This window comes from Jaculus jaculus, chromosome 6, assembly GCF_020740685.1.
Source record: "Jaculus jaculus isolate mJacJac1 chromosome 6, mJacJac1.mat.Y.cur, whole genome shotgun sequence".
In the NCBI taxonomy this organism is placed as follows: domain Eukaryota; kingdom Metazoa; phylum Chordata; class Mammalia; order Rodentia; family Dipodidae; genus Jaculus; species Jaculus jaculus.
The window spans coordinates 98,871,311-98,943,399 of NC_059107.1; the positions used below are offsets into that span (position 1 = coordinate 98,871,311).

General features: G+C 40.8%; 2 protein-coding genes and 1 pseudogene across 2 annotated transcripts; all 3 read left to right on the forward strand.

Annotated features, from left to right (window-relative positions):
* The first annotated feature begins 23,874 nt into the window (after positions 1 to 23,874).
* On the forward strand, positions 23,875 to 31,462 carry LOC101604594 (olfactory receptor 6C2-like). The gene is made up of 2 exons (XM_004650485.3): positions 23,875 to 23,891; positions 30,517 to 31,462. Exons 1-2 carry the CDS (start codon positions 23,875 to 23,877, stop codon positions 31,460 to 31,462), a joined length of 963 nt encoding a protein of 320 aa, XP_004650542.3.
* Positions 31,463 to 38,147: 6,685 nt separating this feature from the next.
* On the forward strand, positions 38,148 to 39,893 carry LOC101616872 (annotated as a pseudogene).
* A 13,729-nt stretch (positions 39,894 to 53,622) lies between these two features.
* Positions 53,623 to 54,552, forward strand: LOC101617159 (olfactory receptor 2AP1). Its single transcript, XM_004649947.2, has one exon. It carries the CDS (start codon positions 53,623 to 53,625, stop codon positions 54,550 to 54,552), a length of 930 nt encoding a protein of 309 aa, XP_004650004.2.
* The last annotated feature ends 17,537 nt before the right edge of the window (positions 54,553 to 72,089 follow it).

A 72,089-nucleotide genomic window follows, 5' to 3' on the forward strand; every position in this document is an offset into this window, starting at 1 on the left:
GAACACCAAGACCAACGAAGAAACATCCAAGGCACATCATAGTTAAAACTTTTAACAATGAAAACAAAGAGTGCTAAAAGGAGCAAGAGAGAAACAATTCACTGCATACAAAGGCAATCCCATCAGAATTACCTCAGATTTCTCAGTGGAAACCCTGAAAGCCAGAAGAGCCTGGAATGGAACTCATCAAAGTCTAAGAAACTATGGATTCCAATCCAAGGTACTGAACCCAGCAAAATTATCCCTTATAATAGATGATGAAAGGAAAACTTTCCATGAAATTATTATATAAACACAAAGACAAACCTAAAGACAATACTTCAAGGAATACTACACACAGAAGAATCAAGCAACCAATCTCAACAGCCAAAAAAGAAGATCACAATAACCACAAATAGACCAGGCTCAAAACATTCCAAAACACAAGAAAACACCAAACCCATAAAATACCTCATCATCACAGGGATTCAATCAAACCTCACAGTTATAACCTTAAATATAAATAATCTTAATAAATCCAACAGAAGACACGAGTTAATAGGGTAGATCAAAAAACATGTACCTTTCTATCTGTTCTCTTCAAGAAACTCACCTCACCACTAAAGATAGACACCTCAGGGTGAAAGTATAGAAAATGATATTCCAAGCAAATGGAAATAGAAAACAAGCGGGTATTGCTATATTAATATAATAGAATATAGACTTCAAACTCCAAGTAATCAAAAAGACAAAGAAGACCACTTCTCACTCTTCAAGGGAATGATCCAACATGAAAATATCACAACCAGAAGATGGCGACCGCCTAGCTGCACTACAAACAACGAGGGAAAAAAAGGCAAGTATTCAAGGGAAATTAGGAACTTTCTGAAGAGGGAGGGCACAGATTGGGATAAAAGAGGGAAGCACACACCCCCGCGACCCACGCCCCGCCACCCCGCCCGCCGCGAATAACTGCATCGGGCGCAGCCCCGCGCCCGGCGGCCCGGCGCCCCGTGCACACCAAGCCCCACGCGCCCCGGCGGCCCAGCGCACCCCACAACCCCCGTGCCCCACACCCGCCGCACCCCCCGCACCCCCCCAGCACGCCCCTCCCCCCCAGCACGCCCCACGCTCCCTATCCACACACGGCAGACGCGGCCCAAGCGAACCAAGGCTTCCCACGCCCCGGGCACCCAGGCCTGCCCCGCGCCCCTGCGCGCCCAAGACCCCTGCGCCCCACCCCCGCGTGCCTCGAGACCACCCCACGCCCGCCCCACCCTCCCGCGCACTCCACCCCCCGCGCCTTCCGTGCTCTCTATCCACACACAGCAGGCACGCCCCAAGCGCCCCGCGCCCCGGGCGCCCAGGCGTGCCCCGCACCCCCGCGCCCCCCGCGCGCCCTGAGACACCCACACCCCACCCCCACGCGCCTCGAGCCCCCCCAGGCGCCCCACCCCCGCCTCCCCCCCCCCAGTGCGCCCAACGCTCCCTACCCACACGCGACAGGGGCGCTCAAAGCGCCCCGCAGCGTCCAGCGCCCGGGCGCCCAGGTGTCCCCCGATCCCCCCGCGTGCCCCGAGACTCCCCGCGCCCCACCCCCGCGCTCATCGAGCCCCCCCCTGTGCACCCCACCCCCGCCACGCGCCCAGACTGCCCCGCAGCGTCCCACAGCATCCAGCACTCCATCTTACCTCAGCGTGCTCCACGCCCCCTGCGCTACCCGCGACCCCCTGGACCCCCTCAGCCCCCTCCCCCGCGCGATCCGCCCCCTCCCCCGCCGCGAGTCCAGAGCACCCCACGGTATCCCACAGCGCCCCACGCTCCTAGCTGCCCCCCCTCCCCTCACGCCCTGCTGTTCTCACATCACTTGCCGCCAGTCAGTTTCTGCTGTGTCCTGATTCCGTATCTACATCATCTGCCTCTGCACTACAATTGCACGTGCAGTGGGCCCAGTCCCACAGCAAGAGCCACATAAGTCCACACTGAGTCACTAGCGCCAGCGCAGGTGCCATCCCCTACCTGTACATCGCCACCCATCCCCCACTCCCCTGAGGCGGAAGAGCACAGACTGTTTACAGACCCCAGTGTACCCAGCCAGAATCTAGGCACCTTCAAGGCTTGCTACCTCAGTCCCTTTTCAAGCTCAAAGGCAGGCAGCTTAGGTGCATTACTGGGTGAGAATTCAGGCAACTTTGGTGCCCCTGTCAGGCTATAGGTAGGCGGCTTTGGCAAGAGTGAGCAAAAACCCAGGCTGCTTACAACTGCCCCAGGCTGCCTTGGATTTGCATTAAGCTAGATCCCAGGCTGCTCCACCCACCTACCTGCCCATACACTGACATGGGTAGACCACAGCGCAAAAGAAATAACACGAAAAATAAAATGGAAGAAAATCCAGACAGATCACCCAGTCCAACAAGGATCACAACAAACCAAAACATAGAAGAGTGTTTAGGATCAGAACATCAAGTGGAAGCAATGAACAATGCAACCCTGACCAAACTACTGCTAGATCTGACAGGAAAGCTACAAAGGATAGATAATCGTATGGATGCTACCATCACTAAGCTAGAGCAATATGATAAGACACTGGAAGGAATTCAAAGAGAGCTAAGAGAGTTGAGGGAGAATGAAAAAAAAGAGGACCTTAAAAATCAGCTGGCCACACTAAATGAAAACATAAAGAAATGCAAGGATGATTTCCAAGAAACAGCAAGAAAATCAGAAAATGAGACAAAAAGGGAGCTGGACAAAGCGATGGAAGTGATACATAGGAAAGTAGTAGAAAATACAAACTTAATTGAACAAGTCCAAAACTCACTAGAGGCTCTCAAGAATAGAGTCAGCGAAGTGGAAGATAGAAATTCTGATCTGGAAGACAGGATGGAAGAAACAGTTCGAGAGTCCAAAAATTTCAGTAAGTTCAAAAGTTCCTGTGAACAGAACATGAGAGAATTGTGGGATACACTTAAACGTCCTAATATCAGAATCATTGGAATACCAGAAGGAGAAGAATTTCAGACCAAAGGCATGGAGAACTTATTTAACACAATAATTGAAGAAAACTTCCCCCGTCTCTTAAAAGAAAGGCCCATCAAGATTCAAGAAGCAAACAGAACTCCTAACCGACTAGACCAAAGGAGAAACTCCCCAAGGCATATTATCATTAAGACTCTAAACATTGACACCAAGGAAAAAATCCTAAAAGCAGCTAGGGAAAAACAGCACACCACTTTCAAAGGAAACCCCATCAGAATTACTTCAGACTTCTCAATGGAAACCCTGAAAGCTAGAAGGGCCTGGAATGATACTCTCCAAAGGCTAAGAAACTATGGCTTTCAACCTAAACTACTCTACCCAGCAAAAGTCTCCCTTATAATAGATGGTGAAAGGAAAACTTTCCATGATAAAACTCAGCTTTACAATTATATGAACACAAAACCAAACCTACAGAAAGTACTCCAGGAAATTCTCCACAGAGAGGAAACAAATAACCAAACGCAAATGCCTACAAGAAGAAGATCACAGCAATCAAACCCAGAGTAGATACAAAAAAAAAAAAAAAAAAAATTCCATGGAAATGCCAACACACCTCTACCACCACAACATGACAGGGATCAAATCAAATCTCACAGTCATCACCCTAAACATTAATGGCCTTAATTCACCCATCAAGAGACACAGGCTAACAGGGTGGATCAAAAAATTAGACCCCTCAATCTGCTGCCTTCAAGAAACCCACCTTACCACTAAAGACAGAAACCTCCTCAGGGTGAAAGGGTGGAAAACAATATTCCAAGCAAATGGGAATAAGAAACAAGCAGGTGTAGCTATATTAATATCAGATAAAGTTGACTTCAAACCAAAAACAATCAAAAAAGACAAAGAAGGCTACTTCCTACTTGTAAAGGGAACAATCCATCAAGAGGATATTACAATCATAAATCTGTATGCACCAAACACAGGGGCACCGCAGTTCATAAAACAAAACCTACTTGACAATAAAACAGAAATAACCACCAACACCATCATAGCTGGGGACTTTAACACACCATTATCAGTAATAGACAGATCATCCAAACAGAAGCTCAACAGGGAAGTAAGAGAGCTCAACAAAACCATAGAGCACTTAGACCTAACAGACATCTACAGAACTTTCCACCCCAAATCCACAGACTACACATTCTTCTCAGCAGCCCATGGAACATTCTCTAAAATAGACCATATACTGGGTCACAAAGATAGCCTCCACATATTTAGGAAAATCGACATATTTCCCTGCATGATATCAGATCATAATGCTATATTCCTAGAAATCAACAACAAAAAAACCAACAAGAGCCCCAACGGCAACTGGAAACTGAATAGCACACTCTTAAACAATAAATGGATAGTGGATGAAATAAAAAATGAAATTGCAAAATTCCTGGAATTGAATGACAATGAGAACACATCATACCAAAACTTGTGGGACACAATGAAGGCAGTCCTCAGAGGAAAATTCATAGCACTCAATGCCTTCATAAAAAAGACAGAAAAATCCCAAATCAATAGCTTAACCATCCACCTAAAGGCATTGGAAAAACAAGAAAAATCCAACCCAAAGAGCTCCAGAAGGAAGGAAATAATTAAAATCAGAGCAGAAATTAATGAATTGGAAACCAAGGAAACAATTAAGGCAATTGACAAAACAAAGAGCTGGTTCTTTGAAAAAATAAACAAGATTGACAAACCTCTGGCCAATTTGATCAAGCAAAAAAAGAAGAGACTCCAAATTAATAAAATTCAAAATGAAAAAGGAGAGATTACAACAGACATCAGTGAAATCGGCAGAATCATCAGGACTTATTTCAAAAACCTCTACTCCACAAAACTGGAAAATGTGGAGGAGATGGATAAATTCCTGGATGCATATCATCTACCAAAGCTAAACTCAGAGCAGATCAACCACCTCAATGAACCCATCACGCTCATGGAGATTCAAAAAGTAATAAAAAACCTCCCAAAAAAGAAGAGTCCAGGACCAGATGGATTCCCAGCCGAATTTTATCAAACCTTCATGGAAGAACTCAAACCAATCTTCCTAAAACTGTGCCACACAATTGAAGAACAGGGAAAACTACCCAACTCCTTCTATGAAGCTAGTATCACCCTAATCCCAAAACCAGGCAGAGACGCCACAAGAAAAGAAAACTATCGGCCTATTTCCCTAAAGAACATAGACGCAAAGATCCTCAACAAAATTCTCGCAAACCGAATCCAACAACACATCAAAAGCATTATCCACCTTGACCAAGTGGGATTTATCCCAGGAACACAAGGGTGGTTCAACATACGAAAATCTGTCAATGTAATACACCACATAAACAAGCTTAAACATAAAAATCACATGATCATTTCGATAGATGCAGAGAAGGCCTTTGACAAGATACAACATCACTTCATGATCAAAACATTGGAGAGAATCGGTATGGCCGGTTCACATCTTAATATAATAAAGGCAATATACAAAGCTCCAAAGGCCCAAATAATTCTTAATGGAGAGAGACTGGAGGAATTCCCATTGAGATCAGGAACAAGACAGGGATGTCCTCTCTCACCTCTGCTTTTCAATATAGTTCTGGAAGTCCTAGCTCAAGCAATAAGACAGGAGAAGGAAATAAAAGGGATACAATTTGGAAAGGAAGAAGTTAAGTTAGCTCTATTCGCTGATGACATGATTGTATATGTAAGAGACCCGAGAGACTCCATCCCAAAACTCCTGAAGGTGATTAACTCCTATAGCAAAGTAGCAGGATACAAAATCAACGCACAAAAATCGGAAGCATTTCTGTATGCAAATGACAAAGACACAGAAAAAGAAATAAAGGACATAGTCCCATTTTCAATAGCAAAAAATAAAATAAAATACCTTGGAATAACATTAACCAAGGAAGTAAAAGATCTATACAACGAAAATATAAAAACTCTCAAAAAAGAAATTGAGGAGGACTTGAAACGATGGAAAGACCTCCCATGCTCCTGGATAGGCAGAATTAACATTGTGAAGATGACAATCCTACCAAAGGCAATATATAGATTTAACGCAATTCCAATTAAAATCCCTACAATGTTCTTCACAGACATAGAAAAAATGATCTCAAATTTCATATGGAAAGGCAGAAGGCCTCTCATATCCAAACATATCCTCAGCAAAAGAAATACCTCTGGTGGCATCACCATACCCGATATAAAGTTATACTACAAAGCCATAGTAATAAAAACAGCATGGTACTGGCATAAAAACAGGAGTATAGACCAATGGAATAGACTTGAGGACCCGGATTTTGGGCCAAGCAACTATAGCTACTTGATATTCGACAAAGGCCCAAACAATATAGACTGGAAAAAAGATAGCATCTTCAACAAATGGTGCTGGACAAACTGGATAACCACATGCAGGAAACTAAAACTTGATCCACACATTTCACCATGCACAACACTCAAATCCAAATGGATCAAAGACCTCAACATAAGACCAGAAACTCGAAAACTACTGGAAGAAAATTTAGGAAGTACTTTCCATGATATAGGAATGGGAAAAGACTTCCTGAATAAAACCCCAGTGGCTCAAGTTCTTAAACAGTCACTCAACCATTGGGATCATATGAAGCTGAAGAGTTTCTTTACAGATAAGCATATAATAAACAAAGCCAATAGAATACCCACAGAGTGGGAGAAAATATTTGCAGGTTATCCAACTGATAGAGGCCTTATCTCTAGAATTTACAAAGAACTCAAAAGTCTAAACAATAAGAAGACAAATACCCCACTCACAAAATGGGGCACAGAGTTAAACAGGCAATTCACAGAGGAAGAGATACAAATGGCAAACACACACCTAAGAAAATGTTCATCATCCCTAATCATCAGAGAAATGCAAATTAAAACAACTATGAGATTCCACCTTACCCCAATAAGGATAGCCAACATCAAAAGGTCAAATGAAAATAAATGCTGGCGAGGATGTGGAGAAGCAGGGACACTCATTCACTGTTGGTGGGAATGCAGGATGGTACAGCCACTTTGGAAAGCAATATGGAGACTCCTGAAAAAGCTGACTATAGAAATACCAACAGACCCAGTTATACCATTACTGGACATGTACCCTAAAACCTTCAAACCAAAAGCCAGAGAGATTTGCTCAACCATGTTTGTAGCAGCTCAATTCGTAATAGCTAAAAGCTGGAATCAACCCAGATGTCCATCATTAGAAGAATGGATAACAAAGATGTGGTATATCTACACAATGGAATTCTATACAGCAGTAAGAAAAAACGACATAAAGAAATTTGAGGAAAAATGGTTGAACCTGGAACAGATCATTCTCAGCGAACTTACCCAATCACAGAAAAAAAATCGACACATAGTCTCACTCATCTGCAACACCTAACCTGAATTTGCCCAAGATGCCTTACATACCCAGCAAGTACCTCATGGACTAGACAATAAGATGGATGGGAGGGCGGGGAGGGAATCAAAGGGTGGAAAACAGTAATCCGGACCCAAACGGCAATGGTACCATAAAATTCTACTTCCTAAAAGACAGACCAAATGACTGAACCTTCACTAGTCCCTTACAGGAAACACCTGAACCACAAGACACTGGAGAGGGTAGGATCAAGACTGACCTAAATCTCCTACATCTTCCCTCCCTCCCTCTCCCCCTCTCCCCTCTATCTCTCTTCTCTCTAACTCTTGTATATTAGTTATCTTTTTCCTCAATTTCTTAGTGGACACTGACCTGTAACCCCCACTTCCAGCTTGGGCCTACAATCCACAATGAGCTTTTGATCAAAGAAACCTACAAGGTTTCCCAAAACAATGACAGACTTCTGTCAGAGTAATTGATGACCCACCAAAGGCCAGTGGTAAGACCCTATTGCTGAAGACTCCATACGCAGCTGACACGTAAAATGGAATGACATGGCTGGAAGCCAGGAGAGAGTCAGTCCCCAGACAGTCAGCGTGTCTAGTGCCAGAAGGCGCTACATAGGCGACTGGGGGAAGTGACCAAGATCTGTCCAAGCAACACATTGTTTAACCTAAGTAGCAACAATTAACCGGATGTGATACCCACACAAGTGCAATAGTGGTACACAGCCATGGTGAGGAATCAATTGCTCTTGATTTGGCTAACTGATCCACTCAGTGGTACTAGACCCTTAGCTGGAGCTGGGAAACAAGTCAGAACCATACCCAAACACAAGCCCACTCTACAATATCAAGCTACCATCAATCACGGGGTATAAGAGGGCCTACACCTATCAAACTGTCTATCAAAAAAGTAAGTGTTATCTCAATTTTCTTGGTGCTAACTCACTCTCCGTTGGAGAATCTGCTTCTCTTTTCCAGATAGATGCAGATCCTAAGAAGGGAGCTGCCCCAACATACCTCAGAAGGGGCCCAACTGAAACTAAGGACAACTGGCGAAATAAGCAAGGATGATGTTTTCCTGTGAAATGGATACCAGCACAAAGGGGAAGGAGATCAATTCAGAGAAAAATCAACTCCTACCAAATCAGAGAGCCAGAGCCTCAGAGGCCCCCAACACCTCAGCACTGAAGCAGACCAGAAATGAACCCAACATGGCTCAGGGAAATCTTGCGGAAGAGGGGGCGGAAAGAATGTCAGAGTTACATGTTGGGTCATGATTTTCAGAGACATTTATCATACTAATAACTGGGGGCTAACTCCACAATGCACGACCCATTTTCAATAATAAGGAGGGTCTAATGGGAGGAGGTAGATCACAGATGAGCCTAAATAATGGTACCTAACTGCCTGTATTTACTGAAAAGAAAACTAATAAATTAAATTTAAAAAAAAAATAAATAAAATAAAAAAATAAAAAAGAAAGGCAGGCTGAACAGAGCACTAAAGCTTAGTTTCATTCACTTTTTTTTTTCTAGCACTCACCCAAAGCCTAAACATTTCACAAACATTAACTATACCAGCACATTCTCTACCGGGCAATTATTTCACTTTTCATCGGCTGTCCTAGGTTTCCAATAAACCACTGAACTATTAAAAAAAAAAAAAAGAAAAGAAAATATCACAACCATAAATATATATGTGCCAAACACAGGTGCACCACAGTTTATAAAACAAAATTTACTTGACAACAAAACAGAAATAAACACCAACACCATCATAGTTGAAGACTTCCATACTCCACTATCATTAATAGATCACCCAAGAAGAAAATCAACAGGGAAATAATAGAGCTAAACAACATCATAGATCAACTAGACCTAATGGATATTGATAGAACTTTCCACCCCAACTCTTCAGAATACACGTTCTTCTCAGCAGCCCATGGAACTTTCTCCAAAATTGAGTATATATTAGGCAATAAAGCATGCCTTCATAAAGACAGGAAAATTGACGTAACTTCCTGCATCATGTCAGATCACAATGCTTTAAAGCTAGAAATTAACAAAAAGAGACACATCAAGAATTCCATCAGCTCCTAGAGACTAAATAACACACATTTAAACAATGAATGGTTTGTGGAAAAAAATCAAAAAGATATTGTAAAATTCCTAGAATTGAGTGATAATGAAAACATAACCTATCAGAATTTATGAGACACATAAAGGCAGTCCAAAGGAGAAAATTCACAGCATTAAATGCCTTCATTACAAAGACAGAGAAATCCCAAATTAATAGCCTAATTGTACATTCTGTGTCAAAAAAGCAAAAACAGGGCTGAAGAGATGGTGTGGTGGTTTGATTCAGGTGTCCCTCATAAACTTAGGTGTTCTAAATGCTAAGTTTCCAGCTGATGGAGATTTGGGAATTAATACCTCCTTGAGGCAGTGTATTGTTGGGGGCAGGCTTATGAATATTATAGCCAGTTTCTCTTTTCCAGTGTTTGCCCACTCCACTGTTGCAGTTGTCCATCTGATGTTTCCCAGAAGGTGATGTCCACCCTCTGTTCATGCCATCATTTTCCCCTGCCATCATGGAGCTTCCCCTCAAGTATGTAAGCCAAAATAAACCCTTTTCCCCAAAAGTTGCTCTTGGTCAGGAGATTTCTGCCAGCAATACAAACCTGGGCTAGAGTGAGACCCTACCTCAAAAAAAAATACCAGCATTATTCTTCACAGAGATAGAAAAATGATCTCAAAATTCATATGGAATGGCAGCAGGCCTTGGATATCCAAACATAACCCTCAGGGGGGAAAAAAAAAAACACTTGGTAGGTATCACCCTACCTAATCTAAAGCTATATTACAAAGCCATGGTAACAAAAACAGCAGGGTCCTGGCATAAGAACAGAAACATAGACCAATGGAACAGAATTGAAGACTCAGACCTTAAGTAATGACAGCTACTTGGTCTTTGACAAAGGCGCCAATAATGTAGACAGGAAAAAACACAGCATCTTCAACAAATACTGTTAGACACATTGGATGACCATATACATAAAAATGAAACTAGACCCACTCAGCTCTCCATACACAAAAACCAAGCCCAAATGGTTTGAAGACCTCAATATAAGATCTGAAATTCTTCTCCTACCAAAAGAAAATAGGAGTCACTCTCCATGATATAGAAGTAGAGAAAGACTTCCTAAAAAAAAAAAAAATAGTATCCCAGGAAATTAAACAAGCACTCAACCAATAGAGTCTCATAAATCTAAAAAGCTTTTGCACAGACAAACATACCATAAGCAGAACCAATAGATTACCCACTGAAAGGGAGAAAATCCTCACCAGCTGTACCAATGACAAAAACCAATATCTAGAATCTACAAAGAACTCCAAAAACTAAACAATAAAAAATCCAACAACTCACTCAAAAAGAGGGGCCGAGAACTGAATAGGGAGTTCTCAGAGAAAAATTACAAATGGCTAGCACACACTTAAGAAAATGTTCAACATTACTAACCATTAGGGAAATGCAAATTAAAACAACTAAGAAATTACACCTTATACCAGTAAGGATAGAAAACATTAAAAAAATCAAATGAAAACAAATGTTGGTAAGGATGTGGAAAAATAGGAACTCTTATTTGCTATCAGCGTGAATGTAAGCTGGTACAACCACTATGGAAATAAATATGGAGACTCCTGAAAAGGGTTAATATAGAGTTACCAACAGACTCAGCTATTCCTTTACTGGGCATTTACCTGAAAAGCTCCATGCCTCAGTTTTGAGATATTTGCACAACCATATTTATAGCTGCTCAATTCATAGTAGCTAAGAACTGGAGTCAACTCAGGTGCCCATCATGGGACAAATGGATAACCAAGATGTGGTATATCTACACAAGGGAATTTTACTTAGCAGTAAGAAAAAAAATGACACAATGAAATTTGTAGAAAAATGGTTAAACTTGGAATAGATCATACTCAGTGAACTCACATAATCACAGAAAGACAATTGTAGCATGGTCTCACTCATCTGTGGTTCCTAACCTGGGTCATCCCAAGTTGCTGACATATCTGGTAGGCATCTCAAGGCCTGGACAATATGGAGGGTAGGGCTTGTGGTTCCTAACCTGGGTCATCCCAAGTTGCTGACATATCTGGTAGGCATCTCAAGGCCTGGACAATATGGAGGGTAGGGCTTGGGAGATGGGAAGGAAGGGAAACAAAACTGAACCCAAATTGAACTGGTTCCATAGGAACCTATATCCTGGAAGATGGACTGAAAGGTTGAAGCCTCTACAGGACCTTAAGGTGAAACCTGAATTGCAGGGCCCTAGAGAGGGTACAATGAAGCCTAACCTTAAATTGTCTTGTTTATCTTTTATTTTTTCTTTTTTTCTTTTTCCTTGGCACTGGCCTATAACTCCCAGTACCAGGATGTGGTTAACACCCACAATGAGCTGTTGATCAGAGAGTCCTACAAGGTCTCCCAAAACAAGACAGACTTCTGTCAAAGCACTTAATTACCCATCAGAGGTTAATGGTGAAACCCCACTGCTGAAGACACCATACATTGTCATAACATGGAGAAATAAGGCTGGAACCTGGAAGAGAACCAGTCCCCAGACAGCCAGCCCATCTAGTGATGCAAAATGCTAAATGAGCTACCAAGGGAAAGTGGTCAACCCTTGTCCAAGCAGCTCAAGGTTTAAGCTACTCAGAAGCAAACAACCTGATGTGATGCTCACACAAGCTCAATAGTGGCACATGACAATAGTAGGTAACCAACTGCTCCTGGATTGGCTAACAGATCCATTCAGTGGAAAGGCAACCATATCTGGAACTGGGAAACCAGTCAGAATTATACCCAAATAATGATTTTGCTTTCCAATAGCAACCTCCAACTAATCTTAGGCTATAAGAGGGTCTACACCCATTAAATTCTCTCTAAATTAATAATGGTTATCCAATTTAACTGGTTCTGATTTCACTCTCTATTGGAAATTCTGCTTCTCTTTTTCAGACAGGAGTGAGACCTGAGAAAATAAATGACTGACCCATTTCACTTCAGCTGAAACTACAGAGGAATTGGGGAGATGAGCAAGAGTGCTGCTTTCTCAGTGAACCTGATAATCAGCACAAGGGTGAAGAAGATACACACTGAGGACACTCAACACCTACCAAACCAGAGATTAAGAGGCTGCTATGATCCCATCACTGAAGTAAACTTAAAATGCACCCAACATAGCTTAGAGAATTTTGCAGAAGGGGGGCGGTGGAAAGATTGCTAGAGCCATAAGTTGGGACATTATGGACAGAGACATTGCCTCTCCCCGGTAACTGACTACTGCCCCATAATGCATGACCCACAATCCCTATGGGGATGATCTGCATCCCCAACAGGGGGGGGGGCTTTGGAAAAGGGGCAGGGATGAGGGAAAGGATGGTTACCAACATATGTTGTCCACATACTAAGTATGTCCATAGCTAATAAATATTAATTTTTTAAAAATCACTGGAGAGATTGTTTAGTGGTTCAGGCACTTGTCTGTCAAGCCAAAGATGATCCCAGATTCAATTCCCCAGGATCCACATAAGCCATATGCACAAGGTGGTACATGTATTGGGAGTTTGTCTGCAGTACTGAAGACCTTGTGTGCCCATTCTCTCTCTCTCTCTCTCTCTCTCTCTCTCTCTCTCTCTCTTTCTCTCTCTCCTCTCTCTGTCTATCTGCCTATTTCTCACTCTTTCTCTCTCTCTCTCGCTCTCTCTCTTTCACACACACACACACACACACACACACACACACACATAAAAAAGTGAAATTAAATTTAAAAAAAATCAAACAACCCACTCAAAATATGGGGTAGAGAACTGATTAGGGAGTTCTCAGAGGAAGAAATACAAATGACTAACACACACTTAAGAAAATGTTCAACATCCCTAACCACCAGGGAAATGCAAATTAAAACAACTATGAGATTACAACTTATTTCAGTAAGGATGGCAATCATTTAATAAAAATTAAACAGCAACAAATGTTGGCAAGGATGTGGGGAAAGGGTAACCCTCATTCACTGTTGGTGCAAATGCAAAATTGTACAACCAATATGGAAATCAATATAGAGATACCTGGAAAAGATGAATATAGAACTACCAACAGACCCAGTTATTCCCTTACTGGGCATTTATCCTAAATACTCCATGTTTTACTAAAGAGATATTTGCTCAACCCTGTTTATAGCTGTTCAATTCATAATAGCCAAGAAGTAGAATCTACCTAGGTGCCCATCACTAGACAAATCAATAATGAAGTAGTGGTACATAAACACAAAGTAATTCTACTCAGCAGTAAGAAAAAAAATGATAAAATGAAATTTTTAAAAATGGATGTAGCATATCACACTCAGTGATTACACAAAGTCACAGAAAGACAAATGCTTCATGTTCTTATTCATCTTCAGTTCCTAGCTTGGATCAGCTTGAGTTGCTAGCATACCAGATAGGCCACTTGAGGCCCAGACAATAGGAACAGAAGGGTTTGGGGGGAGGTTAAGGTGAAGTTGGGGGAAAATAAACACAAAACTAAACCCAAAATGAACTGGTACCATAAAAACCTTTCTCCTTGAAGGGAAACTAAAAGATATAATCCTCAACAGGAGTATAGGGTGAGTGCCAAAATAAAGGGTCATGAAGAGGATAGCATGGAGCCGAACCGTACAAAATGTTGGCTCTTATCTACAACTTGCTACCAGAAATAGGTACTACCTACATTGAGCTGTTGGAGAGACTTAAGAGGTCCCCAAAACAAGACAGGCTTCTGTCCAAGCACTTGATTACCCTCCTGAGGTAAAAGGTAAGACCCTAATGCTAAAGACACCATAGGCTGCCAACACAGAACATAGAGAGACCTGGATGGAATTCATAAAAAAAGCTAGTCCACATACAGTTAGCCTGTCTAGTTCTGAAAAGCACTACATGAGCTACTGTGGGAAAGTGGCCAACAATGGTGTGAGCAAGCAGGGGGTCTAAGCTACTCAGAAGCAACCAGCCTGACAAGAAGTACACACCAGTGCAAGAATGGCACACAATCTTGGTGGGTAACCAGTGGCTTTCGGATTGGCTAAAAGGTCTGCTCAGTGGAAAGGAATTCATATCTGGAACTGGGAACAAGGTCTGAATCTTATGGAGACAAAGACTGGGCTCTCCGATGTCAAGCTCCCACTAGTCTTTAGCTAAAAGAGGAACTACATCCATAAAACTCTCCATAAATTAATAATGCTTATCCAATTTCACCTATGCTGACTTCACTCTGTTGGAGAATCTGTTTGTCTTTTTCCAAAGATAGTGAGACCAGAGGAGATAAACCACCCCTGACATCTCAGTCAAGGCCCAGGCAACACCACAGAGGAAAAGAGATGAGCAAGAGTGCTGCTTCCACAGTGAGCCTGACAATCAGGGAGAAGGAGACAGATGCTAAGGATACTCAACACGGACCAAAGCAGAAATCCAGAGGCTCTTGAGAACTCATCATTGAAGTAGACTGAAAACACACCTACCATGGTTCAAGAGGTTTTGCAGCATAAGGAGTGGAAAGATTATAAGGGCCACAGGTTAGTGTTTCATACCCAGAGACACTGCCTTTCCCCAATAACTGACTGCTGTTCCAACAACCCCATGGGGAATACTAGCAATCCCACTGAGGATGTTCCCCTGCAGAATGGGAGCAAGAAGGAGGGAAAAATGGTACTCATAACGTATCCATACAAAGTATTCTTTTTTGTTTTGTTTTGTTTTGGCTTTTTGAGGTAGGGTCTCGTTCTAGCCAGGGCTTACCTGGAATACACTATGTAGTCTCAGGGTGGCCTGAAATTCATGGCACTCCTCCTACCTCTGCCTCCCAAGTGTTGGGATTAAAGGCGTGTGCCACCACACTCAGCCTAAAGTATATTCTTTTTTTGTTTTTTTTTTTAATTTTTTGTTTATTTATTTGAGAGCAACAGACAGAGAAAGAGAGAGAGAGAATGGGCACGCCAGAGCCTCCAGCCACTGCAAACGAACTCCAGATGTGTGCGCCCCCTTGTGCATCTGGCTAATGTGGGTCCTGGAGAATCAAGCCTTGAACTGGGGTCCTTAGGCTTCACAGGCAAGCACTTAACCGCTAAGCCATCTCTCCAGCCCCTAAAGTATATTCTTAATTTTTAAAAAATTAAAAGGAAATAAAACATTCTAAAGAAACTGGGAATAGAAGAAATGTATCTCAACATAATAAAGGCTTCCTATGACAAACCAATAGCCAACATTATACTAAATGGGGAAAAACTTCAAGCATTTCCACTAAAATCAGGAACAAGGCAAGAGTATCCATTATCCTCACTTTTACTTAATATAATACTGTAAGTCTTAGCTATAGAAACAAGGCAAGAGATAGAAGTAAAAGTGATAAAAATTGGAAAGGAGGAGATCAAATTATCATTATTTGTAGATAATACAATTCTATACAAAAGAGATCCTAAATACTGTACCAGCAAATCGTTAGAGCTGATAAACAGTTTTAGCAATGTAGCAGGATACAAAATTAACACACACAAAAAAAAGACATTTAGCCTTTCTATATGCTAATAATAAACATGGTAAGGATGAAATCAAGGAGGAATCACTCCCACTCACAATTACCTAAAAAATAAATAAATGAATAAATACCTTGGAATAAACCTAAGCAAGGAAGTGAAGGATCTCTACAATGAAAACTTTAACACACTCAAGAGGGAAATTGAAGATGACACTAGGAAATGGAAAGATGTTCTTGGATTGGAAGAATCATTATTGTGAAAATGTCAGTCTTACCAAAAGCAATCTACACATTTAATGCAATCCCCATCAAAATTCCAATGGCGTTCTTTATGGAAATATTTTTAAAAGTCCTAAAGCTCATTTTGAAACACACACACACAAAAAAAAAAACTTGAATAGCCAAAAATATTCTGAGCAACAAAAATTAGGCTGGCAGGATCACCATACCTGATTTTAAGCTATATTGCAGAGCAATAGTACAAAACCAGCATGGTACTGGCACAAAAACAAACATAACATCAATGGAACAGAATAGAGGAATCATATGTAAGCTCAGATAACTACAGCCATCTGATTTTTGACAAAAGTGCCAAAAATATTCATTGGAGAAGAAGGTAGCATCTTTAACAAACGGTGCTGGGAAAACTAGATATCTATATGTAGATGGATGGAAATAGATCCTTATCTCTCTCCATGCAAAGAATAAAGTCCAAATGGATTGAAGACCTTAACATCAAACCTGAAACTCTGAAACTGCTAGAGGAAAAAGTAGGGGAAACACTTCAACATACCACTATAGGCAACAATTTTCTGAATATAACTCCAGTTGCTCAGAAAATAAAGCCACTGATCAACCACTGGGACCTCATGAGATTAAAAAGCTTTTGTACAGCAAAGAACACTTAGAATAGAGCAATTTGACAAATGATTAATTTCCAGGCTATACAAAGAACTCAAAAAAATAAATAATAAGGAATCAAACAACCCAATCAAAAAATGGACTATAGAACTAAATAGAGAGTTCTCAAAAGAAGAAATACAGGTGGTCTCAGTTAGTGCATGGAAGCATGGATGCTGATCACCCTAGGGCTCTGGCCAGTCAGTGGAGCGGTGAGGTGAGGTGCAGGCCTAGATATCTATCAGCAGATGATGGATAAAGAAAATATGGAATTTTATCTAGCTATAAAGAAAAATTAAATCATGATGCCTGTAAGAAAATGCAGGTGATTGGAGCTCATTATGAAAAACAAAACAAGCCACACTCAGAAAGACAAATGCTGTGGCTGGAATTTGGAAGAGAGAGTCGGTCCCCAGACAGTCAGCATGTCTAGTGCCAGAAGGTGCTACATGGGCAACTGGGAGAAAAGACCAATATCTCTCCAAGCAACTCATGGTCCAACCTACTTAGCAGCAAATAACCTGTTATGATGTCCACACAAGTGCAAGAGTGGCACACAGCCATGGTGGGGAACCAACTGCTCTTGATTTGGCTAACTGATCCCCTCTGTGGTACAGGACCCATAGCTGGAGCTGGGAAACAAGTCAGAACCATATCCAAACATAAGCCCACTCTCCAATATCAAGCTGCCATCAATCATGGGCTACAAGAGGGCCTACACCTATTAAACTCTCTATAAAAAAAAATAAGGGTTATCTCATTTGTTCTGGTGCTAACTTACTCTCTGTTGGAGAATCTGCTTCTCTTTTTCAGATAGATGCAGATCCTAAGGAGAGAGCCACCCCATCATACCTCAAAAGGGCCCTGACTGAAACTAAGGAAAATTGGCGAAACAAGAAAGGGTGCTGTTTTGCTGATGAACCGGATACCAGCACCTGGGGGAAGGAGATCAACACAGAGAAAAATCAACTCCTACCAAATCAGAGAGCCAGAGCCCCAGAGGCCCCCAAGACCTCATCACTGAAGCAGACCAAAAATGAACCCAGCATGGCTCAGGTAAATTTTGCTGAAGAGGGGGCAGAAAGATTGTCAGAGCCACATGTTGGGTCATGATATGCAGAAACATTTATCGTACCAATAACTGTGGGCTAACTCCACAAGGCATGACCCATATACCTCAACAAGGAGGGGCCATGGGGAGGGGGTAGGTCATGGATGAGCCTAATAATAGTACCAAACTGCCTGTACTTGATGAATACAAAACTAATTAATAAAAAAAAGAAAGACAAAAATGCTGCATGTTCTTTCTCTCATCTACAGACTTTCAATTTAAATTTAAGTGTGCATGTGTGTATGTGTGCATGAGTGCATTGTGCATGCATGCATGTGGGGGGTGGGAAGACATCATGAAAGTAGAAAGGGGATCATGAGAGGAAGAAATACTAAGGTAGAGGGAAGGAAATAAAAATAATAATGGAGTATATTTGATACCAAGCAAAAAGGGGGACTTATGTTGAGAAAGGAAAATGATCAACAAGAGAGAGCCAGGGAAGATGGACAAGGGCAGTGGGGGAGTGGAGATGAATAAGAACAAAATATAAGCTGAGAGAAGCCATTCTACATGTAGTTCAATGGGAGAAAGAGAAATCGCCAGTGAAGATACTCAACAGTGGACACTGCAAGCCTTATCATTGGCCAGCCAGGCCAAATGAGCCAACAGGTGCAATAGTGGCATGTCTGTCATGGTGGAAACCAACTGCCCTCAAATTGGACTGGAGGCCCGCTCCATGGGAGTGAATACATCCCTGATACTGAAAACTTAAAACAGGGGCAGTCATGAGCCCTAGGGGTGTAACATCTGCTGATGTCTGGAAAAATGTATATACTATGCTTATCAAATTGCCCAGTAAGCACTTCTCTTAATATTTATAGCCTTATATGAACGCTACTCTCACTTTGGGTAGAGAATCTTCTCTTTTCAGATGGCAGTGACTTTGGGATGACTCAGAAGATATCATAGTGCTGGAAATAAATGACTAGAGTACTGAGTAACATCTCGATCACACCTTCCAAGGCTCAGGGTCTAATGCAGAAGAGGTGGCAGAAAGAATGTAAGAGCCAAAGGAAGGGTAGGAATCCTTACAATGTGCTTCCTACAGATATGAAATGGCCTGGATATCCATGACCTCACAGTGCCTGACACTACCTACACAAGACCATCAAAACAGGAGGAAAAGATCATGACATCAAAATAAAAGAGAGACTGATTGAGATGGGGAAGGAATATGATGGAGAATGGAATTTCAAAGGGGAAAGTGGGAGGAGGGAGGGTATTACCATGGAATATGTTTTATAATCATGGAAAATGTTAATAAAAACTGAGGGGAAAAAAAGGGGTGGGTTTTTTTTTTTGGTTTTTTTTTTTTTCAAGGTAGGGTCTCACTCTGACCCAGACTGACCTGGAATTTACTATGGAGTCTCAGGGTAGCCTTGAACTCATGGCGATCCTCCTAACTCTGCCTCCCGAGTGCTGGGATTAAAGGCGTGTGCCACCACGCCCGGCAAAAGGGGTGGTTTTGAACAGAGAAAGGTCATGTTTTGACATAAACTTTTGAAGAAACAATGACTGTTGTGCTGGGAATAGCTTTGGGACACAGAGTGGGATCTCAGGGTCTAGCCAGGGAATTACTGCAACCATATAGACTGGAGTGATAGCAATGAGGTAGCAAAATGTGATCAGATTCTTGATATTTTGGGTGGGAAAAGTTATAGGATTTGCTAACATTTTAGATATTTGCTATAAATGCAAGTAGAATTTAAAATGATTTCAAGGTTTTGTCTTGAAAAACTCTAAGGCATGGGCTGGAGAGATGGCTTAGCGGTTAAGCACTTGCCTGTGAAGTCTAAGGACCCTGGTTCGAGGCTCAATTCCGCAGGACCCACATTAGCCAGATGCACAAGGGAGCGCACGTGTCTGGAGTTCATTTGCAGCAGCTGAAAGCCCTGGTGCGCCCATTCTACCTCTCTCTCTCTCTCTCTCTCTCTCTCCCCCCCCCTCTCCCTCTCTGTCGCACTCAAATAAATAAATAAAAATTAACAAAAAAAAATTTTTTTAAAGAAAAACTCTAAGTCTTTTCCTTCAGGACATTGAAGCAGGTTTGGGGAAGTTGAAATAACAGTAGTTTAGCTTTCTATGGATTTACCTATATGTGGTCAGTCAGGATCTAAACATAGTAAACCGAAGATATCAGAAAAAAAAAAAAAGTTCATGTTTACAAGGAAACGCTGTTCTGAGGAGCGTGGTGGAATCTCACTCCATCTTGCCCTGTCCTGCCTGAAGCATGAATCTTCATTTTACCCTGTGTCTCTGTACTATGTATCATTCCTGCAAGTTAGTAGCTGTCTCTGTCATCAGATCAACTGACATAAAATCGTTGTCCTATTTTTAAAATAGCCCTTATTTTACTTAATAACAGCCCCAAGCTTAAAGATTGATCTACTATATGACCCAGCTATAGCACTCCTAAGCATATATCTGAAGGAATCATCTCAATTCCTTAGAAGTACGTGCTCAACAATGTTTATTGCTGCTCAATCTATAATAGCTGGGAAATGGAACCAGCCTAGATGTCCCTCAACAGATGAGTGGATAATGAAGATGTGGCACATTTATACAATGGAGTTCTACTCAGCGGTAAAGAAAAATGAAGTTATGAAATTTGCAGAAAAATGGATGGACCTGGAAAGTATTATACTAAGTCAGGTAACCCAGGCCCAGAAAGCCAAACGCCACATGTACTCTTTCATATGTGGATCCTAGCTACAGATGACTGGGCTTCTGTGTGAGAATGAAAATACTTAGTAGCAGAGGCCAGTAAGTTGAAAAGGAGACATAAAGGGTGGAGAAAGGAAGGGAGGAGGATACTTAATAGGTTGATATTGTATATATGTAATTACAATGATTGTAATGGGGAGGTAATACGATGGAGAATGGAATTTCAAATGGGAAAGTGTGGGGGTGAGGAGGGAGGGAATTACCATGGGATATATTTTATAATCATGGAAAATGTTAATAAAAATTAAAAAAAAAAAAGAAAGCAGTTAGACAGTAAAAGCAAGTCACTTATAAATGCAAGTTAATCACAATAACAGCAGATTACTCAACACAAACTTTAAAAGCCAGAAGAGTTAGGAATAATGTATTCCAAGTTCTGAAAGGTAATAACTGTCAACCAAGAACACTTCACTCAGCAAAGCTATCCATCCCAATTGATGGAAAAATAAAGACATTCCACAACAAAAGCAGTCTAAAGGAATATATGACAACTAAGCCAGCTCTACAATAAATAATTGAAGGTATCCTCCATGCTGAAGAGAATAGAAAACACACATATGAGGAAACAGGAAAAAATAAATCATACCAAAAAAACAATTAATACAAAAGAGTAAAGGGAAAAAAAGGAAACACTACAAAACAAGAAGAATAGTGAGAATAAATACATACCTTTCAATAATAACTCTTAATATCAATGGCCTCAATGTCCCAACCAAAAGAAACAGGCTTGAAGATTGGATTAAAAAGACAGGATACTTCTGTTTGTATCCTCAAAAAAAACCCATGTCTCCATAGAAGACAGATACTATGTTAGGGATGGAAAACAGTATTCCAAGCAAATGGGCCTAGGAAAAAGGCAGGTATTGCTATCCTAATATCTGAAAAGATAGACTTCAAATCAACATTAGCAAGGAAAGGAAGATAAAGTCACTTTATATTGATTAAAGGAAAAATTCAACAGGAAGACATTACAATTATAAACATATATGTACCTAACTGAGTGTTTCCAATTTCATCAAACAAACACTATTAGACTTAAGGTCACAGTTAATACCAAACATAATTGTAGTGGGTGACTTCAATACCCCACTTTCATCTATTGACAGATCATCCTAGCAAAAAGTAAACAGAGACATCTAAATCAAATGATGTCATAAAAAATGGACCTAACAGATATCTATATAACATTTTATCCAAATGCTATTGAATACACATTTTTCTCAGCAGTACATGGAACATTCTCTAAAATAGACCATATATTAGTACACAAAGCAAATCTTAACAAATATAGAAAAGTTAAAATAATTCCTTGTAATCAATCTGATCATAATGGGATTAAACTACAAATCAGCAACAAGAAAAAGTACAGGGTATATAAAAATTATGGAGACTAACCAGGACACTACTGATGATCATTGGGTCATGGAAGAAATCAAACAGGAAATCAAAAATTCATAAAATCAAATGATAAGAACACAACATACAAAAACCTATGGGACACAATGAAGAAAGTCCTAAGAGAAAAAATTTAGTTTTAAGTGCCTATATTAAGAAATCAGGAAGGTCTTCAGTCAACAACTTAATGCTTCACCTTAAGGCTTGGAAAAGGAAGAACAAAGCAAACCAAAAGTCGGTAAACAGGAAGAAATAATAAAGATTAGGGCAGAAATTAATGAAATAGAAACCAAAACAAAAAAAAAAATCCAAAGAATCAATGAAACAAAGAGTTGGTTCTTTGAAAGAATCAACAAGATTGATAAACCCCTAGCAAATCTGACCTAAAGAAAGAGAGGAGAGACACAAAGTAGTAAAACTAGAGATTAAAAAAGACACCACTACAACAGATACCAAAGAACTGCCAAAAATCATAAGGACATACTTTAAGAGCATATACTTTACTAAGTTAGAAAATCTGAAAGAAATGCATGATTTCCAAGATTTACATAACCTACCAAAATTAAATCAAGATAAGATAAGCCCTTTAAAGAGACCTATAACAAGTACAGAGGTCCAGGAAGTTATAAAAAAATTCCCAACTAAAAATATCCAGGCCCACATGGATTCACTGGTGAATTTTACCAGACCTTCATGGAAGAACTAACACCACTGCTTCTTAAACTTTTCCATAAAATAGAAAAGAAAATACTACCGAACTCCTTCTACAAATCCAGCATCACTCTGGTACCATCATGATAAAAGTCCTACAGAAACTTGGAATAGAAGGAACATACCTCAACATAATAAAGGCTATTTATGACAAACCTACAGCCAACAAACTACTAAATGGGGAAAAACTTGAAGCTTTTCCACTAAATTCAGGAACAAGACAAGGGTGTCCACTGTTCCCCACTTTTATTTAATAGTACTGGAAGTCTTAGTTACAGCAATAGGGAAAGAAACACTTATAAAAGGGATAAAAACTGGAAAGGAAGAGATCAAATTATCCTTATTTGCAGATTATATGATTCTTTCAATAAAGGACCCTAAAGACGTCCAGCAAACTGTTATAACTGATAAACACTTTTAGCAACATAGCAGGAAACAAACACACAGAAATCAGTAGCTTTCCTATATACTAACAACAAATATGCAGGGGATGAAATCAGGGAATCTCTCTCATTCACAATTGCCTCAAAAAAATAAAATAAAAAAAATACCTTGGAATAAATCTAACCAAGGAAGTGAAGGATCTCTACTATTAAAACTTTAAAACTTTCAAATTGCAGAAGATACTAGTAAATGGAAAGACATCCCATGTTCTTGGATTGGAAGAATCAGTATTGTGAAAATTTCTTGGAGATGTTTTCAGTGGAAATGAACCCATAGCTGGAATTGGGAACCAAGTCAGAATCCTAGAGACCAGTATTATAGACTTCAATGAGAAGCTCTCACTATCAAAAGTAAGGGTACACCCATCAAAATCTCTCTAAATTAGTCCCCTTAAACTATCCTGATCTCATTCTTTGTTGGAGAATCTGTTTTTCTTTTTCAGAAAGCAGTGATAACTGAGGACAACCAAAATCTATCAACAAGACAAGAAAAGATAGCTGACTCCCTGGCAAGATATGAACCACCCCAGCACAGCAGCCAGGGCCCAGATGAAACCACAGAGGAATTGGCAAGATGAGCAAGACACTGCTTCCACGGCAATCCTGACAACCTGGGCTAAGATGATGAAGATAGACGCTGAGTCTACTCAACACTCACCAGAGCAGGAATCCAGAAGCTGCTGAGAGCTCAACACCAAAGTACAGTTAAAGCACACCCACCAAGGTTCAGAGAATTTTGCAGAATAGGGAGCAGAAAGAATGTAAGAACCACAGAGACATTGCACATACACACACACACACAATGACTGACTGCTGCTCTCACAACTAATAACCCACAACTACATGGTTAATAATCCCATCAAGGAGGGCCCTCAGTGGAATGGGGATAGGAAGGAGGTAAATGATGGTACCAACACATGATGTATCCATACAAAGTTTCTACTTAATTAAAATAAAAGATGTCTGAAATGAAAGGCATACTGTTTGGAGGGACAAAAGGTACCAGGGCCAGGGGAGAGACAAGGCAAAGTGAAGAGATAAGAAAAATGATGAACAAAATGCAATGATAAAAATGTATGAAAATGTCACAAAACACTGGTTTTTTGTGCTTATTATAAATATTTGATAAAATTTTGGGGTGGGAGATCTGAGACTATCGAGATTTGGGGGAGAAAAAGATTTGTGGGGTAAACTTGTGAAATGCAACTGATGTGGCATGTGCAGGCAAATGTATAGGTATATAGCAACATAATGATTAAAATAAGCATAGAGCATATCATCAATCATAATCTTAGTCACACAGCCATCCCAGCTATAAAGTGGAATAGGTACGATTTCATCTGAGCACTTTGCAAATAAACTAGCATTCAGTAACTTAGGTTCCAATCATTTAACACCAGTACCAATGTCAGCAACAGAGACACCCAAAGAAAAGGATCCTTGCCACCCACACAAATCAAAGCAAAATATAAGCCAAACATAGTGCCAAGGAATTTGTAACTCTGCTTGGAATGCAGAACTCTCTGTTGCTTCAAATACATAAAACAGTGTCACGGCCTGTCTAAAAGGATACAAGCGGGAAGGGATATAATGACAATTCAAGGCAGGTAGCACTAGACCATCACGTCTGGGATACTGATGAGCCTCTTGTGTTTGGGGGGTAGGGGGAGAAGCCCTATCCAAAAACTGAATGAAGATAAGCTTTCACCCAAAACTTGCACTGTCACGGTGGGGCACTGTGCACGGCCAGTTTTCTGCTCTATAGAACAAAGAACTTTTTACTTTTCATTTGCAAACAATGCAATTTATATGAGATTTATGTCAAAATAGATGACACATAATATAAACCAGATATGGTGGCACACATCTATAGTATTAGCACTCAGGAAGTAGAGGTGGGGAGTTCAAAAGTTCAAGATCATCCTCAACTACAAGGTTTATATGTGGGGGGGGGTGAGAAAGAAAGAAAGAAAACAAGGGGGAAACCAGGTAAAGCACCTTAGAGAAGCATAAACATCAAACAAAAAAAATACTAAGAAAACTCAGGTGACATTAAGCCACTCTCAAGGTCTCTGAGGACATTGTCCCCATTGCTATATGCTAGTACCTTCTGAAATTGAGTCACCAAGGACTGTTTTGTTGTTCACTCAGACAGTCCATGTGCACGGGTAGCCATATAAAACAAATGCTGCTGCTACAGAAACTGCAGGGAAGGCTGCCTGTGTCTCCTTGTCCTGGAAGAATAGATGAACATCTCCGACAAAAGTAGAAATTTTTTTTTATCCACGCCACTCACTCTTCCTTTGAACAAAGTAACTGGGAAACCTAGTGTAAGGTACCATTTTAGATGTGGCAAGGGAAGAAGGGACTGAGAGTCATCTCAATAAGGAGCAATGAAAATATAGCCTAGAACTTTCCTTTGTCAGAGAGAGAGAGAGAGAGAACGTGGGAGGGCATCTGTGCATGTTAGTTTGTAGTCTGAGGTTGGGGGTTAGATAGGCAAAATGTGAGAGAAGGAACATAGCACCCACAAATCTCACCAGCTAAATGCTCTTCAAATTGTTGTTTTCTCAATCAAGTACATTCACTGAAGAACTGTTAAAAAGTAAGTATGTAACTGTTGTTTCATATTTTTCCATGTTTTTAAAATGTAAGCAAAGGGTGAAGAGTCCATTTTCAAGTCAACAATTCAGGGCTGGAGAGATGGCTTAGCAGTTAAGGTGTTTGCCTGCAAAGCCAAAGGATCCTGATTGGATTTCCCAGGACCCATGTTAGCCAGATGCACAAGGAGATGCCCAAGGGAGCGCACGGGTCTGGGAATCATTTTCAGTGGCTGGAGGCCCTGGTGTGCCTGGTGTGCCCATTCTCTTTCTCTCTTTCTCTCTTTCTCCCCCTTTCTCTGTCAAATAAATAAATACATAAAAATAAAATATTAAAAAATATAAAGTCAGCAATTCAGTTCATTACAACTGATAATTCAGTAAAAGGATGAGCAATCATTTCTAATAAATTCTTTATTGGGAGGAATATGACATAATATTCTTGAAATGATCACTGTTTTGTTTCCCTGTGATAATCACAATCATAATCATATTGGTTGTAACTGCTTAATAGAAATATACTATGGAAAAGACACCTCCACCCAATAATGTCCACCAGTGTCCAGATACAATAAAATCAGTATTAGAAATGGTCTTATAAGAAACTTCCCCTCTATTATCCATTAATTACTTCAATCCCTTTGCATTCTCTGGGAGATGCAGCATTCCAACTCTTAAATCTATCTGGCTTCTCAGCAGCCTTTGCCACAAATGAAGAGAGACTGAGGATCAGTCCAAACACAAAGTTAAGATCAATACACCTGGAATGCATTTTAAATTCAGTAAATAAAGACCCTATGAAGGGAAATACTGAGTCAAGAACTCTTAAAACTCCCAGTCTGAATCGAGAGTATGTGGTTTTGCCGAGGTCAAGTCACCAAAACTAGCTGTTGGGCTGGAGAGATGGCTTAGCGGTTAAGCGCTTGCCTGTGAAGCCTAAGGACCCCGGTTCGAGGCTCGGTTCCCCAGGTCCCACGTTAGCCAGATGCACAAGGGGGCGCACGCGTCTGGAGTTCGCTTGCAGTGGCCGGAAGCCCTGGCGCGCCCATTCTCTCTCTCTCTCTCTCCATCTATCTGTCTTTTGCTCTGTGTCTGTCACTCTCAAATAAATAAAAATTAAAAATGGACAAAAAATTTTAAAAAAAACTAGCTGTTAACACTAAATGGAACCACACTGTGGAAGAGAGGTGGCAATGTTTATTATATACTTAATGAAGTTGTTTCAAGCTTTTTTGGTTCAAATTACAAAAGTAAATGATAACCTCCCTGGGAAGTTTTCCCAGTATGACATAGATTATTAGCATACTTGCTAGTACAGAAAGGCAACTCAAAGTGATGTGATAGCGACAGAAGTTGCTGCCGCCACAGGCTTAACGGCATTTAGAGCAGTGTTTATTTAACAAGCTTCATGAATTGACACAATGTGCCTGAAACCCAGTACAGTATTATGTTAGGCACTTTAAATATTAAACTAATGGTTCTGTCATTGCATTCTGCAGTCTTTCCTAATAATTCAGAAGAGTAGAAATTCTGATAAGAGGAGAGAATAACTTTACATATGGAAGAGGGAGGCTGGCCCGAGAATGTTAAGTGCTGTTACAGAGACTTAAAACATTCCAAGATGGAAGGAAGAAAGAACAAAAGAAGGAAGGAAGGAAGAAGGGAGGGAGGAGTCTGATCTATCACTGGATTCAATCTGTCAGTCTTGCCCCTGACAAACGCATGGCAAGATACCACATCTACTATAAGCCAAAGAAGGGAAGCTTGCCTTGTTCCAAATGCATGACTATAACGCTCAGCTTAGGTGACAGTGTGGCCTTCCAACTAGTGAACGGTGACCCTGTATGAATATGAATATGAGTATGAATAGCTATCAGTAAAACTAAGAACATCTATCAAGAAACCAATCTAGGGGCTGGAGAGATGGCTTAGCAGTTAAGCGCTTGCCTGTGAAGCCTAAGGACCCCGGTTCAAGGCTCGGTTCCCCAGGTCCCACGTTAGCCAGATGCACAAGGGGGCGCACGTGTCTGGAGTTCGTTTGCAGAGGCTGGAAGCCCTGGCGCGCCCAGTCTCTCTCTCTCCCTCTATCCTATCTTTCTCTCTCTGTCTGTCGCTCTCAAATAAATAAATAAAAAATTTTAAAAAAAGAAACCAATCTAAAACAGTTATTATTAGAAACCCAGAGTTAACTTTTGGCTGTAATTGTGTTTCTGTCACTGAAATGAACTCAAATGAAATTTTTTTGGGGGGAGGGGAGTTGGGGAGCTTGAGGTAGGGTCTCACTCTAGCCCAGGCTGACCTGGAACTAATTGTAGTTTCAGGCTGACCTCAAACTTACAGCAATCTTCCTACATCTGCCTCTCAAGTGTTAGGATTAAAGGCATGCACCATCATGCCCCGTCAAGTAAAAAAAATTATCTGCCACTGGTAGACAATACCTCCAAGCTTGTTCTCAGATAGATCTCCAGGATCTGATAACTATATTCTGGAAACACTAGGTGCTCATTTAATATACATATGAGTAGATGGACATTGGTATTTGCCTACAAAGCCTAAGTACTCAGATTTGATTCCCCAGCACCCACGTAAGCCAGATGCACAAGGTGGCATATGGGTCTGGAGTTCATTTTCAGTGGTTGGAGGCCCTGGTGTGCCCATGTTAACTGTCTATCTATCTATCCATCTATCTATCTATCTATCTATCTATCTTTCTTTCTTTCTTTCTTTCTTTCTTTCTAATTTCTCCCTCTCTTTCTCTCTTTCTCAAAAAAATAAAATGGGATAAAATAAAAATTAAAGAAAAGAAACCTGAAGTATCTTTGCTTCTCAACTGGGAACATACACATACAATCAGAGTTTATGTTTAAAAAGAAGAATTAGCTTGTTTCCTCTAATTTAGAAGGTTCTTTTATAAGTACTTGAATTATAACAAAAACCTCATCTAACAATTAATTCCTCTTAATAATAAATCAAAGAGAAGTTATAAATCAATATATTATTGTTATCTATTGGTATCCTTGTGAGAATAAATTTATCATGTTTTCTTTTGGAAGGTGGGCAGCTGAAAACTGCTTAAAAACTTCATTTCAATGAGGGTTAAGTTTTGCATGAAAAAGAGACTTCACTGAGCCCATATATTAATGTGTTCCTAAAAAACACCATTTTGAATAGAGGAGCTGCTTGAGCTGCTGGGAGTGCTGAAATGGACAGTCAGAAAACGCAAAGAGAGAGGTAGGATATTTTCTAATCTGTTTGCAGAGGTTGTGTACATGGTTCCAGGCTGTGGCTTGAACAAGTTACATATATTTAAAATCCAGAAAAGATGGAATCAGAATTAGAAAAATTGTTGGAGAAATTGTGGAGAGAATGATTTGAGGAGGGAAATGTAGAACTTGTTTAAATAAGCACTCATAATGGACCATGAAGACTGAGAATGACTAAAACACAGACAGGCAAGGTTGAGCTCAGACCTTGGCCCAAAGAATCACAACTGAAGTACATCAGGTTTACGCTTTAATTCCAGAAAGTGTTCATTTCTATCACCACCTCAGAAGCCTCAAGAAACTACCTAAGAGATCCCAAAGCTCACCTAGAAATATTTTACACTCTCCAAATACAAGAATGACAAAATTATTATGTTTTGACCTTTTAAACTCCTTCTTTAGAGCTCATTTGAAATTCAAAGAACAAAAACTACTTTAAGATGCATGTGCTTCTGTTAAAACTAATCAACATAGCATAAAATGAAAGCATAAAATTCTAATTAATGGACCCTTCTTGATTTTTCTTGAAGATAAAGCATTTCAGAATGTTAGGAAAGAATTTAAAAAATGATAACTGTGGGAGAAAGGAACAAAATAAGTACATTTTTTTTAATTTATTTATTTATTTATTTACTTATTTATTTATTTATTTATTTGAGAGCGACAGACACAGAGAGAAAGACAGATAGAGGGAGAGATAGAGGATGGGCACGCCCGGGCTTCCAGCCTCTGCAAACGAACTCCAGACGCATGCGCCCCCTTGTGCATCTGGCTAACGTGGGACCTGGGGAACCGAGCCTTGAACCCGGGTCCTTAGGCTTCACAGGCAAGCGCTTAACCGCTAAGCCATCTCTCCAGCCCATAAGTACAATTTTTATCTTTAGGAAATGTAATAATTGTATACTGTACATACATAAGACTTATGTTTGATTTTTTTTGACAGCTTTAGAAATGTAGTTTATGGGCTGGAGAGATGGCTTAGCGGTTAAGGCACTTGCCTGAGAAGCCTAAGGGCCCAGGTTTGATTTCTTAGTACACACATAAGCACAAAGTGGTGCAAGTGTCTGGGGTTTGTTTGCAGTGGCTAGAGGCCCTGGTATGCCTATTCTGTCCCCACCCTCTCTCATATCTGCTTCTTTCTCTCTCTCTCAATTAAATAAAATTTTAAAAAGAAGAAATGTATTTTATAATCTGAGGATTATAAGCATAGGAGCAATATTATATTTTTCCTACACAAGCCACCAAGTAGGATTTCAATTGTATAGGGATGATGACGAGTTAATTATCAAGTGAAAGATGACAGGCGTGTGAGCTACAGGGCCAGGGTGTCTTCTAGCAGGTGCCAGTGCCAGCTTTTTATGACACTTCTCTCTTCAGGTACAGCTCCTTATGACATGGCACAGGATGGTGAGGAAAAACTATACAGCAGTAACTACTTTCATCTTGCTGGGATTGACAGATGACCCCAAACTACAAATTGTAGTTTTCCTATTTCTGTTTCTCACCTACATGTTGAGTGTGGCTGGAAACATCATCATTATCGCTCTCACACTTTTGAATCCCCATCTTAAGACTCCCATGTATTTTTTCCTGCGAAATTTCTCTTTCTTAGAGGTCTCCTTTACCACTGTTTGTATTCCCAGATTCCTGTACATGCTGACAACAGGAGATAATACTGTTACTTACAATGCTTGTGCCACCCAACTGTTTTTCATTGTCCTTTTCGGAGCCACAGAATTTTTCCTTCTGGCTGCCATGTCCTATGACCGCTATGTGGCCATCTGCAAGCCCCTGCATTACACAACCATCATGAACAACAGGGTCTGCACAGCACTCGTTCTCTCCTGTTGGTTCGCTGGTTTGTTGATCATCCTCCCACCTCTTAGCCTAGGCCTCCAGCTGGAATTCTGTGACTCGAATATCATTGATCATTTTGGTTGTGATGCTTCTCCCATCCTACAGATAACCTGCTCAGACACAGTGTTCATAGAGAAAATTGTCTTGAGTTTTGCCATCCTGACACTCATTATTACTCTAGTATGTGTCATTCTCTCCTATACATACATCATCAAGACCATCCTAAAGTTCCCTTCTGCCAAACAAAGGAAAAAGGCCTTTTCCACCTGCTCTTCCCACATGATCGTGGTCTCCATCACCTACGGCAGCTGCATCTTCATCTACATCAAGCCTTCAGCTAAGGAAGGAGTGGCCATCAACAAGGTGGTGTCTGTGCTCACAACCTCAGTCGCCCCTTTGCTGAACCCATTCATCTATACACTTCGGAACAAACAAGTGAAAGAAGCTTTCAAAGACACAGTAAAGATGATTATATTTCTCATGAAGAAATAGGAGCCTATTATTTGTTTTTTGAGGCAAACTTAAATTTCAAAGTAAATAACCATGAGCAGCATTCATGAATTTGACAACTTTGTGGTCTCATCCTGATGGGTAAATTCTTCAAGATAATTTCCCCCCCAAAAAAAAGATTTTCCTCTTATACTCCAAAAATGAAAATCAGGCAACTTCTCTCATCTTCTTTAAACTCATTTTATTTAGAATAGTTTCTTCAATTGTTGTGTAATGCCTAGTGTCATATAAAGAAGATATGAGTAACAAGAGTGGCGTCTCTGGCCACATGACCCTATGATATGGAATATAAGTACCATAGATAACTCCTTAGTTATACTTCAGTATATATCCCCAAATATTCATGAGCAATTTTAATTATTTCTCCTAAATCTATTTCATATTTGAGTATGATCAAAGTCTCAATGATAGGAGGATAGCAACTTGTAGCTATTTCTATATTAAACAAACAAATCATTGGTTTGTCTCAGAACATGGATGATGGGAAAATGCTAATAAGCCTACCGTACTCCACTGGTTGGAGTTTACCTATAGTACCCACTCTCTATAAAGCAAACATCTTTCCCTCTTGTTCTCTCACATTATCTCATCTATGCCAAGGTCACCACAATCTGAGTCCTATGATCCTCTGAAGAGGTTCTGCCATAACTTCAGGAAAGACTCTAGACCCTCCATGATTGTCTCTGATACCTGTCAGTCTGTGTCCTGACCTTGTGAGGGTCTATGGCCATAGTGTAGGTAGAGATACACAGAGAAAGACTGCGCCATGTGCATAATCCCACCATGATCCTGCCTCTCTACCTCCTGTCCTGGACTAAAGATTCTTTAGCAAAGCTTAAAAAGTGATGTAGCCAGTATGGTGGCCCATGTCATTAGTCCCAGAACTGGGCAAACAGAGGTAGGAGAATTGCTGTGAATTTGAGACTAGCCTAACACTACATAATGAATTCCAGGTCAGCCTGGGATATAACAAGACCCTACCTCAAAAAAAAAAAAAAAAAGAAAAGAAAAAAGATATTGATGTAAAGCAAACTGGTGTGCTACAGAGCTCTCTCTTTTTTATGCCAAAATTTGTTTTTAAATATTTCTATTTATTAAACATAGTTTATATTTTATTTTATGTTACTTTGTTCTTTGGGATTTATATTATTTTATTTTTATTAAGAGCATATTTTATATGAATAAATCATGTGTTGGTATTCTCTTTCCTCCCTGACCTCTGGCTCCATTTCACCGAGGGCCCTCCTTAATGGGGTTGCTGGCATTCCCCATGGGATTGCAGGTTATGTGTTGAGGGATCAGCAGTCAGTTATTGGGGGGAGACAGTGCCTCTCTCTTTTGTTCTAATATCCACAAAATAAAATGTTTCTATTACCATTCCTATTAAGTTACTTAGGTATATTACATCTTGATGTGGTATGACTAAAAAAGAGAAAGACCAAGACTTCCCAGTGCCAAATGCCTTCTATCGACATGAAAGATGTTTGGACATAGGTTCTCAGAGAGCAAGCCCTGAATTACTAACAATGTCTTATTTAAGAAAAGTGTTCAAAAAGAGAGAAAGCTGTCCATGGTGGTTTATACCTATCATCTCAGCACTTGTGAGGCTGAGATCAGAAGTACTTGTCAGTTCAAAGCCAGCCTGGAATACCTCAGAAAAAAAAAAAAAAAAGAATGGTATAGGCTGGAGAGCTGGCTTAGCAGTTAAGGAACTTGCCTGCAAAGGCTAAGGACCCATGTTCTACTCTCCAGAAATTAGCCAAATGCACAAAGGTGAGGCAAGCACAAGGTAACACATGCCCACTAGGTGGCACAAGCATCTGGAGTTCGATTGAAGTGGTTGAGGCCCTGGCACACCAATTCTCTCTCTCTCCTCTCCTCCCTCTTTCCCTCTCTCTCTTCTCTTCTCTCTCTCTCTCTCTCTCTCTCCATAATTTGAAGACATTTCAAAGTACAATTGGTTGCTTAGCATAGGCTGACTATTGAAGGTAAAATCTAGGTAATAGTATACAAAACATGGATGGATCTATAGAAGAGGAAGAAAAGGAGAAAAACACATAACATGGACAAAATAATTCAAATTCTTTCAATTAAATGAGAAAAAACTCTTTCTGTTTTATATTTTATGACTGTGAAAATAAAGTGATGTGATTTACATTATATATACAACTCTTATTTACATTTATCAAATATCATCTAATTGTACAAATATATTAAATGAGATCATGGTCATAATAAATATAATTTTAGTATCAAAAATATTCAGAGGAAATAAGAATGCTCCCAAAGCCTTTCTTTTTTCACATTTCACATTTAAAATGGATGAAACAGCAACAAAACACAACTAAATGATCTCTAGCTTTCTGTTAATTAATTTAAGCATGTATCTTGTGTTTACTAGGTAGTTGGGTTAATAACTATAATTGAATTATGAATCCTTAGCAAGCAGACTTTATGCCTATTAATCTCATTGCTTGTTTTGATGATAATGGTAAAAATTAACAATATCATAAAAATTCTAAAAGGTTGATAAAATATTAAGAATATTCTAGGGACTTCTGGGTAAGATGACAGCTTAGTAGCCACACCAAAGCAGCATAGGGAGAAAATAAGCAGGAAAACAGCAAAATATAAGCTTATACCGAAAAGTGAAGGTGTATAAGAAATTAACAACCTCGAGCTGGGCGTGGTGGCGCACGCCTTTAATCCCAGCACTCAGGAGGCAGAGGTAGGAGGATTGCCATGAGTTCAAGGCCACCCTGAGATGACATAGCTAATTCCAGGTCAGCCTGGACCAGAGTGAGACCCTACCTTGAAAAACCAAAAAAAAAATAAAGAAAGAAAAAAGAAATTAACAACCTCGGCAGAGAAGCAAGCAAAACCCAGAGCTTCTAGAGTCCACAGAACCAGGCAGAAGTGGCTCCAGCAGTGGTATAGGTTCATGCAGATGCTAGGCTATGCCTGAGCTACAGGAGATATCAGGCCCACTCTATGGGAGGGAATACATGCCTGGTACTGAAAACCTAATCAAAAGCCTATGGAAGGGGAGGTCATGAGCCTTAGGAGTATAAAGCCTGCTCTTGTTTGGCTAAATATATATATATATATTTCTCACCAAACTTCCCTGAAAGCACTACACTTAATGTTCATATTCATATATTAATTCTACTCTTACTTCTGGTTTGCAAAAGTTCTCTTTTCAGATGGCGATGACCACTAGGATGACACAAAAGGCAACAGAGTGCTGAGAGAGGATGGAGGAGCGTCCAGCACTGAAACGCCTCAGTGAACAGAGTGCTGAGAGGGGATGGAGGAGCGTCCAGCACTGAAACGCCTCAATCACACCCTCCAAGGCTCAGAGTCCATTGCGGAAGAGGTGACAGAAATAATGTAAGAGTCAAAGGAAGGGCACCACTCCTTACAATGCAATTGTATATCCATGGCCTCACAGTACCTAGCAATGCCTTCACAAGACACTCACAATAGGAGAAAAAGACGATGACATCACAGTAAAAGAGAGACTAATGGAAAGAGGGAGGGGATATGATGGAGAGCAGAGTTGTGAAGGGGAAAGTGGGGAAGGGGAGGGAAATATCATGGTTTATTGTCTGTAAGTATGGATGTAGTCAATAAAAAATTAAATATTTTTTAAAAAGATAACATGGCCTATTCATACCAGGTCAATACCCGAGAAAAGCCTGATACATAGGCCTGCATTGGAAGTGCTAATTGTACCTTCCATGTCAGGGCAGGTTATGTGTTAGATCTGAGTGATGGTTGACTTTGCCATTCTCAAAGAAGCTATATTTTGGGTTGTACTTTGCTACTTCCTGATTTACAGTGCCTTTGTTTTCTGTCATTCTTGGGGAAGTACCTCACTTATACCCAGGCTGACCTAGAACCCTTTATAGAACAGAAAGCTTAGTTGACAGGCTTAAGAGTATGGGGCAAAACACACCCTTATGGACTTTGACTTTGTTAGACTATCTGTTTATTTGAATACCCACTTGTACATAAATACTCCATGCTGGTTTTGATTGAATGTAAATATTGTTCAATTGGATTTTAGAATTTGCCTGTATTTTGTTCCACACAGACTACTAGAATACTTGAATATCTGGCAAACACAACACCTAGGGTCACTTCTGCTATTATTCTGGAAGTCATTTAAGAGCGATGCACAACAATCAAATCCAAATAGATCAAAGACATTAATATCAAGTCTGAAACTCCTAGAGAAAAAAAATAGGGAAAACCCTTCAACATATTGATTTGCATAGGCAATGACTTTCTGAATATAACCCCAGTTGGTCAGGAAATAAAACCACTGATCAACCACTGGGATCTCATGAAATTAAAAAGCTTTTTTACATCAAAGGACACTGGGAATATAGCAAAGGTCAACCTACAGAATGGGAGAAAATCTCTGCCATCTGACAGAGGATTAATATCTATATAGAAGGAATGCAGAAAACTAAATAATAAGAAATGAAATAACCCAATTAAAAATGGGCTATGGGGGCTGGAGAGATGATGGCTTAACAGTTAATGCAATTGCTTATTGGGAGACAAAAGTCATCAGTAATGAAAACGGTGGACACCACGAGGGAGTGAGATAGGTCGAGGCAGATAGAGAGGGGCATGCAAGGACCTCTACCCACTGCAAATGAATTCCAGACACATGCACCACCTTGTATATCTTGCTGTACATGGGTACTGGATAATCAAACCTGGGTCCTTTGGCTTTGCAAGCAAGTGCCTTAACCAGTAAGCCATCTCTCCAGCCCTCTTCCACATATTTTTGACATCATACCCTTCTTGGTTTGCACTGACTATGAACTGTGTGTATTAAATTATTTTTATTAAGAGAATCCCTTCAACATCCAAGTCAAGGAATTTAGTGTGCCACATCCTAAAGTAGAAAGTTGAATCCATTTTGTGTGTACTAACCTTGTGTCTATAATTCTCCAAAGGTAAACATCCCTGACAGGTGGAATAGTCAAAATTTCCTTGATAATAGATACAATTTCATCACCTTTTCAGAAGAAATCATTTATCATTCAATCATATAAAATATGTATGCTTTTAATATTTATAAATTATTGTCTCACTGTACCTCTTACCTTTTCCAACAATTTTAATAAATTTTAATAAAGCTACATTCTCCCCTTTAATGATATGGAATCCAGTTTGGTATCACATAGACCTCATACTACACTTGTCATTGTTATTAGAATGTAAGGAAATAAGAATGTAACTATGGACAGTTACAGAGATGCAGGATTAGAAGCCATGTAAGAAAAGGATGAACCTTCACCAGGCCCTTAGAGGGAATACCTGAACCACATGACACTGGAGATGGTATGATGAAGACTGACCTTAATCTTCTACAGCTCCTCTCTCCCTCCCCCCCCCCCCGTCTCTCTCTCTCCTCTCTAACTCTCTTACATTAGTTATCTTTTTCTTCCTTTTCTTAGTGGGCACTGACCTGTAACTCCCAGTACCAGCATGTGGCTATCATCCACAATGAGCTTCTGATCAGAGAGACCTACAAGGTTTCCTAAAAGAAAGACAGATTTCTGTCCGAGTACTTGATGACCCACCAAATGTTAATGGTAAGACACTACTGCTGAAGACACCTTATGTGGTTGACATGAAAAATGGAATGGCATGGCTGGAAGCTGGAAGAGAGTCAGTTCCCAAGATAGTCAGCACATCTAGTGCCAGAAAGTGCTACATGGGCCACTGGGGGAAAATGACCAATATCTGTCCAAGCAGCTCATGGCCTAACCTACTTAGCAGCAAATAACCTGTCAATGATGCTCACACAAGTTTAATAATAGTGGCACACAGCCATGGTGGGAAACCGACTACTCTTGATTTGGCTAACTGATCCCCTCAGTGGTACGGGACCCATAGCTGGAACTGGGAAACAAGTCAGAACCATATCCAAACATAAGCCCACTCTCCATTATCAAGCTACCACCAACTCTGGGCTACAAGAGGGCCTACACCTATTAAATTCTCTATAAAAAGTAAGGGTTATCTCATTTGTCTGGTGCTAACTTACTCTCCATTGGAGAATCTGCTTCTCTTTTTCAGATAGACATAGATCCTAAGGAGAGAGCCACCCCATCACACCTCAAAAGGGCTCTGGCTGAAACTAAGAACAATGGCAAAACAAGCAAGGATGCTGTTTTGTTTTCTTGGTGAGCTGGGTACCAGCACAAGGGTGAAAGAGATCAACACAGAGAAAAATCAACTCCTACCAAGTCAGAGATCCAGAGACCCAGAGGCCCCCAACTACTCAGCACTGAAGCAGACCAAAAATGAACCCAACATGGCTCAGGGAAATTTTGTGGAAGAGGGGTCAGAAAGAATGTCAGAGCCACACGTTGGATCATGACATTTATACTACCCATAACTGTGGGCTAACTCCAGAATGCATGACCCATATACCTCAACAAGGAGGGGCCAGGGGGAGAGGGTAGGACATGGATGAGCCAAACAACGGTACCAAATTGACTGTATTTGCTAAGTAAAAAGCTAATTAATAATAATAAATAAATAAAAATAAGAAAAAGAAAAGGAACTGTTATAATAGAGTTAAGATAAGCATAGAAAATACTTCTCCTCTCCCACCTGGCTCTCTGGTCCCGGTGGTAAGATGGCGGTGGCCGTGGAGTGTAATATGGTAATGGCAGCGACCCAGCCAGAACTGCTGGAGGACAAAAGAACCAAGAGGGAAGCAGAGTCCTTCAAGGAACAAGGAAATGCATACTATGCCAAGAAAGATTACAATGAAGCTTATAACTATTACACAAAAGCCATATATATGTGTCCTAAAAATGTTAGTTATTATGGTCATCGAGCAGCCACATTAATGATGCTTGGAAGGTTCTGTGAAGCTCTTGGAGGTGCACAGCAATCAGTGAGATTGGATGACAGTTTTGTCTGGGGACATCTTCAAGAAGGCAAGTGCCACCTCTCACTAGGGAATGCCATGGCAGCCTGTCGCAGTTTCCCTGGATCACAAAAACGCCCAGGCACAACAGGAGTTCAAGGATGCTAATGTAGTCATGGAATGTGAGAAGATAGCAGAAACTGACTTTGAGAAGCAAGATTTTCGGAAGGTTGTTTTCTGCATGGACCATGCCCTGGAATTTGCCCCTGCCTGCCATCGCTTCAAAATCCTCAAAGCAGAGTGTTTAGAAATGCTGGGTCGATATCCAGAAGCACAGTCAGTGCCCAGTGACATTTTACTAACTGATTCCACCAATGCCAATGCTCTGTATGTACGGTCTCTGCCTTTACTATGAAGATTGTATTGAGAAGGCGGTTCAGTTTTTTGGGCACGCTCTCAGGATGGCTCCTGACCATGAGAAGGCCTGTGTTGCTTGCAGAAATGCCAAAGCCCTTAAAGCAAAGAAAAAAGATGGAAATAAAGCATTTAAGGAAGGCAATTACAAGCTAGCATATGAACTGTACACAGAAGCCCTGGGGATAGACACCAGCAATATAAACACAAATGCTAAACTCTACTGTAATCGGGGTACGGTTAATTCCAAGCTTAGGAAACTAGACGATGCAATAGAAGACTGCACACATGTAGTGAAGCTTGATGACACTTACATAAAAGCCTACTTGAGAAGAGCCCAGTGTTACATGGACACAGAGCAGTATGAAGAAGCAGTGCGTGACTATGAGAAAGTGTATCAGATGGAGAAAACAAAAGAACACAAACAGCGCCTTAAAAAATGCACAGCTAGAGCTGGAGTAAGAGGAGAGACTACCACAAGATCCTTGGAGTGGACGGAAATGCCTCTGAGGAGGAGATCAAGAAAGCGTACCGGAAACCGGCCTTGATGCACCACCCAGACCGGCACAGTGGAGCCAGTGCAGAGTCAGAAAGAGGAGGAGAAGTTCAAGGAAGTAGGAGAGGCCTTTACTATCCTTTCTGACCCCAAGAAAAAGACTCGCTATGACAGCAGACAGGACCTGGATGAAGAGGGCATGAATATGGGTGATTTTGATGCAAACAATATCTTCAAGGCATTCTTCGGTGGTCCTGGGGGCTTCAGTTTTGAAGCATTGGGTCCAGAAAATTTCTTTTTTCAATTTGGCTAATGAAAGACAATCACTCAGAACCCAGAAAATGCAGACTCGCTCAGTTTAACCTTGAATGTGGACACAGTTCACCTCCTCCATCATGTCTCTGTGTACTTAGAGCAGTTTCGTTTTCTCAGTTGGGTGCCCTGTGTCTGTGTGAGTGGGGTGAAGGAGAGGGAGCCAGCACCCAAGATGGGGATGGGAGGGAGCCGGGGGGTGGTCAGGGAGGCAGCTTGTGAATTTTTGTTTTATTGTTTAACTTTATTAAAAAAGAATAAAATGTTTTGACCATTTTTGGCCCTTGGCTCTCGCAAAAAAAAAAAAAAGAAAGAAAGAAAGAAAGAAAGAAAGAAAGAAAGAAAGAAAATACTTCTCCTATTTAAATCTAAGACCTCTCTCTAACTACTTTGTACTAGTCATTTCTATGCACTATTTCAGATAGGACATGGTTTCTTGGTGACTCGGGACTCACATTTCACTCTAGATGAGGTCATAAAAGCTGGCAGTGGCATGGCCATAGACTTGTCTTCCACTCTCAGGAAGAAACAAGAGGGTGTTTATGACACAAGAAGGGTCTCTCATGTTTACTCCTTCTCTTGGACTCTACAACTTTTTTTAAAGAATGGGTCTGCTTGGGGAGAAATACAACTACATTGATAGGGCATATTAAAGAAGCAAAGAAACCAAAGGAAGGAGCTAGAACAACTTGGGAAACAAAAATAATAAAGCAGTACTTGATTATAACCCAAAGTCTAAAGTAAATATCCAACAATCTATACTGATGAAAATGAGTGATTCTACAGAAGTCTCCCAAATAATTTAAATAGATACTCTTCCTAAAGAAGAGGAACATAACCTCCCACCAATTAGGCATGAGGAGTGCAAAGTGACTTCCTGCCAAAGAGTGTAGTATAGAAGCAATGTGGAGAAGAGGAAATCTCCACAGTGGGGAAATCTAACAAGTTTTCAGCCAGATGATCCAAGCCAACATCAACAATTATATTTGTTGATCTTCAGTCTCTTTACCATGGCATCTAAAAATAGCCCTTTATCTCTGTGGTCTTCCATAAAATGTCAGACAAATTCTAACAGTTGAACACCCTATAAAATATTTGACAAAGGCACCTCATAACTCAAAGTCATCAAAAATAAGAAAAGTCTGATGTTCTGTTACAGCCAAAAGGAACCTAATATAACAACTTAGTTGGCATTCTATGTAGGATTCCGGAATAGATATGGCTAATAAATGAAAGTTTTAAAAGTACGAGTAAGTTGTGGGCTGCATTTAATAATTTGTCAGTATTGGTTCTGTCATTATATCAAATGCCTCAGAAGGTACTGCTTGATTATTTTGTTGCTTAAATTGTAAAAGCAACTTTTTCATTTGGTTTCTTTGCTTCTTTTTTTGTTGTTTTTAATTTTTTTTTCTTCCAAATTTTTATTAACAACTTCCATGATTATAAAAAATACCTCATGGTAATACTCTCCCTCCCCCCACTTTCCCCTTTGAAACTCCACTCTCCATCATATCCCCTCCCCATCTCAATCAGTCTCTCTTTTACTTTTGATGTCATGATCTTTTCCTCCTCTTATGATGGTCTTATGCAAGTAGTGTCAGGCACTGTGAGGTCATGGATATCCAGGCCATTTTGTGTCTGGAGGGAGCATGTTGTATGGAATCAGACCCTTCCTTTGGCTCTTACATTCTTTCCACCACCTCTTCTGCATTAGACCCTGAGCCTTGGAAGGTGTGATCGAGATATTGCAGTACGAGCACTACAGTCATTTCTTTCCATCACCATGATACCTTCCAAGTCGTTCCAAGGTCACTGCCATCTGAAAAGAGAAGATTCTCTACCAAAAGTGAGAGTAGCATTAATATAAGGGTATGAACATTAAGAGAACTGCTTACTGGGCAGTTTGGTGAACATAGTATAGACTTTTAACCAGACACTAGCAGACGTTACACCCCTAGTGCTCATGACTACCCCTGCTGTAGGTTTTCAGTATCAGAGATGTATTTCCTCCCATGGAGCGGGCCTTCAGTCCAATTAGAGGGCAGTTGCTTTCCCCCATAACAGACGTGCCACTATTGCACCCATTGGCTCATTTGGCCTGGCTGGCCAAATAGAAGGCTTGCAGTGTCCACTGTTGAGTATCTTCACTGGTGATTTCTCTTTCTGTCATTGAACTGCATGCAGAATGGCTTCTTCCAGCTTTCTCTCAGCTGGTCTACATGGAGGTTATCAGCTCAGTTCCAGCAGGATTTCTCAGTGGACTTGCATCCCAAGTATATGGAGTCTTCAGTAATAGGGTCTCACCATCTATTTCTGGTGGGAAACCAAAGGCCTTAGCAATGACCTATAATGTTTTGGGGTCATCAGGGACCTCCCTGGCCACTGGAAGTCACTGGAAGGTATCCCATCCCTGGCACTGAAAATTTTCTAGTAACAATCTATGGCTCCTGCATGTTCCATTATCCAAAAAAGTAGGATTCCATATGGCTTATTTATATCCTCTTAGATTTTAATTAGCCCTGCATCCACCTTTCCTTTGCTCAATCTCTTTCTCTGACCTCATTTTGGGTCTTTTCACTGCCATTAATCTATTCTTTCTTTGCTCCTTTAATAACACCCCACTGTTAATCACTTATCAGTAGATATCATAAAGAAGGAAAACTGGGCTTGGGGAATGTAGCAAGAATCCTCCGTGTTATTTTCTCAATTGCTGTGTTATTACTGTTCTTTAAAATGCATTTCAAAAAGGTTTGTTCAAAGAAAATAGAATTCTTAAGTTAAATGACAATGACCTGTGCCAACCTAAATGATAGATTTTTAAGAATTAAAGATATATTTTGCAAATCTGTTATTTGCATGTATAGAAATGTCATAATGAAACTATTACTTGGTACAATTAATATGTGCTGATAAAGAAAGGGTCACTGTTGCAGTCCACTCAGTGCAGTGACGGCATCAGCTCCACTGTGCTCTCCTCTTCAGTACCCCCCTCTTCAGACAGCCGGTGGCCTGTGTTTGGTGCTCCCCTTGCAACTTCCTCACCAATCTCTCTGGAATGACTTCTCTTAAACATATGTTTAACTTTTGTTCTTGAACATGACAACAAAAGGTCCTTATTTATCCCCAGTACCCAGAGCCCCAGGGAGCACATTGCTTGTCAGCACAATTGATCCCAAAGCGACTGTTACAAGGAGAAAAAGTTTCTTTGGAGGTTTAAAAGCCTCCACAAAGCTAATATACTTCCTGCTTAAGTCATCATTTCTCCTGAGAACCTAAGGAAAAGTCCTCTGTCTACATATTTTGTTCTCAATTTAATGAGCATTTAAAAGTATGTTCAGCATTTTGCAAATCTCCCTCTGGGCAATACAACAATAGATCTAAGACACATAACCATGATCTTCAGATTTGAACTCAAGCACCTCACCCACTGAGCCAGGTCTTCAGCACCCATCCTCATTTCTTACACACACCTGTCATAGTCTTTCTAAAATAATCTTCAGATCCCTCAAAAGTTCTTCTGTGGCTTCCTATTGAGGACATACTAAAGCCAAAGCTCCTTAAAACAGAATTCCAAGACCTCAGTAGCTTGGAGCTGCAGTTTCTTCCCACTGTCCTCTCCAATACATCCCCATAGCTCTGTCCGGCCACATGCAGTCACCCGCTAGGTCTCTGCAGTTCAGTCTCATCAGTCTGGAGGGTCTTTCCTCCTTCGCCTACCAAGTGTACATTCACCCTTCAAGGCCCAAACAACAACAATGAAAAAACAACTTTTTCTGTTAAAAGAATAACAGAGCTTGCACTTGTATCAAGGATGCAAAGATGGTTTAATAGCATTAAATGTATTGTACTTGTTATGTCACTTACATAAAAAAGAAGGAGGATGTATGGTTGTTGGCTTCACTAAGTTTATCTCACTAGACATGCTAATTTACCAGGTACAAATATTTTTTGAGGCAGGCCCAACAGACTGGCCTTTTTTATGTGAAAGAGTAAGAGCAAGAAAGAGAGAGAGAGATAGAATTGTCACATCAGGGTCTCCAGCCACTGCAATCAAACTCCAGATGTGTGTGCCCCGAATGTACTGTCATCCTTTTTAAAGACTCAGGTCCTAAAATAATTGTTAACAGTGCTTTTTGGTAGGAATAACTATATGAACCAATCAGATGCCTCTGTATTCTCTCATGGGTGAAATTTTAAATTTAATAACTTTGGAAAAGAGTTTCAGGGATAAGATAGTACCTTTCTAAGGAAAAAAGGATAAGACAGTACATCAGGGGGAGAATAGAGTTTTCATTTATGATATCTTGGGGAAAAATTCCATTTTCTAAATATAGCAAATATGTCTCCCTAATGTTCTCTATTGTTTGTTTTCTCATCTTGGCTTTATGACACTTTCAAATGTACCCCACGTTACCCTCCCTATCCCCTTCAGCCTCAGTGTACTCCTTCTTCTCCTCATCTCTTACTAGTAGTGGTTGTGCCACAGAAAAGAATAACTCTTCCTCTCCAGAAACCTTTGACTGTCATTAACTCATTAGGGAGGGGATAGCCTCCCATGTCCTTGCCCTATTTATTACAAAATGTCGATTGGCCCATCATGACCAGGTAATCACACCAAGTATCAATTCATTTATGAGAACAATGGCTTAGTCATATCTGGATGCCAGAGTTCCACAGTACTTCTCCCCACCTTCCAGCTCTTACATTCTTTCTGTCCTATCTTCCAGTAGTTCCCTGAGCCCTGGAGGGCATAGTATGTATGTCTTATTTAGGGTCTATCATTCATTAGACACTTACTTTCAGCACTTACTTTACCAGTAACAATTCACTGCATATACTATATCCCACTATCAAATGTGTGTGTGCGTGTGTGTGTGTGTGTGTGTGTGTGTGTGTGTGTGTGTAAGCTTTTGTGGTGCTGTGGAGATAGCTTAGTAGTTAAAAGCACTTGCTTGCAATCCTGCTGACTCAAGTTCAAGTCGCCAGATTCCAAGCTTCCATGTAAAGCCAGACACAAAGAGAGATCCCCAGGCACATATAGCAATGAGAGGTAGAGCCAGGAGAATCTGGAAGCTTACAGACCAGCTACATTGGCACTTACAGAGCAGAAGGAGAACAAAAACTTTTCTATGATTGGTCTGAGAACAGAACTGATCTACTGGTCTGTAGTGTGTTAGTTGAATTCTCATTACTAAGACAAAATATTTGACAAAAATCTGAGAAAAGTAATTTAAGGAAGGAAGGGTTTGTTTCAGCTTAAATTTCCAGATTACAATGCATCACGGCAGGGAAGGCATGGTGGCAGGAGCTGGTCAGTTCAGTACAATAGGAAGCCAAGCAATGATTAATGCTGTATTTCAGCCAGCTCTCTCTATGTTTTATAGTTCAGAACCCTGCACAGAGTTAAGATGGGTCTCTCCAACCTCAATTTACCTAATCAAGATAATTCCTCATGGGTGATTCTAGGTCCTTTCAGCAATATAAAATATAACAAGTCCACCATCCATCAGCTTTATAGCCAAACATTCTGTGTAAGTCATAACCTTCCAGCTCTTATCTCCATAAGTTCACAGCCACCTCACAATGCAAAAATACATTCAGCCCAAGTTCAAAAACCCTCATAATCATTAACATTTCCAACACTGCTCAACAGCCTAAAGTCTTAAGTATCATCTGAGACTCAAGGTACCCTCCGAAGTGTGCAGCTTATAAAATCAGAACACAAGTCATATACTTCCAGCATATAGTGGCACAGAATAAGCATTCCCACTACAAAAGGAGGAGTGAGGGCATAGCAAGGAATGACTGGACCAAAGTAAGACCAAAACTGAATACAACAAGCACCATGGAGCTGAGCTCCATGCCCAGTAATCTGGGACTCATGAGAAATTTATGTGGAGTCCCAAAAGCTTGGATAGCTCCATCCTTCCAGATGTGCTCCCTTTGTTTGGGCAGGATCTACCCAGAGCCTGCAACTTTTCTAGCAGATACCCATGGTCCTGGCATTCCTAACATCCTGGGGTCTCCATTGTAACTTACAATTCATCTTCACAGCTTCACACAATGGCCTTTGTACAGACACTCTGTCTCACATTGTTTAGCCTCACCAGCTCTCTGGAACTGTGGAGCAATATTGTATGGCACCATTGTTATAAGACATAGTCTTCCAAGGAAAATAACTATTGCCATCTTTATAGAAGCAGCTGTGACCATACTATGCATAAGGCTGTCCTATCGGGCCTATTGACATTTTCCTACAGAAGGAGGGGGCAGGGAGAGATACTCAGACCATCATCTGAGAACTCAAGTAAACCCTGTACCAGCTATGCACAACAATGCATGAAGTGGCAAGGCCTCAAACAGAAGAAAAGAGTAGATAGAGGTTAACATATCAAGGGTTGGTAAGCACAGGACATCCAGCCATGGGGAGGTTGTTATCCATGTTGGGATAAAACCTTTCAATACAGCTTCTTGGAAGTCTCCACACTCCTATAAGTAACCTCTTGCTATGCTCTATCAAAAAGCCCCATAGGACTGGGGAGAGGGCTTAGCAGTTAAGGCATTTACCTATAAAGTCTAAGGACCCAGGTTCAATTCACCAGTACACATTTAAGTCAGATGCATAAGGGAGCACATGCATCTGGAGCTTGTCTGCAGTGGCTAGAGATCCTGGCATGCCCATTCTCTCTCCTCACCACACCCCTCTCTCTCTCTCAAAATAAATAATAATTTTTAAAGCCTAATAAACTCATTGGTTTGCCAAAGTAAAGTTTAATGGAATCAGCCTTTAGTTTGTCAAGAGTTCCCTGCCTGGGGGAGTAAGCACTCATCAGCTTCTCCCCAAAAAAAGAGTTCACCATGCAACAACCCTATATCTTGCATCTTCCATTCTTATAAAAGAAGTTCCATGTGGGCAGTGGTTCCAAGTTCTAATGAAGCCTGTAACATATATAACACAGCTGTAGCAGCCTCTGTATGCTCACCCTGGGGAGAAGAGACCTCCTTCACCATTCTTCCTTCAGACATTTTTCTTTCAAAAGAAAGAAGGAAAGAGAGAAAGGGAGAGAATTGGCACACCAGGGCCTCTAGCTACAATTGAATGCAAGATATGTGTGCCACCTTGTACACAAATGCCACCTTGTGTGCATCACCTTGTACATCTGACTCAAGAGGATTCTGGGGAGTTGAACCTAGGTCCTTCAGCTTTGCAGGCAAGTGCCTTAACTGCTAAGCCATCTCTCTAGACCATCTACTTCAAACTTCATATTTTTCAAATCTTTCTGCTCTCTTTCTCCCTGATGTTGTAGATCTGAATCAGAGAATCAAAGAGAAACCATGCCATAGAATCCATGATTTCCTACCTTAAATTTCTACCACCAAGCACACTAGTCCATTACTTTTAATTTCAGTTCCATTGTAGTTCTCAGGACATAGGCAGAATAAAGCCATTTGCTTTGCCATAATATCTCATGAATTGTCTCTAACCCAGTTCCCAATAGAGCCCTTGTGCCTTTCTGGAACTTCATAAGCCAAGCCTCCATAGTCCACATTTCTCTCATCTTTCTGGTCATTTAAACTCTCACCAGCATGGCTCAATAAGTTCTGCTTTCATCATCATAAAGCTTCTTTAGCCCAAAGTTCCAAAGTCTTATGCAGTCCTCATACAAACCAGTTCCACAAGCCTAGAAACCACATGGTCAGGTTTATCACAGCAATGGCCTCACATCTCAAAACCAATTTTCTGTACCAGTTATCTTTTCATTGTACAAATAAAATATCTCAAAGATCAATTTTAGAAAGGAAGGTTTTTTTGTTGTTTTTTTTTTTTTTTTTTTTTTTTTTTTTTTTGGTTTTTCAAGGTAGGGTCTCACTCTAGCCCAGGCTGACCTGGAATTCACTATGGTGCCTCAGGGTGGCCTCGAACTCACAGCAATCCTCCTACCTCTGCCTCCCAAGTGCTGGGATTAAAGGCGTGCACCACCACACCCAGCTAGAAAGGAAGGTTTAAACCTCAGATTATAGTTCCAGGTTATACTCCATCATGCCATCAAGAAAGAAATGGTAGGGCTGGAGAGATGGCTTAGTGGTTAAGCGCTTGCCTGTGAAGCCTAAGGACCCCGGTTCGAGGCTCGGTTCCCCAGGTCCCACGTTAGCCAGATGCACAAGGGGGCGCACGCGTCTGGAGTTCGTTTGCAGAGGCTGGAAGCCCTGGCGGGCCCATTCTCTCTCTCTCCCTCTATCTGTCTTTCTCTCTGTCTCTGTCACTCTCAAATAAATAAAAAAAGAAAGAAAGAAAGAAAGAAATGGTAGGGGGAGCTGGTCAGTTCAATCCAACACTAAGGACACAGAGAAATGTAATGAATGCTGCTGCCCAGCAGCAATTTCATTTTTATATTGTCTAGGACCCTGCCCACAGTTAAGGTGTTTCTTCTCACCTCAATTAACCTATATCAAGATAATCTTTCACAGGTGAGTCTAAGTCCTTTCAAGGTGATAATCAATATAATTGGTCACATATAAATATAAATATTTAGGAGGTATTCTCTTCTACTATTGACTTTTGACCTGATTTTCAGTAGGAGTCATGTATTTATTCTTTGTACATCAGGCCTCAAATCCCATCATAAAGCTATTGGTTACATCTTTCATGCCACTATTGACCAGAGAGCACATCTTGCTTAGAGAGTCAGTATTGTGGAATGCAGGATTCAACACTGGGTGATACTGTTGGTGATTTTTCCCTTCCAGCAGCCTTCAAAGCACTGTCTAGTACTAATGACTAATAGCCAGCAGGAGAGAAGCTTCTGCCTCAGCTCCAGCTTGATTTTTCTACATCCTGTCACATATTCAGCATTAGGGTCTTACCTTTTATTTCTGGTGGGAAGCCAAGTGCCATGGCAATATTCTGTATTATTTAGGGAACCTCCGAGACTTACCTAACCAACTCATTGGGAGGTAGATATCCCATGCCTGGAAGTGATATTGTTAATAGTTCATTTGCTACTCATAATAGCATTGTCTGTGTAGGGTACCTCCACTAATTCTGTGTTTTGCTAAATATGTATAAATATATATCATATGCACAATTAAGTTTAATAAATAGTAGGTTTTCTTCTTTTTGGGTGTGTAGAGCGTGATGGGATGTGTGTGGGATGTGTATGTTTTCATAGATGGGTGCCCTTTAGACAACAACTAGGACAACCAGAGGAAAAGAAATTGACTGCTGTCCACAAAACAAATCATCTTGTCTATTTGATTCCTAAAGCCATCCTCTGATGAGGTCACCTCTTGATGGGCCTTTACATGGGACAAACACATCCTCCGCTCACTTGTGGAGTTCTATCCACATATCTCACCCTTTTTCCAAATGTGCTCCTTCCAAGTCTCTAACAATCCAGCCAAACCATTGGCTACAGATCATGAATGAGTCTATCACTACATATTCAGACGTTTATCATTCCAAAAAAAAAATACACAACCGTATGCAGTGTTCATTATGAAGACTTTCCTTCTTCACTGTCCTTCAAAGTTGCTCCATAGTCTGAAATTTCTCTGAGCCTTACAATCCCTTCATCGGCATTAATCCAAGGCACATGGGGTAGCACTAGTTCATCCTTTTCAGCCAATCAACCAAATAAATTTCTGGCACCTTTTCTAACTATGGAAGATGCATTCTTAAACCTAGAATCTCTGCTCAGTGATCCCATATAAATAAACCCATCCTGACTGACTTTTATGTTTCTTCCTCCACCATTCTACACCCTTAAAATCAATTCCCACATATATCCCCAAGACTTTGGCCTGAATGATTTAGAAAACCCATGAATTTCTTTAAGGGCACATCATACCACCTCATGGGTAACACTTTTTACCTCACCTCTAGGGCCTGCTTAGCCATAAGTCTGAAGGAAAGATGAGGCCTACAGTTAGGTGAGTCTTCCCAGCTCAAGTAACCTAATTTATAAAATTCTCATGACATGACCAGAGATTTGTTTTCATGACAATTCTAAATCCTCTCTAGTTGTCAGCCAGAGATTAACCATCATATGCCCTGATCTTAATCATTTCTTTCTGTCTAGTACTTTTGAGCCTGGTTTGTTCTTGCTTTTCCAAAGCCATTAGGTGCATCACTAAGTTGTTAATTTGAATTTCTCTGTTTTTGTAATTTAACCACTTAAAGTTATAAACTTCCCTCTCAGGACTGCCTTCATAATATCCCATAAATTTTGGTATGTTATATTCTCCTTTTTATTCAGTTCTGGGAATTTTCTTATTTCCTTCTTGATTTCTTCAATAGCCCATTCATTATTCAATAGTATGTTGCTTAATCTCTAAGAGTTTGTTCACTTTCTGTAGTTTTTCTTGTTACTTTCTAGCTTCACTCTGTTGTGGCTAAATAAAATACAAAGAGTTACTTTAATTTTTATGACTTTTAAAATATTTTATTTATTTATGAGAGAGAAAGGCAGAGAGAGATAGGGGGATGGACATGCCAGGGCCTCTAACCACTGCATGTATGAGTTTTCTTTGATCTCTGAGCCCTTCAAATATCCCTTTCAAATAAATGACCCTCTCTGGTTATTTGGTTCTTAATGTTTTGCCTTCCACGTGTGGGCGTCTCTCCATCTTCCCTCTCCCTTTCTAGCCAGGCAAGGAAAATTCTCCTCTGGCTCGGGTAGTTCAGCCAATTTTCTCCCTTGATCTAATTTCTCCCTAAATAAACTCAATTCATAATTTAAAAGAAAACAGACTAATGATATTTAGGGAACATGGCTTTTCAAGACCTTCACGACCTACAAAGGATTCCATTTAACCTGCTATTCCACAGCCAAGACCACTGGTTACTACCACAAGGAAAATAAAATGGCTCCATGCTCTTCACTACAACCATGCTCTCTTGCTGAAGTCCCCCATCTATTAGCCCCCGCTCCAAGCTAGTCTCTCCCAACCCTCCTCCCTCAACTGTATGTGTACAGCTTATTTGCAGTGTTGTCAACAAAGGACATTCAAGACTGTTGCAGTCAGGAATTCCCAAGAGCCACTTGTGCTCTTCTCACAATTGATCCCAAGAGTGTGTCCTTGGTTCAGCAGGTAGAGCCCTCCCGTGCTCAGTACAGTATCTGCTGGCTGTGAGGGTGAGCTTATAGCCTAAGTTCATAGGTGGCCTTCTGAGTCATTAGCTTTGTTCCTTCAGGACCAGAAAACTCTGGGACTACTTTTCTTCTTAAAATTCTTCTGGCCTTCTTACTACCTAGCAATAGTGCTTTAGAATATCCAAACACTCTGATTCAGTTTCATTCTGCATGAGTTGAAGAGCAGAGAGGGTCAAATCCCTACTGAGCTGGGAAGGGACAGGAGTTCAGAAGATTACTTCTTACCAAGAGATACCAGAAGTTTGTGAATTTCTGTAACATGAAGGACAGAAGAGGTGCCAGACACTATAGAAAATGTAACATTTTATTTTATTTTACAATTATGTGGCTTTCACTTTTGATCTGCCTCTAAGAATTTTGGACTCAATTCCTACTTCAGTGGCTGGTGAGGTGGCTTGGTGGATAAGAGAGCTTGCTGTGCAGTCGTGAGGACCTGAGCTTCATCCTCAGCATTCATATAAAAACAAAAAAGGTATGGTCATGCCTATCTGTAGCCCCTGTGCAGAATTGATCAGACACAGGGGGGTCAAGAGAGCTCTCTGATTAGTCAGCCTAACCAAACAATGGCAAGTTCTAGACTTAGCAAGAGAATCTGTCTTAAAGAAAACAAGGCAGAAGAGTAATACAGGAGGACACCCAACACTCTCTTCTGACCTCAACACAGGTACAACTGGGTCATGCACACCTGCACACATGCATGCAGACACACACATCATATACAAAAAGACTCCTGCTATATAGCCACTTTGATATTTAAGTATGAAAGTATGCTCCCTTCTTATAGCTTTGCTGACTTGACTCCTCTGGTTGAGATGCTGAAGCTGATGGAGATGTGACTACTCAACCTTTCCCTGATGATTCCAGGTTGGTAACCACAAGAGCAGGGGCACCAAGAGCAGTGTGCAACATTTCCCCATCCTTTACTCTAACTGTGGACTGCAGCTCATTAGGAGGTTGTGATGTAAATGTAGATAGCAGCTAATATTTGAAAGAGAAATTAAAACAGTAAAATGAAATAGAAAATATCATGATATATAATATGTTATATACTATATATGTGTGTGTGTGTGTATATATATATATATATATATATATATATATATATATATATGCATATATGTGTATACATGCCAGAAAAATATGATGTAGAATGAATTATGGTCAAAAATGCTTGAATGTAGCAGGGCGTGGTGGCGCATACCTTTAGTCCCAGCACTTGGGAGGCAGAGGTAGAGGATCACTGTGAGTTCAAGGCCACCCTGAGACTACATAGTGAATTCCAGGTCAGCCTGGGCTACAGTGAAACCCTACCTCAAAAAACTAAAAAAAAAAAAAAAAAAAAAAAGCTTGAATGTTATTGCTTTATTGATGTCCATAAAGAAATATCTAGGAAAAGCCCTAAAGAAATATATATTGCCAGACAGTAACTCTTGGTCACATGAGGTCACTAATAAGACTTGAAATACCCATGAACTGACCAAATATGTATTCTATTAGAAAACCCTAGATCACGGCGGCACATACTTTGGGATAAAAGCAAGAAGATCAGCAGTTCAAAGTCATCCCTGCATGGAGATTAACGCTGAATGAGTTCCTGCATCACAGGTGGGGGTGGGATCCAACTCATCCGGTTTCCTACAAAATGTCACTTATTCCCATATGTAAAATGCTTTATATGTGATTGAGCGGATTGGCAGACATAGCAATCTAACATAGAAATTGATGCACTCCTGTTTAGGAATGCCTGCTTTAAATATTCTTAAATTCCTTTAGAATGTTATCTAAATTGCATCTTTATAGGAAAGTCAGCCTCTAGATACATTCTAAATACATTTGATAAGTATGTAGGGATCATTACTCAAAGCTAACACTTCATTTACTCTGAATAGATATGTAGAATATGCACATAAAACTGGGGTTCTTTTGAGTAGAAATGAAGAACCAAGATGTTTTAAGCAACAAGGAAATTAAAGAACTTGAAACAGAGTCACTATAATTATATGAGAAAGAAAATCCAAAAGGCAGAAGAGAGTGGACTAGAGGTCAAGTTAAGCAAAGAGCAATGAATGGAGTCAAGGAATAGTAAATGTAAATGTGAGGGGAAAGGAATCCATAATTCTTCTGGAAGGACATGGCAGCTGGAATATTCCTTCATTAACTAATATCATATAGGCTTTTCCTCCCTGAGGGAGGAAGAAGGTTCACAAGACTCAGAAACCTAATAAAACTTGTAAGAATCAGAAAGCTCACTAAACTTACAAAATTCGGGAAGCTCATAAAAATACAAGACCCACTGAGCCCTCTCTGAGCTTAGATAAGCAGTAAGCAATTGCTGTGGAGAGGGGACTCTTCAGTAGAACTGCCAGCAAATGGTGCAGGAATTCCACTATGCAGCCCTCATGATCCATCACCCCTGTGGGATGGGCTGCTTGATGGTGTGGCTGCCTCTAAGCTTCAATAAGTAATCTCAGTGAACTCACTAGATCACCAAGCAAGAGGAGGGTGGGATTATTTCTTTTCTTTGTCACGTGTGTTCCATCTAGGATGAATAGAAATTTCTTCACTTGTCCCCAAGAAAAATCACATGATTGGTTATACAAACTTCTTGGGCACTGTCTGATTTAGACACCTGCTTCATGCAGGCACAAGAGGGCATTGTGTGAGGAAATAATGGCAGAAACTTTGCTACATAGGACAAGTGGGATTGAGGAGGACCCAATACCATTCAAATGGGAGGATGGGTCTGGAAAAGCGCATGGCCCATTTCATAGTGTTCTCAGAGTTCTCTGGTCACTTCAGGTACCTCTTCCTTTCTCGCTTTTCATGGCTCTCTTTTCACCTTTAGCCTCAAGGTTTTTCAACAATGAAAAATAAAACCATGTTGACTGAGTTCATCCTTCTGGGCCTAACAGATGTCCCTGGACTGCAAGTGGTGGTTTTTGCTTTTCTTTTCCTGGCCTATGTATTCTGCATCATTGGGAACCTGACCATCCTCATCCTCACCTTGCTGGACTCCCACCTTCACACACCCATGTATTTCTTTCTCCGCAACTTCTCCTTCTTAGAAATTTCTTTCATAAACATCACCATTCCCAGGGTCCTGATCAGCATTACAACAGGGAACAAGAGCATTAGCTTTGCTGGCTGCTTCACTCAGTATTTCTTTTTCATATTCCTTGGTGCAACAGAGTTTTATCTTCTGGCGGCCATGTCCTATGATCGCTACGTGGCCATCTGCAAGCCTCTGCATTACATGGCTATCATGAGCAACAGAGCCTGCACCCAGCTGGTTCTCTGCTCTTGGCTGGCTGGGTTGATGGTTATTATACCACCAATCACTTTGATGAGTCAGCAGGACTTTTGTGCATCCAACAGGCTAAATCACTATTTCTGTGACTTTGAGCCTCTTCGAGCAGCCTCGTGCTCAGACACAGGCCTCATAGAGAAGGTTGTCTTTCTTGTGGCATCTGTGACCCTGGTGGTCACCCTGTTGCTAGTGATTCTCTCCTATACGTTCATCATCAGGACCATTCTCAAGCTCCCCTCAGCGCAGCAAAGGACAAAAGCCTTTTCCACCTGTTCATCCCATATGATTGTCATCTCACTCTCTTATGGAAGCTGCTTCTTCATTTATATTAAGCCTTCAACGAAAGAAGGGGGTACGTTCAACAAACAAGTAGCTCTACTCTTTACTTCCATTGCCCCTTTGTTGAACCCCTTCATTTATACCCTAAGGAATCAACAGGTAAAACAAGCATTCAAAGATACGGTCAAAAAGCTTGTGAATCTTTAAATAATTTAAGGATGAAAGTCTTAATGGATGAGTTACAACTATGTACCAAGCTCTCTTCCACTTACAAGATGTCAAAGTGTCCAACTCCATTCCACCAAAAGTTGAAAATAAATTACAATATTGTATTACTAGAAAGAATTGAATAAGACTTTACAACTGAAAGAGCAACTACAGACTCAATAAATGTTTTCACAAGGTCAACCATTTAAACTGGGTCATGACAAGTATAAAAAGACAAGAACAATGGCACCACATGTGCTGTTTACACACTGAGTATGAACATAGCTAATAAAGAAAATAAATTTGTCCCGTTAAAAAAAAGAATAGTTCAGAATATTGTGGAGAAAAGAATATTATGAAAAAGATTGTTAATTTCTGAGCCAAGGAGACTGAATCTTATTTTCAATAATTTCATATCAAAACAAAGGGAATTAGAAAAAACATGATAACATTTATAATTTTAGTTTTAAGTTAAATTCTCATTTAAAAATAAGTTAAATTTCCATTGTGTCCAGGCCACTAACTTAGAACCACACCTATGGACTTAATGTAGGAAACAAGGATGTCATTTAAAAACAATATTCTTTGGAGCCAGACATGTGACACACACCTTTAATCCCAGCACTTGGGAGGCAGAGGTAGGAGGATCACCATGAGTTCCAGGCCACCCTGAGACTACATAGTGAATTCCAGGTTAGCTTCAGTTGGAGTGAGACCCTACCTCGGAAAACATATGTGTGTGTGTGTGTGTGTATATATATACTCTTCGATAGATGAACTCAAATATTACACTGTAAGGATCCTCTTCTGATTTAGAGTAGAAAGGCAAAGGGAATCATTAGAAAATAAATCAATCTTTGGTTTTCTTGGAAAGAGGCAGCCTCAAGAAATAGGCAATGTGAAATGCTACAGAGGATGAGGAACATGAAGATTGTAAGTATGAGAAGTGACAGTTATGATTTCATTGTGAATTTTAGCCATTTGCAAATATGGAACTTGGAAATAGAAGTCATACTACAGTGGGTTACTGGTGAATGGGGACTAAAAATTCAAGTACTGATAAAACGGAACTTCAAAAATAGAGGAATGACAGAATAATGACCCCCAAGTTATGTTTCCCCACAATATCCTGTGCTTTCTCATTCAGACTATCACCATAATTGAGCCTATGCCTTTTAAGGGTGTATTCACATGCTGCCTGTACCGCCCAGGAATGCAAGGATATCTATTCCTGATCACAATTCCATCTGTTTAGTAAACAGCTATTGAGTAGATGAAAGAATGATAAATGGTCAGATGGACTGATGAACAAATGGATGATGGAACCCAAAACAGAACTGACTTAAGTGAAGAGCCTTAACATGTATATTCAGACAATAGTAAATTAGCAAGAGATGCTTTATGTGGGCTTTTTAGGACTGCATGGAAAGTCCCCCTTTTCACATGGAAAAGGTGAAGCTTAGACAAGGGAAATAGTTTGTGTCCAAACACACAGACTCCAAAGTCAAATTTAGCTGGTGCCAGAACCCGCCTCCTAAGTATTGTTTTTATCCATACATCAGTATGCACATCTATAAACATCTGTAACCCCAGCTCTCAGGACCAGAGGCAGCAGGATGAGAAGAAGTTCCAAGCCAACCTGGCCTGTATGTGTATAATAAGTAGCTGTGATGCGCTATTTTATTTTCTTTCCTAAAACTTTCAAGTATAAAGACTATCAACAAACCCAATGGAAGAGATGATATTGATTAGGACTGACTCAGTAATAACTGAAATATTTCTGGACTTCAACTGTTGGTGAACAATTCTATGCAAAAAAAAAAAAAAAAAGAAAGAAAGGCAGAGAAATTCTAGAGCTTTTAACAGCACCAGGTGAATTTATTCCATCTTCTTATTCCTTCTTTCCTTGCATCTTTTCTGACTGCTCATATGTGGACTCTCTGGTGTTATGAACCTAATTCTTTCTATAAAATGTATAAATGCTTGCTATGTAACATCACCAGAAACCTCATGGACCAAAACTGTTTCCATGTTGATCATCATCTTTATAGTAGCTGGCACATGGTAACTGCTATGGACATGTAACACCATAATGACTGTTACTAGTCTGATCCATCCTTGAAAATTATCTCGTTGTTCTAAATATTTTATTTTTATTTACTTGCAAGGAGAGAGAGAAAAATGGGTGTCCCAGGGCTTCTAGCCACTGCAAACAAACTCTAGATGCATACATCACTTTGTGCACCTGGCTTTTTGTGGGTACTGTGGAATCAACCCTGGGTCAGTAGTCATTGCCTGCAAGTACCTTAACCACAGAGCAATCTCTCCATCTCTGTCTCATTGTTTTATAAAAGAACTCTGAACCACCAAAGCTTATTCAGCAGGGACTGTACTCTCTCCGGGTAGACTCCCAGGGCTCTCGACCCAGCCCTCTTCCCACCACCTGGCCATGCTAGGCCTGGGACTCTGGCATGGCCCCTGGTATGGCAGTTGAGGACACCTCTGCACTGAGAGGAAGGAAAGCCCCTCCCCCTCCCCTGCAGCTCTTGCTCACCAGCACAACCTCTTTACACCACCCACACTTCTCCCTCCGGGGGCAGTTTTCCCCCTCTTGGCTATCACTTTATCTATATGTTTAGCTTTCCTGCTTCAAGTGTATTCAACACCACCATTTTTCCCCTCTTCTCGCTCTCTTTCTCTCTCTTTCCTGCCTTCCCTTCCCCCTCCCTCCCTCCCTCTCCCTTATTACAATAAAGTCTTGAATCCAAGAAACTGTCTTTCTGAGTCCCCTCATCTGCAGCTTCTCTCCCATTTCACTTGGGATCACACTAATCTGTCCTGGCTTTAACTAAGACCCTGGGCCAAAGAAACTGTATCTTGATCCTCTGTTGGGAACCCAACATCTCCCACTTGTGCCTGTTTAACTCCCTCTTAACATCACACATGGTCTCCTTCTCAAGACCTGTAGTTTCAGCAATTTCTCACAAAGTCAGGTCTTAAGATTTTGTTGGTTCAGTTAATTTCCTTGGACCTATAACTGTCATTTTTTTAAGTTTTTTTGTTTTTATTTTTATTTATTTATTTGAGAGCAATAGACAGAGAGAAAGAGGCAGATAGAGAGAGAAAGGGAGGGAGAATGGGTGCACCAGGGCCTCCAGCCTCCGCAAACGAACTCCAGACACGTGCACTCCCTTGTGCATCTGGCTAACGTGGGACCTGGGGAACTGAGCCTTGAACCAGGGTCCTTAGGCTTCACAGGCAAGCGCTTAACCGCTAAGCAATCTCTCCAGCCCTATAACTGTCATTTTTGCTTGTGTAACTCTCCCTTTCTGAAAAAATACTCTTTCTTGCTCCAGTATTGGGTTTATGACAGAGCTATCAAGATAACCATCCCTTCATCTTTGACATCATAAGTAAATAAACAACCTTGCCCATTTATCACGATTCCACACACACCTGAAAGATTGATACAGAGTAGAACATTTAAACCAAGCTGACCCTCTGACCTCTACTTCACCACCCGAAAGAAAAGTGAGAAAGAATTTGTTTTCAATCTTAGTCTTCCTTGGACCATAAATTGGGCACTGCTTACCATCTCTTCCATCAGAAACACTATCTAAATAAGACAGGAGGCAGTCAGATTCCAACATAGGCAGACAGAAAGGAGGAAAGGGTAACCACTGTGGAATGGTACCATGCAGTCATCCAGTAGGATTGCATCAGCCAAAACACCACAACATGGACCTGCTTAAACATCCTGCCTGCTTCCTCATACAAAACGTACACATTCTTATGTAAAATAAGTATTCCACACTTGAACTTCTAAATGACTCTGCATTATCATGAATGAAAATGGTTTTTCTTTTTCCTATTATGAGAAAGTTTTTTCTAGGTTTAGTGGTTTGGGTTGGCAGTGGTCTTTCAATGTTTCAAATACTCCATTCCTAGCCCTTCTTGCTTTTAGTTTCCATTGAAAAATTAGATGTTATTCTCATGGGCTTCCCCTTAGAAATGACTAGCTGTTTTTCTTTTGCAGCCTTTAGTAGTCTTTCTTTGTTTTCTTAGTGTTGTAACTATAATGTGACATGGGGAAATTCTCTGGTTCTCTTTATTTAGTGTTCTGTGTGCCTCTTTCATAAATTTGGAAATTTTTCTTCTAAAATTTGAAAATATTTTCCTTTTTTGTGTTTTGTTAAGACAGTGAGAGCACAAAGAGGGAGAGAATTGGCACGCCAGGGCCCCCATCCATTGCAATTGAACTCCAGGCATGTGCATCATCTTGTGCGCATGTGCGACCTTGCACACTTGTGTCATCTTGTGCGTCTGGCTTATGTGGGATCTGGAGAGTTGAACATGAATCTTTAGGCTTCACAGGTGAGCTCCTTAACTGCTAAGCCATCTCTCCAGCCCTCACTGAAAATATATTCTATGCCACTGTCCTATAGTTCTTTTCTTTATATGCTCGTGAGTCAAACATCTGGTCACTTTAAGGTGTTCCACACTTCTCTCATGCTCTGCTGATGTTTTTTTGAACTTGCACTTGATTTTGGCCCACTAATCTATTTCATCTGTCTTGTTCACCAGTTCTGATATTCTGTCCTCACAAGGTCTATTTTATTGATATGGCTTTCCTGGAAGAATTTTTTTCTTTTTTTCTTTTTTTTCATTAAATTATGAACTTTACTGTATGAATAAATCACATGTTGGTCACATTCCTATCAAGTTATACTTTTATATTCCCTTGCTCCCGCCCCCATTCCACTGAGGGCCCTCCTCAGTTAGGTTACTGGTATTCACTGTGTGGTCGTGAATGTATCAGTCAGTCTCTGTAGAGGAACATTGCCTCAGGATACTCCTTCCCACCTTGTGACTCTTACAAGCTTTCTCCCCCTTCTTCTGCAATGTTCCCTGAGTCTTGGCAGGTGTGTTATAAGTCTACTTTAGCTTTTAACTCTCTGCAACTTGAAGTTCTGCTTTGATGAGTTTTAAGTGTCCTCAGTGTCTACCACCATCTCCCTAGAAGAGGTTGTCAGGCTAGCAGTGAAAGCAGCACTCGTGTTAAAATTGCCACTTCCTCTGTAATATCTCCAGGGTCCTGGCAGATGTGATAGAGGTGGTTTGTCTGGTGCTAGGCAGTTGGCTATCTGTTCTTATTGTATTGATGGATCTTAGTCCTCCCCAGATTTCACTACCATCTATTAAAAAAAAAAAAAAACAGCATATTCTCCAACCAAGAGTGAGAACAGTATGATTAAAGTGGACAAGCATAGTTATTTAAGACACTTTTTGCTGTGTATACCCACTCTTCTTAGCAAAAGACCAATGGAAGCTTCTCTCTGGAGTCTGTGACCTTCCTACCCATAGGATTCTGACTTTGCTCTCAGTGCCAGGTATAAGTTTTCTCCCACTGAGTGGACCTCATATCTAAACAGGTCAAGCTGCTCCACTTTAGGGACTCCATATTAAAAAGAACATGTGGCATTTGTTCTTCTGAACCTATGTGGTCTGAGGGCTAAAGATGTTGAACAACTCTTTAGGTGTTTATACACCATTTGAATGTTTTCCCTTGAGAACATTCCTTGTGTTCAACTCCTGGTCCCATTTTTTTTGAGTTGGCTGTTTGATCTTTTTATTTCTTAGGTTTTTGAGTTCTTTGCAACTAAACCTCTGTCAGATGTTAGCTGGAAAAGATGCCCTCCTATTCTGTTTGGTGTTATTAACTCTGTTGAAGTTTGCTTATCTGTACAATAGCTTTTAGTTTCATGAGATCCCAATAGTCGAGTGCTTGTCTAATTCCCTGAACTACTGGAGTCTTATTCAGAAAGTATTCCCCTACACCTATATTTTATTGTGTTCTCTTTAACTTTTTTATTCTAGTCATATTAGGTTTTCAGGTCTTATATTGAGGGCCTTGACCCATTTGGAACTGATAGTTGTGAAGGGTGAGAGAAGAAAGTCCAAACTCATTCTTCTATATGTGGTTATCCAGTTTCTCCAGCACCATTTGTTACAAATTCTATCCTCAGTGGAGTTGTCAGCAGTAAGTGAGACATCTCTATAATATCCTCCAAGGCTTAGGGACTATAGCAGAAGAGGTAGCAGAAAGAATGTAAGAGCCAAAGAAAGGAGAGGACTGCTTTCAATGCTGCCTTCTAGATGCAAAGTGGCCTTGATATTCATGACCTCACAGTGCCTATCACTACCTACACAAGAGCTACATAATAGGAGGGGGGGAACAATTACATCAACAGAGAAGAGAACCTAATTAGAAGGAAGTTAGTGGAGAGGGGATTTGGGAGGGGGAAGTTAGGGTCATGGGAGAGGATTATGATCATGGTATATTGTCTATGCTTATGGAATTTTTCAATAAAACCTTTTTTATTGACCTCCTTATTTCATTAATTTGGTTTCCTATGTTCTACTTCAGAAGATTTTTTTCTTCTTTGGTTACTTTTATTTCTTCTTTGATTTCTTTAGCATAGATATACTCATTCTTTTAAATCTTTGTCAGGCATTTTATCTAAACAGGCTCACTGGAGGTCATTTCTGTTAGATTTATAATTTTTGGTGGGATTGTACTGTTTTCATTTTTTTGTGTGTGTTTCTTGTATTATAATGTAGAGATTTTTGCATCTTGAGTTAATGTGATACTTGAGTTTTCTAATTATCTGCAGTGTCCTTAGCCATGTAAATCCAACTTATATCTCTTCAGGGTAAGTGTTTAAGGTACCAGGTACAGGTCTTATACTCCAAGAGAAACAGCAGAAGTGACCTTAGGTGTTGAGTTTGCCTGCTATTCAAGTATTCTATTAAACTGGATGGAGCAAATTACTGACAAATTCTAAAATTCAACTGAGCAATATTTACATTCTGTCAAAATCAGCACAGAGTACTGAAAAAACAAATAGATAATCTAATGCAGCCAAAGTTCCTAAGGATGTGTGCTTCCCAACACCCTTAGTCCTTAACTGGAATTGAGACCTCTGGTCTAAAATGGGTTCCAGGTCAGCCTGGGACCAAGTCCAATCCTGCCCCCAATAATGACAGAAGAAAAAGACAAAGGCCTTATGAATAAGGAAGTATCAAAGGCAACAATAGTCAATACCAAAAACTAGCTTATTTGAGAATGGTAAAAAACCTCCCTCAACTGATGAGTGGATAATGAAGATGTGGCACATTTATACAATGGAGTTCTACTCAGCGGTAAAGAAAAATGAATTTATGAAATTTGCAGAAAAATGGATGGACCTGGAAAGGATTATACTAAATGAGGTAACCCAGGCCCAGAAAGCCAAGCACCACATGTTCTCTCTCATATGTGGATCCTAGCTACAGATGATTGAGCTTCTGCCTGAGAAGGAAAATACTTGGTAGCAGAGGCCAGTAAGTTAAAAAGGAGACATAAAGGGAAGAGAAAGAAAGGGAGGAGGATACTTAATAGGTTGCTATTGTATATATATAAGTACAATGATTGTAATGGGGAGGTAATATGATGGAGAATGGAATTTCAAAGGGGAAAGTGTAGGGGTGGGGAGGGAGGGAATTACCATGGGATTTTTTTTATAATCATGGAAAATGTTAATAAAAATTTTTTAATTAAAAAAAAATAAAACCAAAACTTTGTATCAAATAACCTGATCTGAAATGTAAAGAGAGATTAGCACTTCCAGTGCAGGCCTATATACCTGCCTTTGTGTAAATTGGCCCTGTTACCTTTTAGGATGGCTTCCAATCTCACTCCAATGCTGAGTGCCCACCTCGAACCCCGTCTGTTGTGCTATAGATCTTCTTGTAATAAACTTAACCAAGGAAGTGAAGGATGTCTACAATGAGAACTTCAAACATCCAAGAACACTCAAGCCAGAAATTGCAGAAGACACTAGGAAATGGAAATATCTCCCATGTTCAATCAATATTGTGAAAATGTCAATCTTACCAAAAGCAATCTATACATTTAATGCAATCCCCATTAAAATTCCAATGGCATTCTTCACAGAAATAGAAAAACAATTCTAAAATTCATTTGGAAGCATAAACAACCTCAAGTAGCCAAAATAATTTTGAGCAGCAAAAATAAGGCTGGTGGTACCACCATACCTGATTTTAAGCTATATTGCAAAGCCGTAGTAATAAAACAGCCTAGCACTGGCATGAAGACAGACGTAGGTCAATGAAAGAGATAGAGGACCCAGATGTCAGTCCAGGCAGCTACAACCATCTGATTTTGATTTTTGACAAAAATGCTAAAAATATTCATTACAGAAAAGACAGCCCCTTCAACAAGTGGTGCTGAGAAAACTGGATATCTCTATGTAGGAAGATGAAAATAAACTGCTCAGTAAGCACTTCTCTTAATGTTCATACCCATATATTAATGCTACTCTCACTTTTGGTTGAGAACCTTCTCTTTTCAGATGGCAGTGACCTTGGGATGACTCAGAAGGCAGCAAAGCACTGAGAAGTGACAGAGGAGTGCTCAGCACTGAAATATTTCTATGATACCTTCCAAGGTTCAGAGTCCATTGCAAAAGAGGTGGCAGAAAGGATGTAAGGGACAAAGGAACTCCTTACAGTGTGCTCATCCAGACACAAAATGTCTGGATATCCATGACCTCATAATGCCTGACACTACCTACACAAGACCATCATAATAGGAGAAAAAAATCATGACATCAAAATACAAGAGTGACTGATTGAGAGGATTAGGGGATATGATGGAAAGTGGAGTTTCAAAGGGGAAAGTGGGGGTGAGGGAGGGCATTACCATGGGATATTGTTTACAATTATGGAAGTTCTCAATAAAAAAATGAAATTAAAAAAAAAGAAAGACGAGAATACACCTTTGTCTTTCTCCATGCAAAGGATCAAGTCAAATGGATCAGGGACCTTAATTTCAGACATGAAACTCTGAAATTGCTAGAGGAAAAGGTAAGGGAAACCCTTCAATATATTGGCAGAGGCAATGACTTTCTAAATATAATCCCAATTGCTCAGGAAATAAAACCACTAATCAACCCCTGGGATCTCATGAAATTACAAAGCTTTTGTACAGCAAAGGGCACTGTGAATAGAGCAAAGAGACAACCTAAAGAATGGGAGAAAAATCTTTGCCAGCTACACATCTGACAGAAGATTAATATCCAGAATATAGAATAAGAAATCAAACCACCAAATTTAAAAAATGGGCTATGGAACTAAAAAGAGAGTTCTCATTGAAAGAAATATAGCTGGCATATAAACATCTAAAAAAGTGTTTTACATCATTAGCCATCAGGGAAATGGAAATTAAAACTACTTTGAGATACCATTTCACTGTCAGAATGGCTACCATCAAGGAAACAAATGACAATAAATGTTGGTGAGTTTCCAGAAAAAGGGGAACCCTTCTCACTGTTAGTGGGAATGTAATCTGGTATAGCCATTGTGGAAATCAGTGTGGAGGTTCTTGAGACAGCTAAAGATAGATTTACCATATGATCCAGCTATAGCATTCCTAGGCATATATTCTAATGACTCTTCTCACTACCTTAGAGATACTTGCACAACCATGTTTATTGCTGCTCTGTTCACAATAGCTAGGAAATGGAACCAGCCTAGATGTCCCTCAACAGATGAATGGATAACAAAGATGTGGTACATTTACACAATGGAGTTCTATTCAGCTATAAAGAAAAATGAAATTATTAAATGTTTTGGGAAATGGATGGATCTGGAAAGGATTATACTAGGTGAGGTAACCTAGGCCTAGAAAGCCAAACATCTTGTGTTCTTTCTCATATTTGGATCCTTGCTACAAACGTTTAGACTTGCATGTGAGCTGGAACCAAAAAATTGGTAGCAGAGGCCAGTAATCTGGAAACAGGCTACAAGGGAGGGAGGAGAGGGAAGGACTTCAGGGGATGGTATTGTATATATGTAAGTAGAAGAACAGATTACAGGGAATGGAATGGTCTAAGTGAGGCCAGGGGAAGAGACTGAATAAGAGAAGGGTGGGGAGGGTCAATCAAAACTCAAGATATTCTGAGTAAGATGTATGAAAGCCTACTTCTTTGGATAATGGCATATCCAGAAGCCATAGATAGCTACTAGAAAATTTTCAGTGCCAGGGATGGGATACCTACAAGTGAATTGTTGGACAGGGAGGTTCCTGCTGCCTCCAAAGCATTACAGGATATTGCCAAGGCCCTTGGTGGTCTTGGTGTGTCTATCTGCCTCTTTCCCTCTCCCTCCCTCTCTCTCTCTAAAGAACCAAGAGGATTTGTATTTTAAAAAAATCAATCAAGGGCTGGAGAAATGGCTTAGCAGTTAAGGTGCTTGCCTGAAAAGCCCAAGGACCAAGGTTTAATTCTCCAGGTCCCATGTAAGACAGATGCACAAGGTGGCACATGCCTCTGGAGTTCATTTGCAGTGGCCAGAGGCCCTGGTTTGCCCATTCTCTATCTCTCCCCCTTTCTTTTCCTCTCTGTGTCTCAAATAAATAATAATAAATAAATAAATTTTTTACAAAATCAAATGACAATAAATGTTGAGGAGGATGTGGAGAAAGAGGAACCCTCATTCACTGCTGGTGGGACTGCAAACTTGTACAACCACTATGGAAAATAATGTGGAGACTCCTGAAAAACATGAAAATATAGTTGCCAACTGACCCAGCTACTGGAAATCTACCCTAAAGACTCCACTCTTCACTGCCTAAGTATTTGCTCAACCATGTTGATAGCTGCTCAATCCACAATAGCTAAAAGCTAGAATCAACTCAGATGCCCATCATTTGAAGAATGAATAATGAAGATGTGGTACATTTATACAATGGAATTCTACTCAGCAGTAAGGAAAAATGATACGATGAAATTTGTAAGAAAATGGACAGGCTTGGAACAGATCATAGTAAGTGAACTCATACAAGCACAGAAAGACAAACGACATATGTTCTCCCTCATTTGTGGTTCCTAACCTGAAACACCTTGAGTTGGCAGTGGCTGGAGGCCCTGGCATGCCCATTATCTCTACATGCCTGTCTCTCTCTCTCTCTCTCTCTCTCTCTCTCTCTCTCTCTCTCTCTCTCTCTCTTTCTCTCTCTCTCCCCTACAAATAAGCAAATAAAATAAAACATTTTTAAAAGTCTATGGCTGGGAAAGGCATGAGTCCTAGGGAGTGTTGTGGTTTGACTCAGGTGTCTTCCATAAACTTAGGTGTTCTGGATGTTAGGTCCCCAGTTGAGGGAAATTTGGAAATTAAAGCCTCCTGGAGGTAGTGTATTGTAGGGGGTGGGCTTATAGGTGTTATAGCCAGTTTCTCCTTGCCAGTGTTTGGCACACTCTCATGTTCCTGTTGTCCATCTGATGTTGGCCAGGAGGTGTCCACCCTCTTCTCATGCCATTGTTTTCCCCTGCCATCATGAAGCTTCCTCTTGAGTCTGTAAGCCACAGTGAATCCTTTTTTCTCACAAACTGCTCTTGCTTGGATGATTTCTGCCAGCAATGCGAACTGACTAAACAGGGATTAACAATTAGTTGACTGGCTAAATGCATTTATTATGCACACTAAACTGCCTTGTAAACATTTTTTTAAATTTTATACCCATATATTAATGCTACTTTCAGTTTTGGTTGAGAATCTTCTCTTTTCAGATGGTAGTGACCTCTGAGGTGACTAAAAAGCCATCTTAGTGCTAAGAAGAAGTGATAATGGAATGTTCAGCACTGAGATATTTCTATCACACCCTCTGTTGCAGTCATGTTCTCGTTGCTGGCAGAAATCACTCAACAAAGAGCAGCTTGTGGGGAAAAAAATATTTATTTTGGCTTGCAGACTCAAGAGGAAGCTCCATGATGGCAGGGGAAACACTGGCATGAGCAGAAGGTGGACATCACCTCCTGGCCAACATCACATGGACAACAGGAACATGAGAGTGTGCCAAACACTGGGAAGGGGAGACTGGTTATAATACCCATGAGCCCACCCCCAACAATACACTACCTCCGGGAGGCTTTAACTCCCAAATCTCCATCAGCTGGAAACCTAGCATTCAGAACACCTAAGTTTATGGAGGACACCTGAATCAAACCACCACATTCTTCCCTTGGGCCCCATAAATGGATAACAATCCACGATGTAAAATACAATGCATTCGTTCCAACTTTAAAGTTCCCCATAGTCCAAGATCCTTTTAACTGAGCTGCAATACCAAAAAAAAAAAAAAAAAAAATGTAATGGCACAGAATAAATGTTCACACTGCAAAAGATATCACTGGACATAGCAAAGAAATATGAGATTTAAACAGGGCAAACATCAAACTCTGTAGCTCCAAGTCCAACAACTCTAGCCAGTGATAAGTCCCCAAACCCAATAATTCTAACCAGCAACAAGTCTCTTAAGTTCCAATTCTTCCCCTCTAGCTAGGCTACTCACAGTCCTGGAAAACTTCATCCAGGGCCAGCAGCTCTCCTTAGCAGCCATCCTGTGGTCGCAGCGTCTCCACTGGGTCTCCTCTGCAACCCACAGTTCATCCTCATGACTCCATTGGTCCCGACGCCAGCATCTAGCAAATCTGCTTCACACTGCCCATGGCCATTTCCAAAACCCAAGACCATGTTACAAATTCAACGACCCTCACATTCCTGTATTTCTTATGCTTCATAATACCAGATGGTGTGCCAATTTGTTAATCCGGGGTGGGGGGGGGATAAAGCAGACTTTGGAGAACAGGACACTCCTTCAGCATTCAGGCCCCTTCAAAAGAGACTACATTCTTCCTGTTGCCCCAATGCAGGTCAGCTGGCTCCATCTCAAGGGTTGGAATCTCATATAATTGCTGCTGAAAGAGAAAATGTTTTAGCCCAGAGATTTCATTTTTTTGTGCCATATCTCTCTGTTCACACCAATCCATTTCTATGCAATGCAACCCTGAACAAGGTCTTAGGACACAGGCATAACATAACAGCAACCCTCTCACATAAACTGCTTGTAGCCCAGTCCAGGCAAAGCTCTTTCTCACCCTCAAAAGCCAAACCTCACAGTCCATAGTTCTTACTGCATTAAGAACTTTCAACTCTTGGGGGGGGGAAGAACTTACAACTCTAACATAATAGTCCATCAAGTTGTACTTATGGCACTGCAAAGCATCTCTTAAACTAAGGTTTCAAATCCTTCTATATTCCTCTTGAAAATCAGCTCCAAAAGACCAAAGCCACACAGTCAGGTGTCTAACTGCAAATGGTACCACTCCTCAGTACCAACTTTATTGTTGCAGTCAGGTTCACACTGCTGGCAGAAATCACCTAACCAAGAGCAGCTTCTGGGATAAAAAAGTTTATTTTGGGACTGGAGAGATGGCTTAGCGGTTAAGCGCTTGCCTGTGAAGCCTAAGGACCCCGGTTCAAGGCTCGGTTCCCCAGGTCCCACGTTAGCCAGATGCACAAGGGGGCGCATGCGTCTGGAGTTCATTTGTGTCGCGTCCGTCTCGACCAGCAAGGAAGACACAACCACCAGTTCTTCTTACAGCAGTTTATTCAGGCAACTTCAAGCTTCATCTCCCCTGAGCCTCGGGCAGGGATTCCTTACAAACACACTCACTCCGCCCAATCACTCCAGGCCACGCAACCCCTCCAGACGAGCATCAGAAACCAATGAGCGGCAGAGATGGAAAACTCCTCCAAATATGGATTTGTTTGTCCCAAGCGCTGAACTTCTGTCAGGCGCCATCTTTAGGGCTTGGCCACGGGTACTCTCCCCATAGGCCTTGGCCATGTGGGCCGAGGGGCTCCCCACAGCTCCCCCTTATTTATTATTTTAAGATGCGCCGCTGATACACAACGGGTGAAGGTAGAGGTCTGATCCCTGGTGTGCAAGTACCCTTTTCTCAGGGGAAGGAATATGAGTACAACCTTCATGCAATCAAACATGCCTCCCAGAGAGTCGCCCAACTGCTCGTAGGCAACCCCCTGTGCAGTGCTTTGCCTCGCACCCCGAGTGTGATGAATACTTAGGAAGCCACTATTTAAGGGCAGCAAGCCAACTCTGGGGAGACTGTCCTTCTTCTATCGCAGCAAAGGCCTGAGCTATCATGGCAGAGGTGCAGGCCTGTGCCCTTTTGAGGCGACAAACACACCACATGCACACCACGCAAACTAATATCAGCATTCCCCCCAGGGCTCCTATGCCCGCCCACTCCTTTAGATGATTCACTGCAGCGGAGATCCATGTCATCAGCCCAGTTGCCAGAGAAAGATCCACTCGAGTAGAAAAACCTTGAGACCAGCTTCCCTGCAATTGGGAGGATAAGAGCCTGGACAAATTAGCTAATGTGTAACATCCATCTGCTATAATTGTAATGGAAGTAACCCTCTGGGATTGATACCAAATGAGGGGAGATTTTAATAAACTATAATTGTAACACTCGATAGGCTGGGTTTTTGTCACTTTATAGAACACAACCGGATGCAATTTTAAAAAGGTCATAAGAGGATGTTTAGGATAATGATTATCTATTTTTCCATCAAAGCAACAACTTAAAATGGCCCAAGCATCTATAGATGCAGTTAAGACTCTGACTTGATAACTGTCATAAGGCACAATAAGAGTCTGTGGCATGAACCCAAAATGTTGTAGACACTAGCGAGTCCTTCAATAGCAAGAACAGCCACAGCCGTGGGGATATGCTCCACTGTTTTTCCAGGAGAGCTTTTAGGATGTATCCACAACAGAGGACCTTGCTGCCATAATACACCTGTGGGCTGTTCTACTGTTTGCAAGATGCAAAGATCTACAGGTATTCCTTCTATTACTCTATGTAATTGGGCAGTAGCATTAACAACATTAATAGCTTTTCGGGCATCTTCTGTCAGGATTCTAGGTGAATTTAAAGCTGTATCTCCCGCTAATATTTTGAATAGTGGCTTTAAGACATAATTAGGGATTTTTAAATATGGACGAATCCAATTTATAAATGTTCCATGTTCTCTAGCAAAATCTAAATCTCTTCCTAGTTTTTCCCAACTGCTCACTGTCAAGGTTCCCGACACGGCAAACCAGGGGGCTGCTGTATCACATTCCTTATCACATTCCTTCAAGAAATGTTGCAGGGTGGCTCTACTCAATTCCAACCCTAAATAGCCTCTAATTTTCCTGAGGACCTTCCCCAAACCCTGGGGTTGTTTCTAGCGCCTGCTTCCTGGCATCCTAAATAGCCTCTAATTTTCCTGAGGACCTTCCCCAAACCCTGGGGTTGTAAGCCCAACTTACCGGGGATTTACCCTGCGTGCACCCCTGACTGTTGTAAGTTCTGGACTCTTCGGTGGGGGAGTCAGGTTCCCTGTACGGGCCACCACTTGTCGCATCCGCCTCGACCAGCAAGGAAGACACAACCACCAGTTCTTCTTACAGCAGTTTATTCAGGCAACTTCAAGCTTCATCTCCCCCGAGCCTCGGGCAGGGATTCCTTATAAGCGCACTCACTCCGCCCAATCACTCCAGGCCACGCAACCCCTCCAGACGAGCATCAGAAACCAATGAGCGGCAGAGATGGCAAACTCCTCCAAATATGGACTTGTTTGTCCCAAGCACCGAACTTCCATCAGGCACCATCTTTAGGGCTTGGCCAGGGGTACTCTCCCCATAGGCCTTGGCCATGTGGGCTGAGGGGCTCCCCACACATTTGCAGAGGCTGGAAGCCCTGGCGTGCCCACTCTTTCTCTCTCTTCCTCTATCTTTCTTTCTCTCTGTGTCTGTCGCTCTCAAATAAATAAATAAATAATTTTTTTTTAAGTTTTTTTTGGCTTATATACTCGAGAGGAAGTTCTATGGAAACAATGGCATGAGCATGGGGTGGACATCAATCCTCGCCCAACATCAGATGGACAACAGGAACATGAGAGTGTGCCAAACACTGGGAAGGGGAGACTGGTTATAATACCCATAAGCCCACCATCGACAATACACTGCCTTCAGGAGGCTTTAATTCCCAAATCTCCCACAGCTGGGAACCTAGCATTAAGAACACTTAAGTTTATGGGGGACACTTGAATCAAACCACCACACCCTCCAAGGCACAGGGTCCATTGCATAAGAAGTAAAGGAAAGAATTTAAGAGCCAAAGGAATGTTTAGTAGTGTGATTCAGGTGCTCCTCATAAACTTTTCTAGGTTCCCAGTTGATGGAGATTTGGGAATTAACGCATACTGAGGTAGTGTATTGAGGGGGCAGGCTTATCAGTATTACAGACAGTTTCCCCTTGCAGGTGTTTTGCACACTCTCCTGTTGCTATTGTCCACCTGATGTTGGCAAAGAGATGATGTTCACACTCTGCTCATGCCATCGTTTTTCCCTGCCATCATGGAGCTTCCCCTAGAGTCTGTAAGCCAAAATAAACATTTTTCTCACAAGCTGCTCTTAGGTGATTTCTGCCAGCAATGCGAACCTGACTGCAACAGTAAATTTGGTATCAAGGAGTGCTTTCATTTGCTGCTAAACACCTGACTGTGTGGCTTTGGTCTTTTGGAGCTGATTTTCAAAAGGAATGTGAAAGGACTTAAAACCTTGAGCATGGGGTGGACATCTTGACACTTTGCAGTGCTGTAAGTACAGCTTGATAGACTATTCAGGTCAGACTTGAAAGACCTGAATGTAGTAAGTGCTATGGCTGTGAGGTTTGGCTTGTGAGGGTGAGAAAGAGCTTTGTTTGGACTGGGCAAGAAGCAGTTTGTGTGAGAGGCTTGCTGTTCTGCCCATGTCCTGAGAACTTATGCAGGGTTGCATTGTATAGAAATGGACTGGTGTGAGTAGAGGGATATGGCACAGAAATGAAATATTTGGGCTGAAACTTATATTAAGGAGGCCCTAAACTCTGGTTGGTTTAGAGCTGGGCAGGCAGAGAGGTATACCTTGACCGGAATAAAAAAGAGGAATATCAGTAAGGTAGGGTTGGGAATAGATTGTTATAGATGAAGGGTATTCAAGGGTGGCATTCATAGGAACTGCGGTTAGCAAGGGATGGGTAGAAGATGCACAAAAGAAGCAGTTAGAAGCATTAAGACAGTTAGTAAAGGGGAGAAGGTCGGCTACATATTGGATATATTGTGTCCATGTTATAGGGGCTTGTATTTTTTTCTGTGACTTGTTTATCCTGTGAGAGAATATGACAGTTAGTTTGCACTGGGAAGGAAGCAGGGATGTAATGTCTAGAAATATGAAGAGTACCAGAGGGAGATGATGAGTAGTGGATACCAGCATGGAGTTTTCCCATCACCCCTGTCCTCCAGTGTTCATTCCAGGGGTCTCATATGGAGAGTGTGCATTCTCTAGTTTTCCAGGAGGCTTTGAAGACAGCATCTGGATGCCTAATCCTGTCAATGACACAGTAATTGTATTGGCATCCTCCATAATAGTCTTGGTCTTTAAGGCACTCTTTGTTGGTTTTGTGATAGGCAAAGTATGTCATGCTATTTACATAAACCACAGACTTGGGATAGATATGGAAGGTGACAGTGTCTTGGCCATCCTTAGTAGGGCAATATTGTGTGTCAATGATCTATTGACC

Coding starts and splice junctions, on each gene's coding strand:
- LOC101617159 (XM_004649947.2), top strand. CDS start 53,623: ATGAAAAATAAAACCATGTTGACTGAGTTCATCCTTCTGGGCCTAACA.